The sequence below is a fragment of the Gossypium raimondii genome, chromosome 12, assembly GCF_025698545.1.
Source record: "Gossypium raimondii isolate GPD5lz chromosome 12, ASM2569854v1, whole genome shotgun sequence".
Taxonomy (NCBI): Eukaryota; Viridiplantae; Streptophyta; class Magnoliopsida; order Malvales; family Malvaceae; genus Gossypium; species Gossypium raimondii.
In genome coordinates this window covers 42,675,187-42,747,275 of record NC_068576.1, presented here as the reverse complement: position 1 = coordinate 42,747,275, position 72,089 = coordinate 42,675,187, and the positions used below count along the sequence as shown (strand labels likewise).

Sequence of the window (72,089 nt, the reverse complement as noted above, 5' to 3'; positions counted from 1 at the left end):
AGTTGCAGAAACAATCTAATTCATAATAAATATAATAAATAGTTGCAAAAACAAGAGTTTGCTTGAAACAGAGTTAAGAACAAAATAATCAAATGGAAAATAGGATACACACTTGATGGTCAGTGTTAAAGGGAGAAAGGGGGGAAGAGTAGTGGTTAACTGTGGGAGGAAAATAAAAGAAAGGGGTTAAAAAAGGTTAAAAGTTGGTTGTTGCAGTTGACCGTGGCGAGTGGTCGGTAGGAAATGGGTGACAATCGGCTGTGAGAGGAAAAGAAAAGAAAGGGGGTTAAAAGTTGGTTGTGGCTGGTGGTCGATGGGTGTTGGAGTTGGTTGTTGGAGTCATTGTGATAGTGGCTAAGGATTTGGAAAAGAAAAGAAAAGAAATTAACTGTCATGAGAAAGGGGTGATAGTCAACTGTGGGAGGAAAGAAAAAGAAAGGGTAGCATGATATCTGTGGGAGGAAAAAAAACTTACCCGAGGCCTGACCCATTTTGAAAATTAGCCTAATTTTTTTGTCCAAGCCTATTTCTTTGACGAGCCTTCGGGCCTGGTCGATTGTCCTGACCAATGATCAGGTCTAGTTTCATCATTGTCTTTCAATAAGAATATCTCTCTCCATTGAAGTAGGGAGGTCTCACAATGGATTGGCCTTCACCCAAGCTAGTTGAGTCAAAATCTTGTGCCATCTTTAAACTTGGTATTTTTTCTTTGGATCGCTTATTCTAGTGGTGAAACCTTTGATGGAGAACTAGCTTTGATACAATTGTTAGGCCTGAAAATACTAAGAGGGGTGAATTGGTATTTTGAAATTCTTTGCAAAGTTTTTGTAAATAATGATAAAAAGGAAGAAAAGCTTGGATAATTCGATTTATAGTAGTTCGACCCATTGCCTACATCCACTATCTTGGTATACCTCAACAAAGGATTTCCCAAATCACTATACTTGAATTGTTACCTTTCAAGGAAAAAGTATAACCTTACAATCCTTATTTTTTTCACAAGGCTAAGAAAGAACCTTTCCCCTAGTTTTTATGGCTTAACTAGAACCTTCTAATTTTCACAAGGCTCAACTAAAACCCTTTATAAATTCCCTAAAGTTTTATACCTCAAAAGCCACAAGTAACTTTTGCAATATAAAAAAAATGTAAACAATAAAGATCTCTCAAAAGTGTATGTTTACAAGTATTAAGCTCTATTAAAGAATGAAAATGATAATGATAAAAGGATCTAACAATAAGCACATAAGAGATATGTACAAGAGAAAATGATGAAATAAAAAATTGGAGGCTTTTCTCTTGATTTCTACGCTTGGATGTTCATCTCTTGTGCCTTGATGTGTTTTTTTTTTACTTGTATTTATATCAAGGAATGAGCATGAGGATGTTTATGATTGTTGGGGATGAATTCTAGCCGTTAGAAGCACAAATTTCGAACTTAAAAACACTTACGAAGCTTTAGAGTACGGTACATTTGTTCAAAATTTGACTATTGAGCCACATGTATTGCACCCCCGCTAGAAGGGTACGGTACCTCTTAAAGAGAATGCAATACCTAGGTGGAAGGGTGTTGTAACACCCCAAAATATAGGGGATTATTTGTAATGAATAAGAAATAATTAAGCCTTAGGCTTGATGGTTAAGTAGCTTGTATAGTCTTTAAAAATCCTAGTTTCAAACCACACCTCTCCCATTCTTTTCTTTTAAGTTTTAGCAAACAAAAATGAAAACCACTATAAAATAAATATTATTTAGAGTAGAAACCTATTAAGAAATGGGTAGTAGCCTAATGGTTAAGCACTTGTTCCTTCTCTTTGCACAACTAGGTTTGAACCACCCTATTCCCAAGTCCCTTTTATTTTATTTCAGCAGCAGAATGAGGGAAATTACCATGCAACCCCTTCAGATTTGAAAATCCTAGCTATTTAGTCTCTTTTCCCCTAATTACACTAGGATTATTTTTCTTTTTCCATTCAAATTAAAATTTCTCTTTTCTCTTCCTAATTCTTCTAATTTTCTCCATCCTCTTATTTGCATTAAATTTTCTCTCCATTACTGAAATTATTTTGCTCTTGATATCAAATTAATCCCTGATAAATTGTGATAAATTGATTCTCTACCGATTGTTGAATTTATCATCACTAGCCTCCATAATTCCATCAAGTTCAGTAAGTATATCTCATTCTAAAATTTAAACCCCGAATTTCATAAAATTTCTATTCGATATTAATCTTTCAAATCAATTAGTCAATCTATCACGATTCTTGACAAATCTTTCGCTAATACCATTGAATCATGATAAATCTTAGAAAAAAAATGTTAACTCGTGTGAAATTATTATTTGAAGGACTCATTTTAAGTTCATCAAACCAGATTTGAGCGCAAGGAACGTCGTTCAAGATCCTGGTGGTGTGTGTGTTCTTTTACAAGTGAATCGGGGCAAACCGTGCCTAGGATAGGACCACACAGTCTGCTACATTAACGTGTGGGGCACCCGTATGGACCACACGACCCCTCACATGGCCATGTTCCCCCTTCAACCCTAGGAATTTTGAATCTCACACGGCCCAAAGCCTTCTACACGGCTTACCACACGGTCGTGTCTCTCTTGTACCTTGATTTTGTAATTTCCACACGACTTCAGTCAGTTACACGGCCTAGCCACATGTCCATGTAACCTCTCCACATGACTTAAGGCATTTCGCACAGCCTGACCACACAGCCATGTGCCCCTATTTTTCAAATTTTACAGTTTTTCTCAAAATTTTATTTTTTGATGAGTTTAGTCCCTAAATGATCCTTGAACTATTTTAATGTTTTAATTTATTCAAATAATTCCCTGATAATATGAATAATGTTAGAACCCATAACCTGATTAGCTGAATTATGTTATATATATAATTGCATAAATTGAGAATGATATATATGTCTATTGTATCTATATTTGTGATTGTATGTACAACTACCTTACGTTACCGTAAACTGAACTCATGATAAGCATGCTTTTTGCTACTGAATCAATCTATTATATGCATAATATTTGCCGCTAAATTGAACTATTATAAACATAATGATTGCTACCGTAACGTTCTGTTTAAATCATATTAAATGCTACTATATTAATATGTTTCGAGCATGTCATATTGCATTGGATGGGGTGGGACAATATGAATGGAAAACGTTAAGCAGTTTAACTGCGCTGTTTGAGTGGTTTAACTACACCGTACTAACAACTTTAAATCTGCAAAAATGTTGTGTATTCACAACCTACTGACAGCTTGTCTGCAAAAACTTTTTATCAAAAACCCCAGTGGTTCATCCACCCTTTTTTTTACTAGTGGTTTATCCACAAGGAGTGGTTCATACACAATGATGAGTGGTTTATCCACAATGTGGTGTAAAGGTAGAGGAGTTCTAGAACTCCTACTGTGGTGTGTAGTAGTAGGGTAGGACCTTTTTCTGATATTTGATATTGCATTGTGCTCATAAGCATATACATAGTGGTGAACATTGAGATATTGTGATGATGAGATGAACTAAAAAATCGATATTTGGAAATTACTATTGTGAATTCTTTGATACTATTGATGATTATTTTGAAAAATTGATTCTTTGATTTGCTATTTGATTGCGATCATACTATGCATTATTATTTAATATGATTTATCGACTATTTTCACTGATCTTCTTGTGATTGAACTTACACTAAGCTTCATAGCTTATTACCCTTTATTCTCCATCATTACAGATAACCTACCAGGTTAGGACACGGACACGACATTCGGAGGGACTTGGCTCGGTTTTGTCTATTATATCATCTTAGAATTGTTATTTGAAATTTTCCATTATTCATAATTTGTAATGTTTTTTTTTAAACTGTGGTATGAGACTTAAGTTTTTTAGGGATTATTTACCATGCGTGACCTTTAATTCTGATTAGGTTTTTAAAATTAGGGAATATAATTATTGATGCATGTAATATAACTTCTATTAAAACTAAGTTAGATATCAATTTATCCGCTGCTAGATCATAAATTTTTAAGTATTAAATAAGCCAAAAATTAAATAAGTTTTCAAAAGGAGTCAACATTATATAAGAAAGTTAAGCTAAATCGGTTTTTAATAAACTCGTAAACTTTTTAGAAAATAGACTAAAATTTTTTACCAAGATAAATTTTTTTTTTTAAAATGACTGTTTAATAAACCCCAATTGCTATTGGGCAATAAACCCCAATTGCTATTGGGCCATTCTGGTGGCCGATGTAATCTCCCAAGTTTGGGCCTAATGTCTAAGCTGGGTTTGAGAGGTTACAAAGTGTTGTACCTTTGTGCCTTTTTGTACATTGACTTCTAGGTACTGCACCTTTTGGTCAAAGTGTTGTACCTACCTTGAAAACACTTGAAAAAATTCTTAAAAAAATATTTTTCAAGTCTTAAAATTGATTGAAAATGTTTGATAAAATTGTCAACCATATTTTCACTAAATGACTTTAAAATATAATATACAAAATTTATCTTAAATGTTATATCAAAATATTGGGATATCAAAGCTAACATTGATATATAATTTTTTAATAAAATATTATTTAAAATTAGTTTTTATTTTTACTTAAAAATAAAAATCGAAAATATTTTATAAAGAGAATTTCCAAAAGTTTGAAACACTTGAAATTAACGGGAGATAATGCTAGTTTAACATAATATAAATCATACAATTAATATGATTGTTATTGTAATTATCGAAACCTTTTTTGAAATCGACTTTTTATTTAAAAAAATGAAAGTGGTAGTCGCCGCCAATCTTTTTTTATGAGGTGTGATCGAATCACCTCGTAATTTGATTGTTTAAATAAAACGCTTGATTTACTAAAACAGTGATTTTTGGTCTACAAAATCCAGAAAATGGGCTCGGGAGCCGATTACACTTGAGGAAGGATTAACATCCCCGTTACGCTCAAAATTGGTACCTAATTGATTACTCGATGTCTTAGTATTGAAAATTAAAAATTTGAGAAGAATTTAAAACGCAATCCCACTTTGCATAATGTTATTTTTAATTAAAATCACATGAATAAATCAAAACGTATGTAAAAGGCCCTTTTATCTCGAGGTAAACAAAAAGGTCACGTCCCGTAACTTAGGACACGACATCTCGAATCCTCAAAAATAAGCTTGCTCATTATTCGATTATTTAATTAAATCTCATGTATTTTAATTTTAAAAAGGATATTTGTTTATCTAGGTTCAAAGAGAAAATTGAACATTGTAAGTTAGGGCACAACTTCTCGAATTGCCAAATACAAAACATTGCCTTGTTTTTTTTTTTAATTTCCCTTTTTTATACATTGAGTATTGTATTGTTTTTTTTAAATTTCCCTTTTTTATACATTGAGTAAAAAATGAATGTAACACTTTAAGAATTGTGTATTTAACTTATTCGAGCATAGTATAGAAATGGGTAAATATATTTGAATTGTAACACCCCAACCCGTATCCCTCGTCAGAATCGGGTTACGGAGCATTACCAGAGTTTACCGATTAAACAGACATAAATTTCAAACACTAACACATATTCATATGTATATAGTAAACCAATATTAAACTTATAACCTCATTTACAATCAAACCACAAAATAACTATTATTTAGACACCCTAGGTACATGCTGACACAAAGGATAAACATCACCACATTTGAGTTCGGGATTATTGTTGGATGCTGAATCAACGATCAAAAGATAAGTACCTAACCTGCGCACGGAAAATAAAACCATATGTTGAGTAAAACTCAGTGGTATTTCTATAATCTGAATATTTAAAAACATAACAATATAATATGCACATATTAATTATAGGTACAATTGAATATTTAAAACCACATTTATTCATACAATGGCATTAGCCATGCATTACTCAATTCATGAATACATCATTATATATCATACTCAATTTTCATCACTTGCTATATATAATAGCTTTCCATAATTTATTCACATATCATTTAAACAATGACACTATCCATTCCACATTCAATTATAAAACTTTAATTATATGTTTACCCCTATTAACACGACTCGGACTTGGACGGATACACGGATCCAACCAACACACCCGTTTGGCACCTAGTGCCTCATCGAATAATTTGAAGTAGTAAATTGACACCCAGTGTCTCATTGAATAAATCCAAAGTAGTAAATTGACACCCAGTGTCTCATCGGTTAAATCGAAGTAAATTGGCACCCAGTGCCTCATCGACTCGAAGTCGAAGAAATCCCTAAACAGTCCCAATCCTATGGCATGCCATCTATATCCGACTCAGCCCGATATAGTTAATAGGGTTTCAATTCACTTTCCAAATGCAATAAATATCCAGTATTCAGATATCACATTAATATTCATTTCAATTCAAATAATCAATATATTCATAATATATATATCAATGCAATCCATTCAATCAACTTTTAATTCAATTCAATGTCAAAGTGCTAAATACTCACCTCAACACTTATCACATGCATTAAATAAAAAATAAAATAATTAATAACTAGTTTCGGATTATAGAAATACAAACCAAAAATTTTGAGCTATTTCCCGTCGACTTTATCTTTCCCCTTTTTAGTCGAGAATTCTGGTACGACGCTAGCTATGGAATTAAAACAATTAAAATTCATCAATACAACACAATTCAATTTCATATTGCATATTTTAAATTTTCGCTCAATATTTGCCTAATTTTTAATTTAGTCCCTAAATCGAGACTAACTTTATTTCTTTACAATTAATCCTATATTTTCATACAAATTCCACTTTAAACTAAATTTAACTCCTTATTTTTACTTAAAACCCTAAATTTCAATATTTTTACAATTTATTCCTCGTTATTCAAATTTTACAATTTATTCTACAATTTAGTCTTTTTTTCATTTCTAGCTTAAAAATATATCAATTTAGTCCCTAATACTAAAATTATTCAACATTGAAAACACTTAAAAACTCAATAATTTCTAAAATTTCGACATGGGTCTGGTAGTATTTAACACCAGGATTCCAAAAACATAAAAATTACACGAAAAAAGGGACTAAATTGACTAACCAATTGAACTTGGAAACTTTGAAACCCTAGTCTTGTCTTTCTCCTTTCTTTCTTTCCCTTTTTCTTTTTCTTTCCTTCCTTTCTCTTTTCATTGGCTTTCTCTCTTTTTTTTTATTCATTCATTCATTCATTTATTATTATAATATATATACTTAATACTTTAGTAAAATATATTATAATATATGTATTTTAACTTTAATTTATTATTAATATATATAATTTTTACTCTTATGCCGCCTCTTTAAAGGACAATGGCATAATTGCTTCTTTAGTTCTTTTAATTTTTCTTTAATCTATAATTCAATTTTCACCCTATATGCAATTTAGTTCTTATACCTAACTACTCATAATTCATGCAAATTCACTTACCCAAAACCTAATTAACTACACAACTAGCTTCGTAAATATTTTTAATAAATATTTAAGAGCCTGATTTACAGGAACAGAGTCTCGGGTATCACCCCGTGCTTCGTAAGCCAATCCATTCCCAAAATCATATCAAAATCGCCAAACGACATTATCAACAAATCGACAGAGAATGTTATATTCTATATCATTAACAGACATCTCCTACAAACCAGATCCACTAAAACAGATTGTCCCAATAGACTAGACACCACTATCGATATTGTAGACGTCTCAGATTTTAAACTTCCCGACTCAACCAATTTAGTATTAACATATGAATGCAAAGATCTTGGATCTATCAAAGTAGAAACTGGTTCTGAATGTAATAAAAATATACTTGTCACAACATCATTAGCATCACCATCCTCACGAGTCTACACAACATAAGCTCGAGCTGGTGTTCTGGCCTCCGACTGTTGAGTAACAACATCATTTCCCTTTCTAGCACCACCTCTCGAAAATGAACCACTTCGACTTGATCCGTGACCCCTAGAAGTAGGCATAGACCTCTGAGAAGTAACAGGTCTAGCATTCTCATTCTTTGGACAATCTCTAACAAAATGTTCCGTAGATCCACAGTGAAAATAGTCTTGAGTTAATGTAACACCCCTAGCCCATGTCCACCGCAGGATTGGGGTTAAGAGGCATTACCATACTTAACGCCTATTTCAAGTTTTTTTTAAAACATACACATAAGCATACATATTTTCCATTTCTAAAATTTGCATAATCATATACACGGTTTAGTCATTTCCAAAGGACTTCATTTCATTACAATTATAAACCAGAATTTTACATGTTCAGTTAAATATATAAACCATTCATTACATAGTATACTAATATTATATTATAAACTAAAAGTTATGCTTGTCCTTTTATATCATTTCATTAACCTAATTTTATTGTAACATGTCATTTCAATTCGATATAAAACCTAATTTCATAGTTCCATACTTACCAAATATACCACATGCATTTACTTAAATAGCAAACCAAATATAAGTAGTAATCAACCTTTGCAAGCATATTACAATTTATAAATCATAACCTATACTTGACATATTTATTAAATCCAAGTATATCATACATACCACTTATGTGTATATATATATATATATATATATATATATATATATATCACCCAACCAATGTGAATTAACTTAATATTGTATGTTTAAATACATATGTCAAACATGCTTGTACCTTATAAATTATGCCGAATCTCATATATGAAACATCACAAAATATATATATACTATACCATATACTTACTATCCATCTACAATTAAATGACGATAAAAATATTTAATCTATAAATTAACAAAATTGAACTTATATACTACAAAATGAATTCACATTATGCAAATAATGCATACTAGGCATAATAAATTTTCTACTAAATTCAATTGATGTGGCCAAGCTATTACTATTTCATCGATTATATTATATGCCCAAATTAATTCTAACATCAAACCAACCCAATTAACTATTGAAAATCAATACACATATATTATATATTATACTTGTTTAAATACATATGATCAAATTATCCATTAATAAGCTTATTGTCAATCACATAGATAAAAATCATCTTTTTATCAACTTATGTCTCAAAATTTTAATACCTAGCTTAAACCATTTATGTCACATACTTGTAACTTTAATATCTCATTCGAATGCAAGCTCAATCATGTTCCAACATAATCAAATTCAAGCATAACAATTAGACACAACAAGCATCCATTCAAAATCAAATGAATTCATCTTGAACAAAATGATCATGGACAACCATTTTTAAACCAAACCGAACATATATAACCAAGATATATACAAATACATTATCAATACAAACCGAATCAATTTAACCTATACTTCCAAATTATAATCATCCAACTCAATTAATTACCAAATCAATACTTACCACCATATTATAAATATACATATATATATCATCCATTCACCATATTATCAATAAAACATAACTACCGTATACTACATATAAATAAACCATAGCTGAAATGATATAATCAAACACATTAAACACTTAATCAAGAGCCCATAAAACTGAACTAATCACTAATGATCAAATACAAGCCATTTTGGCATGGCTATGTATATTCAAGTCCCAAAATCAAATATTTCATCTAGGCTATACATGCCATAAGCTCAAAATTTAACTTAGTAATATATCGAATAAAACAGTCGATAGTGTGATAGGCTTTGCTGACGATCCCCGAGCACGTAACGACCTCCAAAAATCTATAAAACAAAGACAAGTAAAAAAATACAAAGTAAGCTAACTTAGCTTAGTAAGTCATTAGCAAAACACATATATATGTTTAAATCATTTAATTCCTTAGACAATTTTTTATTTAAATTTGAATATGCATTATACAAACATTACCAAAACATTCATTAATTTCAAGACATTTCAACCTTAGCTACTTAACATTACATAATATTTCAAACTTATACCTATCATTAGCACAAGGTTGAATATACTTACCATATACATATACACACAATAATATCTTCTTGTTATATATAATCGACCAATGTACTTACCTAATCTTCAAATAAGATATAAAATATCACATACCTGGTTATATTACTTCACAATCCCATTTGATATCACATTAACATAGAAATTTCTAAGCATATGTCTTGACGTGATACACTGGCACGTAGCCTGCTAGGCCTGAAGCCTGATTCAGTTTATCGGCATAAAGCCTGCTGGAGATAAAGTTTAAAATAATTCACCGGCATTAAGCCTGCTTGGCATCGAGCCTGAATATCACAAATACGAAGTTGATCTTTCAGAAAATTCTTTATAAGAAAATTTAAATATTCTTTATGATTCATATAAATCTTCTCAATAATCAAATCTCAGCAAAAAATATCAATTATATTCAAATATTCGTAGCAAACATACATTCGAATAACATATGTATAATTCATACTATTAAATTCGGCTCATATAACTCGAAACATACATTCGGTTATTATCTATATATATAATTTATACTATTAGTTTCAACTTATAGCACTCAAGCATACACGGCTAACATACATATAATTCATACAATTAATTTTAACCTCACCAATTCAATAAATACATTCGACTAACTTATATGAAATTCATAAAATTTTATTCAGCTTATAGAATACATATACATATACATACATATATATATATATATATATATATATTAATTTAATAACATTCATTTGCTATTGGACTTACCTCGAACGGTGAAAATCAGAATAAGGCGATTAATCGACGATTTTTGTTTTTCCTCGATACAGTTCCGATTTATTTTATTCTTGATCTAAATATAATCAAAATAAAATAGTTTAAATATTATTCCATTCAATTTAGTCCAAAAACACATAAATCGGCAAATTACTATTTTACCCCTGACATTTTACACTTTTTACAATTTAGTCCCTATTGCATAAAACACAAAATACACAAAATTTGCACATACTATGTTGAGGCCGAATGTTCCTTGTCTTTATACAAATCCACACATTTCATTTATTTCACATTTTAACCCCTCAAAATATTATTTTTGCAATTTAGCCCTAATTACTCAATTTCATCAAAAATTTCAATACAAAACATATTAATCTAAAATATATCTTTCATTATTCATAATCAAAAATCACATAACACAAATGTTCATCAATGGCACAACTCAAAATATTCATCAAAATAAAAAAATTCAAACATGGGTCGGATAGTATTCGAAGCAACGATCTCAAAAACGTAAAAATTATCAAAAACCGAACAAAGAACTAACCTTAATCAAGCTTCAAAATGGCCGAATATTGCTTGGCTTCTTTTCTTTTTCTTTTGCATGAATTCGGCTAAGGAAGATGATAATAACCATATTTTTATGTTTTTATTTTATTTAACATATATTATTCATTTGTTGTTTTACTTACTTAGCCTTTATTAATTAAATTAATAAACATATAATATAAGGGTAATGTTGACTATAGCCACCCACTATCTTAGTTTTGGTCTTATTGCACCTTTAAACCTCCCATTTAAAAAGACAACAACAATTAGATGCTTTTAGATCTGACCCCTAAATTTTCATTTTACGCGATTAAGTCATTTTCTTTAATCGGTCATTCAAACGATAAAATTTAAACACAGATATTTCACAAAATCAAATTCACACCTAATAAACACACAAAATAATATTAAAATATTTTTTGACTCAGATTTGTGGTCCCGAAACCACTATGTCTAATTAGGGTCGAAATCGAGCTGTTCCAGTTAACTTCCAACATTCACCACGGTGCTTTTTCCCACAATGCTCACAATTTGGAATATCAGTATCCTTGGATGGACCTCAGACACTACCTGTTGACACAGTCGGTTGTCTATTACGATTTCTATTAGCTCTATCTGACTTAAAATTTGATCTCCAGCTACCACGAAATTCTTTTGATCTATTCGATTATGGATTTGACCTTGCAGCTCCAGACGATTTCCAACAGTACGAGTATTTTCTGTCTTTTTATCAAAACCCAGAACTTGTTCTACCATTCTTGCCCATTCAACTAAATCTGCAAACTCAGTAATTCTATGCGATACCAACTGTACTCGCAACTCATCGCGTAAACCACCCAGAAATCGCTTGCAACTATAAATTTTAGTCGGTACAAATTCAACAGCATACCTATTAAGTCGTGAAAATTCTTGTCATAATCAGCCATATACATTTCACCTTGTTTTAACATAAAAACTCTTGTTTTCTGTCTTCAATATGCAATTCACCCACATATTTCTTTTGAAATTTCTTTTGGAAGAATTCCCAATTTACCTGATTTGCGGGTACATGACGTGTCACTAACTACCACCAGGTATATGCTTCTCCTTGCAGTATAGAAACAGTACATATTACACTTTCACGTGGGTTGCATTCAAGTTGCAAGATGTGTTTAGTGGATTCAATCCAAATTTTAGTTGTGGAAGGATTAACTCTTTTCGATCCTAAGAATTCAGTCGCACCGTATTTACACAATTCTTTAATCAAAGCTCGACGAACAGTAAGTGCAGGTGTAGTAGCGGATATGGTTCCCGCCACATGCTGAGGAACATCAACAATAGCTTTAAGTGATTGTGAATCATCTCTTTCTTCAATATTACCTCGCTCAACATTAGGTTGTTTGAGTACTAACTAGATTAACAGTCGGTGTTGCTGATTCAGTTTCATCTAACTCATTGGAGACATCATCTCCGGTATACATATCTTGATCAACATCATCATTATAATCATCCAATATTTTCAACTATAAAACAAAAACAAATATATATCAGCATCCAAATCCCGACTCAATTCTACTCAATTATGGCATGTACCTCTAGACTCAATTTCGAGCTCGATTTAGTCGAGAATCGGCTATACCTGTAAAGTTATGATACCACTATATGTAACACCCCCAACCCATATCCCTCGCCGAAACTGGGTTATAAAGCATTACCGGAGTTTACCGATTAAACAGACATAAAATTCAAACACAAACACATATTCATATGTATATAGCAAACCAATATTAAACATATAACCTCATTTACAATCAAACCACACAATAACTATTATTTAGACACCCTAGGTACATGCCGACACAAAGGACAAACATCATCACATTTGAGTTCGAGATCGTTGTTGGATACTGAATCAACGATCAAAAAATAAGTACTTAACCTGCGAACAGAAAACAAAACCGTACATTGAGTAACACTCAGTGATATTAATATAATCCGAATATTTAAAAACAAAATAATATAATATGCACATATTAATTATAGGCACAATTGAATATTTAAAACCACATTTATTCATACAATGGCATTAGCCATGCATTACTCAATTCATGAATACATCATTATAAACCATACTCAATTGTCATCACTTGCTATATATAATAGCTTTCCATAATTTGTTCACATATCATTTAAACAATGGCACTATCCATTCCACATTCAATTCATGAGTATATAACTCATGTATTCCATGTATTTACAACATATTTCACATTCTATTTTCAGTTCACTATCTCAATTCCTTTTATCATACCATGCCATTTCAATATCAATTATAAAACTTTAATTATATGTTTACCCCTATTAACATGACTCAGACTCGGACTCGGACGGATATATGGATCCAACCAACACACTAGTTCTGGAACTCCTACTGTGGTGTGTAGTAGTAGGGTAGGACCCTTTTCTGATATTTGATATTGCATTGCACTCATAAGCATATACATAGTGGTGAACATTGAGATATTGTGATGATGAGATGAACTAAAAAATCGATATTTGGAAATTACTATTGTGAATTCTTTGATACTATTGATGATTATTTTGAAAAATTGATTCTCTAATTTACTATTTGATTGCGATCATACTATGCATTATTATTTAATATGATTTATCGAATATTTGCACTGATCTTCTTGTAATTGAACTTACACTAAGCTTCATAGCTTATTACCCTTTATTCTCCATCATTACAGATAACCTACCAGGTTAGGACACAGACACGACATTCGGAGAGACTCGGCTCGGTTTTGTCTATTATATCATCTTAGAATTATTATTTGAAATTTTCTGTTATTCATAATTTGTAATGTTTTTTTTAAACTGTGGTATGAGACTTAAGTTTTTTAGGGATTATTTACCATGCGTGACCTTTAATTTTGATTAGGTTTTTAAAATTAGGGAATATAATTATTGATGCATGGAATACAACTTCTATTAAAACTAAGTTAGATATCAATTTATCCGCTGCTAGATCATAAATTTTTAAGTATTAAATAAGCCAAAAATTAAATAAGTTTTCAAAAGGAGTCAACATTATATAAGAAAGTTAAGCTAAATCGGTTTTTAATAAACTCGTAAACTTTTTAGAAAATAGACTAAAATTTTTTACCAAAATAAAAAAATTGTTTTAATATGACTGTTTAATAAACCTCAATCGCTATTGGGCCATTCTGGTGGCCGATGTAATCTCCCAAGTTTGGGCCTAATGTCTAAGCTGGGTTTGAGAGGTTACAAAGTGTTGTACCTTTGTGCCTTTTTGTACATTGACTTCTAGGTATTGCACCTTTTGGTCAAAGTGTTGTACCTACCTTGAAAACACTTGAAAAAATTCTTAAAAAAATATTTTTCAAGCCTTAAAATTGATTGAAAATGTTTGACAAAATTGTCAACCATATTTTCACTAAATGACTTTAAAATATAATATACAAAATTTATCTTAAATGTTATATCAAAATATTGGGATATCAAAGCTAACATTGATATATAATTTTTAATAAAATATTATTTAAAATTAGTTTTATTTTTACTTAAAATAAAAATCGAAAATATTTTATAAAGAGAATTTCCAAAAGTTTGAAACACTTGAAATTAACGGAGATAATGCTAGTTTAACATAATATAAATCATACAATTAATATGATTGTTATTGTAATTGTCGAAATCTTTTTTTGAAATCGACTTTTTATTTAAAAAAAATGAAAGTGGGAGTCACCGCCAATCTTTTTTTATGAGGTGTGATCGAATCACCTCGTAATTTGATTGTTTAAATAAAAGGCTTGATTTACTAAAACAATGATTTTTGGTCTACAAAATCCAGAAAATGGACCCGGGAGCCGATTACACTCGAGGAAGGATTAACATACCCGTTATGCTCAAAATTGGTACCTAATTGATTACTCGATGTCTTAGTATCAAAAATTAAAAATTTGAAGAGAATTTAAAACGCAATCCCACTTTGCATAATGTTGTTTTTAATTAAAATCACATGAATAAATCAAAACGTATGTAAAAGGCCCTCTTATCTCGAGGTAAACAAAAAGGTCACGTCCCGTAAGTTAGGACACGACATCTCGAATCCTCAAAAATAAGCTTGCTCATTATTCGATTATTTAATTAAATCTCATGTATTTTAATTTTAAAAAGGATATTTGTTTATCTAGGTTCAAAGAGAAAATTGAACCCTATAAGTTAGGGTACAACTGCTTGAATTGCCAAATATAAAACATTTCCTTGATTTTTTTTAATTTCCTTTTTTTATACATTGAGTAAAAAATGAATGTAACACATTAAGAATTGTGTATTTAACTTATTCGAGCATAGTATAGAAACGGGTAAATATATTTGAATTGTAACACCCCAACCCGTATCCTTCGTCAGAATCGGGTTACGGTGCATTACCAGAGTTTACTGATTAAACAGACATAAATTTCAAACACAAACACATATTCATATATATATAGTAAACCAATATTAAACTTATAACCTCATTTACAATCAAACCACAAAATAACTATTATTTAGACACCCTAGGTACATGCCGACACAAAGGATAAACATCACCACATTTGAGTTCAGGATTGTTGTTGGATGTTGAATCAACGATCAAAAGATAAGTACCTAACCTGCGCACGGAAAATAAAACCGTATGCAGAGTAAAACTCAATGGTATTTCTATAATCCGAATATTTAAAAACAAAATAATATAATATGCACATATTAATTATAGGCACAATTGAATATTTAAAACCAGATTTATTCATACAATGGCATTAGCCATGCATTACTCAATTCATGAATACATCATTATATACCGTACTCAATTTTCATCACTTGCTATATATAATAGCTTTCCATAATTTGTTCACATATCATTTAAACAATGGCACTATCCATTCCACATTCAATTATAAAACTTTAATTATATGTTTACCCCTATTAACACGACTCGGACTTGGACGGATACACGGATCCAACCAACACACCCGTTTGGCACCTAGTGCCTCATCGAATAATTTGAAGTAGTAAATTGACACCCAGTGTCTCATTGAATAAATCCAAAGTAGTAAATTGACACCCAGTGTCTCATCAGTTAAATTGAAGTAAATTGGCACCCTGTGCCTCATCGACTCGAAGTCGAAGAAATCCCTGAACACTTCCAATTCTATGTCATGCCATCTATATCCGACTCAGCCCGATACAGTTAATAGGGTTTCAATTCACTTTCCAAATGCAATAATTATCCAATATTCAAATTTCACATTAATATTCATTTCAATTCAAATAATCAATATATTCATAATATATATATATATATATATATATATATATATATATATCAATGCAATCCATTCAATCAACTTTTAATTCAATTCAATGTCAAAGTGCTAAATGCTCACCTCAACACTTATCACATGCATTAAATAAAAAATAAAACAATTAATAACTAGTTTCGGATTATAGAAATACAAACCAAAAATTTCGAGCTATTTCCCATCGACTTTATCTTTCCCCTTTTTAGTCGAGGATTCTAGTACGACGCTAGCTATGGAATTAAAACAATGAAAATTCATCAATACATCACAATTGAATTTCATATTGCATATTTTAAATTTTCGCGCAATATTTGCCTAATTTTCAATTTAGTCCCTAAACCAGACTAACTTTATTTCTTTACAATTAATCCTATATTTTCATACAAATTCCACTTTAAACTAAATTTAACTCCCTATTTTCACTTAAATCCCTAAATTTTGATATTTTCACAATTTAGTCCCTATTATTCAAATTTTACAATTTATTCTACAATTTAGTCTTTTTTTTCATTTCTAGCTTAAAAATCAGTCAATTTAGTCCCTAATACTAAAATTATTCAACATTGACAACACTTAAAAACTCAATAATTTCTAAAATTTTGACATGGGTCGGGTAGCATTTAAAACCGAGATCCTAAAAACATAAAAATTACAAAAAAGGGACTAAATTGACTAACCAACTGAACTTGGAAACTTTGAAACCCTAGCCTTGTCTTTCTCCTTTCTTTCTTTCCCTTTTTCTTTTTCTTTCCTTCCTTTCTCTCTTCTTATTTTTTTTATTCATTCATTCATTCATTTATTATTATAATATATATATACTTAATACTTAAGTAAAATATATTAAAATATATATTAAATTTAATTTATTATTAATATATATAATTTTTACTCTTATGCCGCCTCTTTAAAGGACAATGGCATAATTGCTTCTTTAGTTCTTTTAATTTTTCTTTAATCTATAATTCAACTTTCACTCGATATGTAATTTAGTCCTTATACCTAATTACTCTTAATTCATGCAAATTCACTTGAAAACTTTGAAACCCTAGCCTTGTTTTTCTCATTTCTTTCTTTCCGTTTTTCTTTTCCTTTCCTTCCTTTCTCTCTTCTTATTTTTTTTATTCATTCATTCATTCATTTATTATTATAATATATATATATATATAAATATATATATATATATATATAATACTTAAGTAAAATATATTATAATATATATTAACTTTAATTTATTATTAATATATATAAATTTTACTCTTATGCCGCCTTTTTAAAGGACAATGGCATAATTGCTTCTTTAGTTCTTTGAATTTTTCTTTAATCCATAATTCAACTTTCACTCTATATGTAATTTAGTCCTTATACCTAATTACTCTTAATTCATGCAAATTCACTTACCCAAAACCTAATTAACTACACAAATAGCTAAATAAATATTTACGAGTCTAATTTACGGGAACGGAGTCTCGGGAATACACTTTTCGATACCCCTGGCTATCAGGTCGTTACATGAATACGGTTCATGACATGGTTGTAGCAATAATAAAATTAAATGGAAAAAATGAAACAAAAATATATGATAAAAAAAATACCATACTAGTAAATGATGATATAACCATAATAATAAAACACCAAATAATAACAATGGCAATAATCACATTAATTACTATTCTAATACTAATTAAATAATAAAGGAAAAAATAATAATAATGATAATAATAACAATAATAATAATGATAACAAAATATAAAAGTATATAAAAGGAATATGAATAAATGAATTTTAATTATTGAAAAAGTTAAATAAATAAAATAAAATAATAAATAAATAAAACAGTTTGTAAAAAAAATTGAAGTTAAATAAACCAATGATCAAATTGGAATTAGAATGAAATTATGGAGTATAAATTGTAAATAAAAAAAATAAGTAATAAAATAGAAATAAGGATCAAAATGAAATGCGCGAAAAGAAATAGGGACTAAATGGAAAATCATCCCAAACTTCCTAAACACACCGTTTCAATAGGGACCAAAATGGATAAAGATAAAATTAAATGGTAAAATTAAAAAAAAAAAGAAATAGGACCGGATTGGAAACCGCCTAAAAAGCGGAAGGGCTAGGGTTTCAATTATACACTAGTCAAAAAAACACAAGGACCCTAAGGTTATTGGGTCGGCCCCCAAAACGACGTCGATCTGGGGTATTTAAGACCATCCTAAAACGGCGTCGTTTAACAAGCCTATTTAAGTCAAATTTTTTTTTCAAAAAATTCATTTCAACCCGTGCTTAGAAAAATTTTAAAAACCTTATTTTTTCTCTCTCAGCCTTCTTCGATCGGCCTTGGTGCCGACTAGTTTCGTCCACAACGGTCGCCGGCGACGGCTCTGCCGTCCACTATGGTCGAAATCACAAAAGACCCTATTTTCGGCCTTTCGACGCCCACAGTCCGAATCTAAAGGCCAAAAGCATTAAAAGGTAAAGAAACCAAAAAAGCTTCGATCTTTTCTTTTTCTATTCGCCCTCTTTTTATATATATATATTTTACTTTCGAAAAAAATAAATAAACAAAAAAAATCACCTTCTTGATTAAAGTTAATATTTGATCTCTGTCTTTTGATGGTTCTTTTTTGTATTTTTTTCTGTATTCAATTTCTTTTTTTTTCAAAGAAGAAAACCCATCACAATTGGTTTTTTAGGCTTTTTATAGCCGTTTTACAACATTGTTTTTCTATTTTTTCTACTATTCCGCACTGTTTCTTGCGTGTTTGGTTGTTGTCCTTGCAGGTGGTGGTTGACGGTGCCAGAGCAGTTGATGGTGACAAGCACTAGGGTATGGCGACGGCGCAGGCTAGGGTGCGACACTAGGGTTTTTTTTTCTTTTTTTCCGAAAATAGTTTAGGCTGTTAGGCCTTAGGGTTTGTGTTATTTGGGCCATTTTGGCTTGTAACATAATGGGTTTGTTTGTAATTGGACTGTTGTATTTTGGACTTTGTCATTGGGTTTGAAATTTTTTTTTTATTTCTGTTTCTGTTTGGACCCGGGCTAAATTGGCCTATTACAACTGCCCCTCTTTGCTCGTTGACGTGTAACGAGAATGGAGCAAAGACTTTAAAAAGGGCCAACTTTGTCTGGTCTTGCCGAATCTCGACTTCTTTGGTGTTTCTCCTTTCCAAGTAGCCTCATTCTAACCCACTACAACTCAGGGGTATAGGAATAGTAGTTTCAATCTACTTCACTGCAACTTCAAGGAGAAGACTTGTAGCTTCAATCTGCTCCATTGCAACTTCAGGGAGATAAGATTTGTAACTTGTAGCTTTACTCTATTCTACTGTAGCTTCAGGGAAATAAGACTTGCTGTGGTAGATTTAATCCGACCTATTGCAACTTTAGAGGTATTGAATTTGTTGTTCAATCTACTCCATTACAACTTTAGAGAGGCTAGATTTGTAGCTTTAACCTACTCCACTGCAACTTTAGGGAGATAAGATTTGCGTCTTCAATCTACTCCACTGCAACTTTAAGGAGATGAGATTTGTAACTTCAATCTGCTCCACTGCAACTTTAGGGAGATAAGATTTGTAACTTCAATCTACTCCACTGCAACTTCAAGGAGATAAGATTTGTAACTTCAATTTTCTCCATTTCAACTTTAGGAAGATAAGATTTGTAACTTCAATCTGTTCCACTGTAACTTTAGAGAGATAAGATTTGCTATTTTCAATCTGCTCCACTACAACTTCAAGGAGATAAAATTTGTAACTTCAATCATCTCCACTGCAACTTCAGGGAGATAAGATATGTGGCTTTAGTCTGCTCCACTGCAACTTTAGGGAGATAAAATTTTCCACGATAACTTCAATCTGTCCCACTGCAACTTCAAAGGTAGAGGATTTGTGGTTTCACTGATATATTACACCGTTCTCTGGGGAACATGACCTGTAGAATCCATTTCATGGGCCTATATTTATGAAAAACGATTAGGATGTTATGATCAGAATGAATCAAATGCTCCTAAATAAATGTGTATGAATGATGTTTGCATGAATGCAAAATATCATTTTTCAAGAATGATCCCCTTTTAATGCTTAGGTTGATATTGCTCGTTGTTCATCAAGGTTTTATCACTGACGCATTACCCTACCTTCTTGTTCAGCCGGTATCTTTGACAGAAAACCCGTAGAAATAATCACAATTTAAACTATTCGTTTCTAAACATTTCCAACTCTTAGATTTGTTTAGTTCTAACTAGTGGTCCTGTTTCAGGTCCTTGTACTATTTAGAAAACCATTCAGAGCAATATGTAGAAATCCTTTTACTTGAATATTATTTGTCCATTAATCGTTGTTTTAATGAAAAATGCTTGAAAAAGATCGTAACAATGGACAATATTGAAATTTATTGGGAGCAGAGCTCGAAATAAATAGATTAATCAAAGATAGCAAGTGTTTCTAAAATACCAAAAATGAGTAAGATAAAAATAGGCGCCCCAAATATCGCCTCATAAACTTTTCTGCACGAACTTATGTGTTTAGGAGATCTAGAGTACTTTGCTGATGTCCCAAGATGTAACTTTCCTCCTCCTTATTAATTCTGAGGGGACACGACTACCACATGCCCCATATTGAATCAAAATTTGAATTGCCCTTTCACGGGTTTTCAACTCAAAAACCCTTTAGTCTCAAGGTGCGCTTTTGTGAGTTTTCGCCTTGACCTCTCCCTTTTCTTTTAGGTGAAATATTTCTTGACTGAGTCTGAATTCACAGGATTGAGGAAGTTCTTGCCATCCATTTCGGTTAAAATCACCGCTCCCCTAGAAAAGACTTTCTTTACCACATAAGGTCTTTTCCAGTTTGGCATCCACTTTCCTTTGAAGTCCTTTTGTACGGGAAGGAACTTTTTCAATACCAGGTCCCTCTCATAGAATTTTATGGGGCGAAGATTTTTTTCATAAGCTCGCATCATTCGTTTTTGGTACATCTGACCATGACAGGTAACCTTTATCCTCTTTTCTTCGATCAGGTTAAACTGATCATATCAAGATTAGATCCATTCTACTTCATAAAACTTCAACTCTAACAAAACTCGGAAGGAAGGAATCTCAACTTTAATGGGCAAAACCGCATCCATTCCATAAACTAATGAGAAAGGTGTTGCCCCAGTAGAGGTCCTGACAGACGTTCGATAAGCATAGAGGGAAAATGGTAACTTCTCATGCCAATCTTTATAAGTCTCATTCAGTTTCCCCACGATCTTCTTAATGTTCTTATTGGCTGCCTCTACCGAACCATTCATTTTTGGGCGATATGGTGACTACAAACCTTCGCTATCGTGTTGTTGTTCAAGTTCAATGCATTGTCAAATATAATCCTTTCTGGCATTCCATACCGGTATATGATCTCTTTCTTCAAGAAATTACCGATTGCCGACTTTGTGACATTGGTGTAAGAAGTAACATCTACCCACTTGGTGAAGTAATCAATGACTACGAAGATGAATCGATGCCCATTAGAAGCTTTTGGCGAGATTGGTCCAATGACATCCATGCCCCACATAGAGAAATGCCATGGAGTAGTCATAACATAAATAGGTGAATAGAGCACATGAATTTTGTCCATATAAATTTGGCGCTTATGGCATCTTTTGGCATAACTTATACAATCTCCTTCCATAGTGGACCAATAATACCCGAATCTCATAATTTGTCTAGCCATTGCAAAACCATTAGCATGTGTTCTATAGACACCCTCATGGACTTCTTTTAAGATTTTTTTAGCCTCAATAGCATCTACACATCTTAGTAGCACCTAATCCTTTTTTCTTTTGTATAGGATCTCCCCATATAAGAAATAGTCATTGGTCAGTCTTCTTAGCATCCTTTTATCATTTTCAGTTGCCTACTCCAGGTATTCACGGTTCTTTACATACCGCAGTATATCATGATACCAAGGGTGGTCATCTTTTTCTTCTTCCTCGATATTGTAACAATGAGTCGAAGCCTTATAAATACTCATCTAGATAAGTTTTACATCTTCTTATTTGTTACTTTGATCATGGAAGCTAAAGTAGCCAGGGCGTCAGCCATCTGATTTTCATATCGTGAAAAGTAGCATAAGGTAATATCATCAAACTCTTTAATTAACTCCATGATCAGCCTTCTATACTCGATCAACTTGGGATCTCTTATCTCTCATTCATCTTTGAGTTGATAGATCACTAGTGCAGAATCCCCACATACCTATAGTATTTTGATATTGGTTGTATGGCTGGACGGATACCCATGATGCATGCTTTGTATTCTGCCATATTGTTCATGTAATCAAAATCCAATTTACTAGTAAAGGGAGAATGATCCCCGTTTGGGGATACCAGGACCTCCTCGATTCCGTTACCCATAGCGTTTGAAGCTCCATCAAAATTTAGTTTCCAAGGATGACCTTATTGAGCCTTTGCTTCAGTGGTTGCAACATACATCAGATCTTCATTCGAGAAATTAAAGTTCAAAGGCTCGTAATCTTCTAGATCTGTACTGGCTAAGAAATTTGCTATTGCACTCCATTTTACTGATTTTTGGTTCACATAGATTAGCCAAGTTATGTGGTACAACATGTACTACCTCAGTCTCTGGGTTGTCTAGATCAAAGCTCAACACAACTTCTCAATTGGTGAATATCTTGTCTCACATTCAGTGAATTTCTTACCAAGGTAGTATATCGCCCTTTCTTTTCTTCCTGACTCATCGTGTTAGCCTAGCACGCATCCATAGAATTTTGAAATACTGCCAAGTACAATATCAGTGGCTTATCTGGACTTGGTGGCATCAGTACTGGAGCATTAGATAGGCAATGTTTGACCTTGTCAAAAGTTTTCTAGCATTCTTCGTTCCATACGCCTGAATTATGTTTTTTAAGGGGACGGAATACGAGGTCGCATTTCTCTGTAAGTTGTGAAATGAATCAGGTGATGTAATTTAATCTCCCTAAGACACCCCAAACCTCTTTTTAAGTGCGCAGCGGAGGCAACTCCTACATAGCCTTGACTTTATCTGGGTCGATCTCGATCCCCTTTTTGCTAACTACGAATCCTATCAATTTTCCCGACCTAGCCTCGAAGGTACATTTTGTTGGATTGAGCTTTAGTTGAAATTTTCTCAATCTCAAGAACAATTTCCTCAGGACTTGTAAATGCTCTTCTTCTATTTGGGATTTTGCAATCATACCGTTGACATAAACCTCAATTTCTTTGTGCATCATATCATGAAACAAAGTTACCATGGCTCTTTGATACGTCGCTCCCAAATTTTTCAGTCCAAATAGCATTACTTTATAGCAAAATGTTCCCTACATGGTTATGAATGTGGTCTTTTCCATATCTTCAAGATGCATCTTAATCTGGTTGTATTCGGAAAAGCCATCCATGAAGGAGAATAGTGAGTAACCTACTGTGTTATACACTAAGGTGTCGATGTGAGGTAACGAGAAATTATCTTTCGGGCTAGCCTTGTTTAGATCCCCTGTAGTCTACACACATTCGCACATTCCCATTTTTCTTAGATACAGGGACTATATTAGCTACCCATTCCTAGTATTTAACCACTTGTAGGAAACTAGCGTCAAATTGGTTCTTGACCTCTTCTTTTATTTTTAACAGGACATCAGGCCTCATCCTTCAGAGCTTCTATTGAACTAGCTTGCATTCTTCCTTTATAGGGAGCCGGTGTACCACGATATTACTACTTAGACCAGGCATGTCTTGATACGACCATACGAAGACATCTTTAAATTCTTGGAGTAACTCAATGAGGTCTCGCTTTGTTTCTGCGGTGATGCAGATCTTCACCTATTTCTTTTCTTGTTTATCTCCTAAGCTCACAATTTCTACTGACTCTTTGTGAGGTAGAATTTGTTTCTCTTCTTGTTCTACCATCCTTAACAAATAAGGAGATATGTTATAATCTCAGTCATCTTCAAAGTCCTGAGGTTCCTCTAGATACATATCTTGTTTAAAAGAAGATTTTGAGTCAGTAACAGCGTCGGTCATATCATTAATATCTAGAGACCTATTATAGGAACGAAGGAAGACCCAAAGAACAAATGAATCTAAGAATAATTATCTATGTGGTATGAGTATGAATGAAATGGAAAGAATAAAAGAATATTTCCAAAATGAAATATAAAAATGTATTTTATTGAAATAAAAATAATTGACATATGTATTTTTCACAAAAGTATTCTTATTGCTCTCAAGCTTAGGGCAATAAGTGTGTTTTGATTATTACTCTGAATTAGTTCTAAAAGTTACAGGGATCTCTTTCACAGTCCAATTGTTCAGAATACTTCCGGAGACATAAGGAGGAATGCCTGATTGGATTCCACCAATTCTTTCTTGGCATTGATGCTCAAGTTTCCCAACATTCCTTCCGAGCTTTCCATTCTTCGTTTAGGACAAGTGATTTCTCCTGACACAAACGTTTTGGATATATGGAGAAAGGTCATCGATTCCCATTTGACTTCTCCCCCACTCAGTCGCGCTCTTCTTTTTTCTTGTTTCTTCTCCAACTCCCTCTTCTTTTGCCTCGTATCTAGCTTGTATCCTAAGCCAAAATGGTCTCGTTTGTCTGTCAGCATTGGTGCCTCGACTCTCTCTTGAAAGTATTTTTCGAGTCTTTTTCCACGTAAGGTTGTTTTTTCAACCGTTAAACACAGGCCCATCTTCGTGGTTTTAGATATTCTTGGTACTGAGATCTTGTTTCCTTCAACAATGAAAGTTGCATTAACAAATTCTAGTAATCGAAAGGAACATTCTATTGCCTCATCATCCACTCCTATGTATGGTGCGTCACTAGTTACGGATGCAATGTTATCCTCTTCAACGTTTATCGTCACTAGACGACCCTCCGTTACCAACTTTAGTTTTTGGTGTAGTAACAATGGCACTGCCCCAGCTGAGTGAATCTGATATTTACCCAACAAGCAATTATAAGAGGGTTTGATATCCATCTCCAAAAAATCTACCTCATATGTGTTCAGACAAATTAAGAGAGGTATTTCAATCCTTCCCATCACCCTCCTTTTTGTATCATCGAATACTCTCACTATATTTTGGCAAGTCTTCATGTGAGAGCTATCACTCATAATCTATCCAGTGTGGATAGAGGCAAGACGTTCAACGCAGATCTATTGTCGATTAACACCCCTGGTAATGTATATTCTTTGCTGCGGGTAATGATATGTAGGGCCCTCGTGGATCCCATGCCCCTTGGAGGTATTTCATCGTCATTAAAAAAGATGAAATTGCTGGCATTTATATTGTTAACCAGACGGTCTAGCTTATTCACAAAGATATCATCAGCGATATAAGTTTCATTCAACACATTCAACAACGCACTACGATGTGTCTCTGAGCTCAAGAGCAAAGTTAGTATTGATATGTAAGATGGTTGTTTGTGTAGTTGTTCTACAACACTATACTTGCCATGCTTTAAGAATTTCAGGAATTCCTTAGCCTCATTCTCAGTTCTTGTACTGTAGGATCATAGCGCCTACTACTGCGCATGTAGAAGCCAATATCCTGACCCTTTTCTGAATTGCTAACTGAATTCTCCTTTCCTGGAATTATTACGTTGTAGTCATAATTCTATAAGACCCTTTTGTTGTCCCTGTAGGAAAAGGCCACGGGTTTCTGAATTATGACATCGGCGTAACTTGTGCTCCCACTTTATTATTTTTTGGTCGTGAAATAATCACCACTAAGTGGTTGACGTTGTAGACCTTCCTTGTTGATCTTTCCTCTAAGGCGTAGATGTCTTCTCCTTCTGAGCCTTTGATATCTTCAAAAAATTTAATCTCATTACTATCCATCAGGCTTTGCGCCAAAGCTCTAAATTCAGTGCACTCTTGGATCTCATAACCTTTTTCAGCATGGAACTCACTGTAGCTCCTCATCCCATTAGGCACCTCTTTCAAATTTTGAACGACCAATCCCACATTTATCATTTCTTGCTAGACCCATTTTAGCGGGGATCTCACTTCTGCAACATCAGTTTTGGTCTTCTTTCCTCCATTCTCAATTATCGGGTTTACCCCTTGGTCTAAATGACTGGGTAATTGATCCAGCCACGTTAGGTCCTGAGGGATCATCGAACCTTACAATCCCCATCTTGATGTACCTTTCAAACACATTTTTAAATGCAGTGTAGTTCTCAATTGAGTGTCCTGTTATTCCTGCATGGTACTCGCATTGAGCATTTGCATCATATCATTTTGGGAACGGAGGTTGATGGGTTTCAAATAAAATGGGGATACCACATGCGCATCGAACAAATTTGATATAACTCTCTATACGTCATCGGGATGGGTGTGAACTGGACTTTTTTTGTGTCTGGTCTTGAGTTAGACTCTTACATCGAAGGGCCTTGATGGCTGGTTGTTACAATCCTTGGTTGACTTACAGTGACCGATTTTGATTAACCTTTATTATACACACTCGTGGTGTTCACTTCATTTTTCTTATTTCTCAGAGATAATCTTTTAGCGTTTTCTCATGCATCTATTTTCCCACTCCTTACTACATTTTCAATCATCTCTCCAAACATTATCATATCTGAGAAGCTCTTGGTAACACGTCCCAATATATGGTTAATGAACGGGGCTTTTAAAGTGTTTATGAAAAGCATTGTTGCCTCCTTCTCGAGAAGAGGCGATTGGACTTGCATTGCTACCTCTCTCCATCTCTGAGCGTACTGCCTAAAGCTTTCATTTTTCTTCTCTATATTTTGCAGTGTAATTCTATTGGGTGTCATGTCGATCACATGGCTGTATTGTTTCATGAAAGTCTATGTTAGGTCTTTCCATGAGTTGATTTTGGCATGGCTTAACTGGTTGTACCACTTAGTGACTAAACCGATCAAACTATCTTAGAAGTAGTGAATTAACAATTGGTCATCATTGACGTATCCCGTCATTCTTCGGTAGAACATTGTGGTATGGGCTTCAGGACAACTAGTCCCATTATATTTTTTAAATTCTAGAGTTTTGAATTTTGGTGGGAGCACTAGATTAAGGACTAAGCTCAACTCCTTAGCATTTACCTCGCAAAGGTAATCGGCATTCTCCATAGCTCTGAATTTCTCTTCCAACCACTTGCACCGATCTTCTAGTTGTTTCAACAGTTCTACTCTTACCTTTTCCTTTTACCATCTTATCCAAATCTGGAACTGGATTGGTCGGGTTATCACTGGGGTTAGAACCTGAACCTATTGGGTAATTCAACAGTATTGAAGTGTCAGCTTGATACTGTTGAGGTCTTATGGTAACGGGTAGCCTTTGTGGATAGGTATCTGGTTGGGCTTGGACATTTACTTAGGTAAAGCCTGGGGGTATATAGGGTCTTCATTATCATCCCTAGAGTTATTTACAATACTTTTCCCTTTTTCAATCCCTCCTGCCAGCAACTAGGTCAACTGGCTTATCATGCTTCGTTGGGACTCTTGTATTTGATCCCTCATGTCTTGTTGTACCTTAGCTAATTGTTCTTGCAACTAGGCTTGCAACTGATCTTACATGTCCTTTTGAATTTGTTCCAATCTCTTTAACCTTTGATCTATAGCTCTGGTTTTACTGCGGGTACCGTAACGATATTCGGTTGGCAAATTCTTATTGGTTTCCAGGGTAACTGTCATAATTTTGATTAATTAGGGTCTTTTTATGAAACTTAATGTATATGATGAAATGCAATGCTGATGAATGAAAAATGAATGCAAAAAGATGCGTTAATTATGATTCAATTATATTAGAATAACTTTACTAGAAAACGAATCTCTTTATATAAAACGGATACATTTTACATTTACAGCCTTGCCCTAATACTCAAAGACTTGACTTTCCAAAGAAACCAAGCTAATTCTCGGCCTCCATCCGATTCTGATTCATATTTTAAACTCAGCATGTCGGAGTCCTAAGAAACCAAGCTAATTCTCGGCCTCGATCCTGTACTTGAGTCACAGCTTCACCCATGATGCGATCTCTATCCCTCATCTGATCTTAAGAGCGTTGGAGTTGCTCTTTCCAGTGTTCATTGCTAGTTTCAAGAAGCTCAACTCAAAGTTTATAATTTTGCAGTATGGTCTCGAGCTCTTCTATCTTTCTCTTCAACTCTTCAATCTTATTTAGCCTTGTTTTCAACTCAATTGCGGAGTTGCGACTACGATATTGATGCAGTGACCTTTCTAATTCTACTGCCCGGGCTCTTAATCCAACCTTTTCATTTCAACTTTCTAACAAATCCCTTTCTAGAGAATCTTCTCGAACCCGAGCATCTTGGAATTTTCTTTTCCCACTGATCAGTTCTAATATTTTCTTTTTTGATTTCTTTCTGCCATTGATCCGATGTTTTACCTTACCCGGCAGTTCTTATCAACAAGCGCAGCTTTTTATAATCTATTTTTAAACTGTCTAAATCTTCCTCAGCCTTGTTCTTCCCTTTTCTCATTTTCTCGGATTCTAACTTCTGGACGTTGATGTCTAATCCTAGCTGCATCTTTTCCTCTTGCAACCGTCCTATCATTTTCTCCAACTTTGAACTCCTCTTTTCAAAGTCTTGCTTTATAATTTCTAACTCAGACGAGATTACTTGTAAGTGTTCTTCTATTGGTCAAGTGTTTTCTTGACTTAACATAGTGACTTTGTCATTGACTCTTTTACTCTACCACCAATCATATTCGGGAGTCGTCAGAGGGACCTAGTAAAATCTCTACATCGATAAAAATTCTCATCAGGGATCATCCAAGGAGCCCTCCATTCAACTTCTTCGTCTTGGAGACTCTGGAGAATTGTCATCCATTTTTCCTCTGAAATGTCATCTCCCCTTGGCGTAGCCCTGAATTCTTTCAACGGAAAGTAGTTCTTGGAGAATACTAGATAAGAAACCTTTTCTACCCTCCAAAAGTGGCTATAGAACCATGCTAAAAATAGTTGTGCACACCCAATAAATCTTCTTTCACCCGCTCTCCGGCATGCACTTAGAGATCTGAAAGTTTCAGCCAAATTGCCAGGACGGGTATAACTCTTTTGTCAAGCTTATTCAATAGATTTGAAACTGCATCATCTATGTGGCCTAGTGCTTTGGGGAAGATGACCAACTCATAAATACTTAAGGCGAAGACGTCGACTCTTTTCTTTGTATTCGGATGTGCCAAAATCAAATCTCGTAAACTTTTTCAAGGGATGCATCTACTATCTCCCATTTGTTTAATTCAGGCCACAACTCATTGCTCACTCATTTCCATTATGCTCATTAGCTTCTTTAGGAAAGTCAGGACGTTGGCGGCTCTAAAATAAGCTTTATAGGCTTGGATCCTCGGGCAACAAAGCAAAGTTGTGTACTCTTCTACGGTAGGCACCAAATCTACCTTTCCAAAAGTAAAACAGTTATAAGCAGGATTCCAATACTAGGCCAAAGCTCGGAATGAGTGCTTATCCACTTTGACATCAAGTAAATAAGACAAATCACCATAGTTCCAGTAGAATAACTGCTTGGTTTCGTCATCCCATTGGTCCCATATTTCTTTCAACTCTGGGAGATTATTCTAAGTCACACTGATTCGAGTGAAATCCCACAATTTTGACATAAATCCCTCTGTCAAGCTATCACATTTCTCTTGTTGTGTCTTCTTAGACCATATCCGGACTGCCGCATTGTCTTCCACTTTATCAAGAAATCCCTTTTCCATGACAAGCTCTCTATTTAGCAACTGAACATGAATCAACACTCTTTTCTATTATAAAAATGCAATGCAATCACAGTAGAAACATAACAAAATAAGTCAGTACATTTCATACAAAGCTAGAATTTAAAGCAAGCAAGAAATAATAAATAGAGCACCTATTCGGGTGACCACTAGGGGTTTGGGTGTGGTTCTACCTAGGGTGAGTTCTTAGGGCTCATTATATGCGGTTTGGTTCTAAAGTAACGGTACCTGAACCAATAGATTTCTCGATCCTCGCCAATTATAGGCTCATACGGACTAAGTTCAATTTAGGAGAATACATTTCCCTATGGCTATACGAATATGAAGATCTCACGAAGATATAGGCACGGATGTATCCAAAAGCGATCTACTATCCTATCCGGAGGTGAATACCTCACGAAGGAATAGTTTCTCACTCCCACTTAAGAAGGGCAAAATCAAACGATTATGCAATACAATATGTAGAGATATACCAAGAGACTCGAACCAATAAAGCAAACATATCATTATGTAACAAAATGATGAAGACCACAAAAATGAATGATGAAATGCAATGAAGGGATCATAAATTTAAACAAAATTATCAATTTTAGATAAAAAGACCCAATGTAATCAACTCGCGGCTTAACTCTCTTATTTTATCCCTAGCGGAGTCGCCAAACTGTCGAAACCTTTTTTTGAAATCAAATTTTTATTTAAAAAAATGAAAATGGGAGTCGCCACCAATATTTTTATGTGGTGTGATCGAATCACCTCATAATTTGATTGTTTTAATAAAAGACTTTATTTACTAAAATAATGATTTTTGGTCTACAAAATCCAGAAAATGGGTTTGGGAGTCAGTTACGCACGAGGAAGGATTAACACCCTCGTTACGCCCAAAACTGGTACCTAATTGATTACTCGATGTCTTAGTATCAAAAATTAAAAATTTGAAGAGAATTTAAAAACGCGGTCCTACCTTGCATAATGTTATTTTTAATTATAATCACACGAATAAATCAAAACGTATGTAAAAGGCCCTCTTATCTCGAGGTAAACAAAAAGTTCACATCCCGTAAGTTAGGACACGACATCTTGAATCTTCAAAAATAAGCTTGCTCATTATTTGATTATTTAATTAAATCTCATGTATTTTAATTTTAAAAAGGATGTTCGATTATCTAGGTTCAAAGAGAAAATTGAACCTTATAAGTTAGGGCACAACTTCTCGAATTGCTAAATATAGAACATTGCCTTGATTTTTTTTAAATTTCCTTTTTATACATCGAGTAAAAACGAGTGCAACACTTTAAGAAATGTGTATTTAACTTATTCAAGCATAGTAGAGAAATGAATAAATATATTTGAATACGGTTCATGACATGATTGTAGGAATAATAAAATTAAATAGAAAAATGAAACGAAAATATATGATAAAAAAATACCATACTAGTAAATGATGATGATATAACCATAATAATAAAACACCAAATAATAACAATGGCAATAATCACATTAATTACTATTCTAATACTAATTAAATAATGAAGGAAAAAATAAATAATAATGACAATAATAATAAAAATTATAATAAAATATAAAACTATATAAAAGGAATATGAATAAATGAATTTTAATTATTGAAAATTTTAAAGAAATAATAAATAATAAAGTTTGTAAAAAAATTGAAGTTAAATAAACCAAGGATCAAATTGGAATTAGAATGAAATTAGGGAGTATAAATTGTAAATAATAAAAAAATAACTAATCAAACAAAAATAAGGATCAAAATAAAATGCAAGAAAAGAAATAGGGAAATGGGAAATTATCCCAAACTCCCTAAACACACCGTTCCAATAGGGACCAAAATGGAAAAAGACAATTAAATGGTAAATTTTAAAAAAGAAAAAAAAAGGAAATAGGACCGGATTGGAAACCACCTAAAAAGCAGAAGGACTAGGGTTGCAATTATACCCTAGTCACAAAAACACGCGGATCCTGAGGTTATTAGGTCGGGTAATGGGGCCGGCCCCCAGAACGACATCGTTCTGGGGCATTTCAGACCATTCTAAAACGGCGTCGTTTAGCAAACCTATTTAAGTCAAATTTTTTTTTCAAAAAATTCATTTTAGCCCGTGCTTAAAAACAAATTTTAAAAACCTTCTTTTTTCTCTCAAAGCCTTCTTCGCCCGGCCTTGGCACTGGCAAGTCTCCACCATGACGGTCACCGGTCGTCAGCGACGACTCCGCTGTCCACGGTGGCCTGCATCACAAAAAAAACCCTCTTTTCGACCTTTCGACGCTCGCAGTCCGGATCTTAAAGCCAAAAGCCTTAAAAGGTAAAAAAAAAAGCTTCGATCTTTTTTTTTTTCTGTTCGCCCTTTATATATATATTTGCTTTCGAAAAAAATAAATAAACAAAAAAAAGATACCTTCTTGATTAAAGTTCATATTTGATCTTTGTCTTTTGATGGTTCTTTTTTGTACTTTTTTTTTGTATTCAATTTTTTTTCCCAAAAAAACCCCATTATAATAGGTTTTTTAGGCTTTTTATAGCCGTTTTACAACATTATTTTTTTTATTTTTTCTATTGTTTTGCATTGTTTCTTGTGTGTTTGGTTGTTGTCCTTGCAGGTGATGGTTGACGGTGGCAGAGCAGTTGATGATGGCAGGCACTAGGGTGCGGCACTAGAGTTTTTTTTTTTTTTGAAAATAGTTTCGGTTGTTGGGCTTTAGGGTTTGTGTTATTTGAGCCATTTGGGCTTGTAACATATTGGATTTGTATTGTAATTGGAACTGTTGTATTTTGAACTTTATAATTAGGTTTGAAAATTTTTTATTTTTATTATTTTTGTTTCTGTTTGGGCCGGGTTAAATTAGCCCATTATAGTAATAATTTAAAGGCACTTTAAAAATTGTGAGAATTATGGCTAATTTTAAAATTATATAATTATAAACCACCGGATCAGAAACAGCCCTTTAGTCAACTGTGTTAAGTTTAAAATAATATAAGCACACACCAATTGCAATAATTATGGTATTCTTGATAATGGACGCATCCATCTCGTTTACAGCCGGCAACTTTTGCACATGTCTAATAAAAAGTTAATCTAAACACTAAATAAAATTTAATACGGCATACAAATATGAGTATAATGTCTAATATAAAAATAATATAATTTATTTATGGAAATTATATGTATAATATTTTAAACAATTATCAAAAACACTATCTGTCATATAGGTTACACCCTAAGTATGCTTTAGTTTATTAATTTCAAAAAGTTACAAAATGGTTATTGAACTATTTAAAAATTTTCATTTAAGCTATTGAGTTGTTAAAATCACTATTGTATGGCCTTCTTCGTTAACATCGCCTGCACCAATCGAAAGCTATTCTTTCCCTCCTTTTCTACAGTTCAATTTTTTTAATAAAGCAATTTTGAACATCATAAATCTGCATCAAAATTCAAACAACATTCTTCTCAACACTGATCGTCAGATCAATTTAGATCTAAGATGTATTCTTTTGCTTGTCAATGAATATTGATCTATCATACCAATTGCTGAATCACCATTTAAAATTCACTAGATGACTTAAATAAAAAATTTTAAATAAAAATTTTGAGGGGTTAGATCTTAGTATTTCATGTATGATATTCTCAAGAGTAGTTTTTTGTTTTCAAATAATTCTTTGTTTTGTCGACAAAGATGGGTTCGAAAAGGATAAGGTTTTAGGCTGTGTCCCGATAATCATGCCATGCCCAACTTTCCATGTCATTTTAGCACCTGTCAAATACTAGTTTATTAGTGTAAATACACTTTGATATTGCACTGAAAATTAGCTACACTTTTACCAAAGAGCCCCTCCATTCTATGAAGCGCCAAAATAGCATTTGTGAAAGCTGAGAGTCAGAGGCCACCACTATTGACGCCAACTCTGCCCTTAAAGTCTAACCTTAAAAGTCGAGTCTTTTAAATAAACGACCATCTAACGCCAAAGCTTCTTCACCATTGACGTTTGCAAGGCAACTGCATCTTATTTCTAAAAGAGATGGTTCGAGCTGACAGAGGGGCAAGCACTGAAGACTTGAGCAGTGCTGTTTTAATGTTCTGGGCAGTTTTAGCAGCCCTTTCTCTCGTTACAGCAATCATATTCTCATGTGCCGGCGGCACATCCAAAGAGAAAGCCTCCGCTACCCATGCGGATACCTATGGTTCCACCTGTGCAGCTGGATGCGGCGCTGGTTGTGGCGCTGGATGCGGTGGATGAGCACTAATCTTCTTATCCAACAGTTAGTTTCATGCAGGCACGAGAATGAAAAGAAAGCCTGGATCGGCATATTGAATTTTCTATGTTGTTGTAAATTATGCAGGCTTGGCCGAGTTGAACAAAAATATTAGTGCAGTAACGTACAGCGTTGACGATTCACCGATCGCCTTTCATGTTTTGGCAATAACCTTTTAACATGCTAAAAGAGTAATTAAGTTATTAGTTTCAAACGTCGCCCACAACTTTTTTTTGTTTTCAATGAGAGCCCACAGCTTTAATTTCAATAGTACAATTACTTGTCGTTATTCGAGTGGAGGATATATCCCCATGCCCCGACCTTATTAACCATTTTGCTTCTACTGGTATTGAGGAAGGTCAAAATCCTCTTGAACCTGTACCTGGAAGCATGCCATAAAGTTGGATTAAAGAGAATTAAACTAAAAATGTGATCTATTTCCAGAGCTTTGCGATGGTTAAAGTACGTATTTGAAGGATGTTGTTTTGTTAATTAGTAGTTTCTAATTAGTTAAGAGGTAGTTACTTTTGTCCCGAAAGAAGAGAAGCCAAGTTCACTCTTTTGTTGAAATGGTTTGCTAAATCTTGTTGATTTCTCTTCAAACTGTTTATTTGATTGTGTTTAATGCAATTCAATTAAGTGAAAGCTAGCTACTTGATGGGTTTGAGATCCAAATTGCATCTTGACTAAGGGAGATTAGGTAGATCGCTAGTTTTATAACCTAAGTTCAACTTGATTAGAAGATTGATTTGTGATTAAGAATTAAAATAAGATATATCTCTAGTGTTCTTAGAAGATTAAAAAGACGTGCTTAATGAGTTGACCACTACTTAGAAAAGCAACTTGGATACGTCCCCTCATTTCACCACTCAATCACTTTCTTATGCCTCCTATAATACCCAAAATTTCTCTTTGGAATCCTTAGGATCCCGTTGAGAGAATGACTTCCTATGCTGCTGGTATCATATGAAATCATTATTTTTTGTTGTTTTGGTTAAACTCAAGTTGCAAGAATGTCAGCAATGTTGGCCTTAATTTGTACCCGCCTTGCTACTTTTTCTACAAGCCCATATTTAATAAGATAAGATTCTGTAGTTGGTGACAATTGGTACATATTTTGTATATTTATCTTTGAAAATTTGTTGCGAATCAATCTGTATAAAAAACGAATAAGAAAAATAGAAAAAATCAAACACACAAATTCTACGTGGAAAACTCCTCCGAAAAGGATAAAAGTCACGGGCAAAGGAGGCTTCGGCTTTTCACTAAATGAGTAAACAAACGAGAGTATAATATGGAAAAAATAAACTTACATGTACTAAATGTAAAAACTCAAACCCTGAAAACAAACCCCCATTTCTCATAGAGTTCTCACAAAAGGGGTACAAAATTCTCTCCATAGTTACCATGAAAACTCTCACCAAAACTCATTTGTGACTACATCTTATCGCTCCCAAAAGAAAATTCCTATAATATTATATCTTTAATTGCCTCTTAATTGGCCCCTCAAAACAGGAATACAAGTCCCTTATAAATAGGCTAAGATTAGAGGTCTAATCATACTAAAATAACCCTAGAGTAATTAGAGTTTAATTGAGAGAAGAAACTTGATTTATGTGGAGAACACGTCGACACATTGTAATGTCCCCATTCATGTCGTCATGATGTCGTCCGTAGTCGTGACGTCGGGAAGCTTCTCGTCGTGACATTACCATCTATTTGGCCAAAAATACGAGACACACCCTACAAGTCTCCACCTAGCATTGCATTTATCGGACTCTTTGTAGGCACTTAAAAATATGATCGACGAGCAATCGAAGAAGGCCCAAAACAAGCCCGACGTCATGACGAGGAGCGTTGGGACGATGTGAAAACATTTGAAATGGCAAAGCAGAGACGGCGTCATGACGATGCGAATGGGGACGTTGCGATGTGGCGACGTGTTGCCCACATAAATTGAGTTTCTTTTTCCAGTTAAACTCTGATTACTCTAGGGGTATTTTAGTATGATTGGACCTCTAATATTAACCTATTTAAAGGAACCTTGTATCCCTATTTTGAGAAGTAAATTAAGAGGCAATTAAAGATGTAGTACTATAGAGCTTTTCTTTTGGGGGCAACAAGATGTAGTTACAAATGAGTTTTGGTGAGAGTTCTCGTGGTAACTATGGATAGAATTTTGTGCCCCTTTTGAGACAACTCTATGAGAATTAGGGTTTCTCCCTAAATTTATTTCTCTTCCTCCACCAAAATCTTCTTTAAAAATTATTTCTCTTCCTCATTCTTTCAACAAAATGATATCGTTCTTTCAATAAAATTATTTCACTTTTGAATTTTGCTAAATTTCATTTATTTGGGTGCTTGAATTTCAACAATAAGAGATATAGTCTTCCCTAAACAAGAAATATTTTCTTTTTCTTGTCCTTTTGAAAGATGTGTAGTATGAGACAAATGGATATTTGATGGAGGGATGCCAATAAATGCATCTTGAGGTAACAAAAAACAGATCAAGGCACTGGGAGGGTTAAAAGAGAATCTAGAATATAGGCGTTCTTTTTTTTTGTACATATAGAAGACAACGAACAAGAAACTAAATATTATAGAGAAGAAAATAAAGTTATATGGACCAGTTTTGAGTGTATCGGAGGTTTGCTGCTTGAGACGCTAAACTGCGTACGAAAGGGTAGAGTCTATGTTGTTTGCACTCCAAGCGAATTTGCAATTGTTGTAGGATGAAGATGTCTTTTGACTTGTAGTCAAATATATTAATTAATACGGGCCAATTTCACTATTAAGGAGATTGTTTTCTAAGCAATTTAGGATTTTAATTTATATTTTCAGTATTTAGGCCTTGGGATAGAAAGTTAATAAAAATAAGTGTTTTTAACACATTTTGTAGGTGTTGTGACCCAATAGGTCGACACGGGACTTAGGTTGTGCTAATTGGTTCAATTGAGTGTGTAAGATGAAGATATAAAGACCCAATTGACTTGGAAGCAAAGGTCGAGTGATGCACAAGTTTCTTGGGACGTCAAAACACCAAAGAAACGGCACAATATAGTATTTGCATGTCATGTTGTGCCACACAATGGGTGTGGTACAATACACGGCTGATGTGCTGTCCAAATATTTTAAGGTTATTTTTGTCCACGCAATCAAACTTATACAAAGACCTAGGACGTGCCGAATACCTAATTTAGGCTGCCAACACCTCTATAAATAAGACAGTAGGGGTTGAATGTAAAAAAGTCATGTGTGACGCCTTCAAAAACCCTCGTAGTTTAGAATTAATTTGGTTTATTTTCTTTTCCACTTTTTAAATACGTTCTTGTTTTCTTCTTAAATCAGTTTTGGTTCAAGAACTTGTTTATTTAATTAAAGTATTCAGTTTATATTTTCTGTTGCATTTGTTTTATTTCGTTATTCCAATTGAGATATTTGCTACTCCATTCCCCATTTGATACTGAATCCACAATTATTCACACCTCTTTTCTTCTTCGAATCGATCGTGTTTCTCACATGGTTTATTTAATTGAAGTTGAGATTATGAATAACATGAGTGGCTAAATCCCTTAGGGGAGATTAACAAGTGGATGGGGATGTGATTAATGGAGTATTTGGGACTTCTTGAGATGGATTACTTGGTATAAATTATGTATTCCTAAAATGTCGGGCTTGACAACCCTAATAAGTTATCATAGGCTAGACGAGGTCGGGAGATAAGTCGAATCGAGTAAATTGTAATTTATCCTAGTTGAGAAAGTGAGGTTGGAAGATAAGCAAGTATCAACCAATCTATTAAGTTAATTAGAGTTAAGAGGTAATAATTGCTTAATCGATGATTAATCCACTCTAGACCCCTAATTCAAAGTTAGTTGCAAACCCTGAAGTGAGTTAATCTTCATGATTGATGTATCGGTTTAATTCATTTGTTTATTTTTCTTTCTTTCTTTCTTTCTTTCTTTTTATTTATTTATATTTCTCTAAATCTATTTTATGATTCATTGTAATATAGGAATTAACTCTTAATACTTAGATTTATTATTGTAAAAAGTATTTTCGTTATTTATTCCAACCTCCATTGGTTACGATCCTTGGAATACTTCTGGTATTTCATTGAACAAATATATTACAATTTGACATGTGCACTTTTGGACACTGCCATTCTCAATTCTTATATTTTTGGTGTATTATTTAACTATAAACGATAACTCATTCATAGGCAGTCATCCTTTTTTATTGATTCGAGCTTCTAGTGTACATTGAATTGTCCATTAAATAACTTTGTCCACCGTTTGGAAGTAGTTGCATAGTTGACTATCACAATTTGGATTTGCATTCCATGAAGTTTCCTCAAAATTTTTCGAATTAAGATTAATTCACTATATAGCTTGGAAATGGAAGAATAATGCATTGCTGCAAAGGAAGTGGGCCCTGAATGATGTGTGATTGCTACAATTATCTCTTTATCAAAATTCACATTATTCTTAATAAATGAAAGGATTATGGTAGCGAGTTGTTGTTAGTAATTGTGGAAGGTAGCAGGATGCTAGATGAGGTTGAGTCTTCGATGTTTTGTTTGTGCCCGAAGTTAGAGATGTGGTGTGATCAAGAGCCCACCAATGTATAATAATGGTAGATATGTATGGTCTTATACAAAACCATATGAGGGTGAGGAGTTTCGCCTACAAATAGAACGACGTTACGGTGTTTCCATATGCTCTAGAGCATTATGATCCATCCATGGATTGTTTTCTAGTGCTCTACATCCACTCAGTTATAGTTGGCAATCCAATCAGCTATCCAGTAGCGAATGTCATGCAATCTGGTATCCTGTAAGCAGACCATCGAAGGAATACTGAACTAGACAACTTTTGTGAGTGGACAAGTTCGAAATAGATGGTCAATATCTTCGTGGTATTCTAAAAAAAAGTCTCTCGATGGATCAACAAAAATTTGTCGTCAACAAAGTTTCGTACGTACTAGTAAATACTTGTGACATAACTTCCATAAAAAATTGAGAAGTTTCAGAGGAATTTTAATTTTCCACAAGACTTTCCAATTGACATTGAATAAGGAGTTGTCTGGTCTAGTAAATCGTTGGCTTAGTAATGTGGCATAAACACTTTTCACAAACATTTGACTTGAGAAATCATGCTTCCAAATGTACCTATCCTGGCCTCCCGTAATTGAAAATTTTCAAGTTTTGAGTTCTTCATACCAAACATCCCCAAGTTGCTCCCGTATGATGGTCATTCCATTGTCCAGAGTTGTTGCTCATTAGTTCTAGGATAGGTATACCAGGAAGGGATTTAGTTGTATGTTGGCAAAGTGCCATGCCATTGCCACTAACGAAAACATTTTGTCCCAAACCAATTTGGATGTCTAATCCCTGCATGCAAATATCATGTCCTTTGAGAATAATTTTAAAAAAATTGTCATGTCTTCTAAAAAAATATTTATTTTTTATATTTTATTATGAAAAATATTTGGTACGCTGGATTGGCAAGTGTCCTATAAGAGTATAATAAATTATTAAAAATATACATTTAAAAAGAGAGACACATGTCAATTTTAAGACTACTTGAGGAATAAAAATATATATAACGTCAAGATACCAAATACTCATTCTTTTACTATACATTTATAGGACATTTATCAATATTGTAATCTTGCTTATAGAGTCTAAAAACTTTACTAATAGTATATCAAATAATTTTCTATATTTTAATTATTTTAATTTAAAATAGTTTAACACGTAATGGACATGTTAAAATCTCGGCCACTAAATGCCACAAATAGTGAATTTTGTTGTAGTGTGAAGTATCTTGATCTGCAACTTACTTTCTTAAATAATAATAATAATAAAAGATTACCATATACTTGTCTCTATGCACCTTGTCTTGACAATATCTTAACTCTGATTGTTTTTAAAAACCTAAGATGTTACTTTTGTAACTCCTTTATAAAATATTTATGTTCATGGGTTTCATCAATTTAGTATTTTAGTAACTTTTAGAGGTCATTCGACTAGCATAAAATGTAAATTTTCGAATACAGACATAGATTTATCGCCATTAATCATGTCTCTTAACATATCCAATTCCCTTTAGTACATAATCTTTAATTGAGTTATATGTTTTTAATACGTAAAGTTAGGAGTGAGTAAAATTCGATTTGATTTAAAAAAAATTAAAAAAAAATCGAATTTGAGTTCTTCGAGTCAACTCGAATACGTAATTCGAGTTTCGAGTTCGAATTGAGTTGAATTTTACAATTTAAATAACTTGAATAATTCGAATAACATATTGGTGCAAATACCCCTTTGGTCCTTATCAATTTTGAAAATGAGCAAATTTGTTTTTCTCTCAACAAATTTTACAAAAATAATTCAAAATAATTTTTAAAATTCAATATATTTATAAAAATTTCAAATTTTATATATTTTAAAATGTATAATAATTTTAAAAAATTCTAAAGAATATATAAAAAGTTAATATTTTAAAATTTTCTAAAATAATAATTTTGGGGACATAAATAAATTAATTAATGATTCAAGTTTATCATATTAAAGCATCTTATTTTTATTATTATTTTGCTTTGAAAAGTTTTCAAATATATATAGTTTCAAATTTATGTGCTCCAACATGTAATTAGTTATATTGTAACAAGATTTTAATTTGAAATGTTTAATATTTAATTTAACTCGAATAATTTCACTCGATCCAATTTGACTCGAATTTCATTTTATTTGACTCGATTTAAAAAAAATTCAATTGAATTAGGATGATAAAATAGAACTTGTCAACTCGATTAGCTCGAAACTTTTTCACTCAATTCGATTCTATTTGATCAAACGCTCACCTCTACATGAAGTTGTCTTATAAGCACTTTGGCTGCTAAAAAAAAAAATTTCATCTTCGTTTCAATTATTTCTCAATTGCTTTCTCTTTTATTTTCTTTTCATTTTACTACTTTTTCTAAAGGTTGAATATTTTTTATACTTGAAACCTATTTGTCTTGCTATAAATTCATAAAAGAGTATTAACTTTTTGCGCATCGAAGCTACTTTCTTATTTTTGAAATGTTCTATTTCATTAAGATTAATTTATTTCTTTGGAATTAGGCATTTTTTATGTTTGTTTTATAACCCATAAAAATTAAAATTTTCAAGATACGTGTTGTCCCTTTCAGCAACACACCATTTCCAAGATTTGAACTTAAATTCTTCCCTTAGAATATAAAACATTTGCCCTTGTTGATGATTAAAATTAATTAAATATACTAAAATGTTATGAATAGATGATTATTAAGTGGCTGTCAGTCAAGATCAATAAAAGTTTGATGTACTTTAGGACTCTGTTATACCTTTCCACCAGAAAAACACATGTCAAGCCCAAAAGCCATTGTTGACTCTGCATTGATCCTCTGAGCACAACCATCCGGGTCACTTCAATGGAGGCTGCCACTCGTGCTCATAGGAGAACGTTATCCTAATGTAAATACACTTCCAAGACAATAAAGAGTCTATTTAGGCTTAATTACCTCATACTGAAAGAATCCTATAATAAGTTCTCATGATTATTCATTATGCATTTAGCGATACCTCTTATCGCAAAGACTGTTTGTTGCGAAACTATACTGCCTGTTGCGAACTTAGGTATTATGCGAACTATTGGTATCTAGCGAACCTATACTACTGCATGCAAACCAATGCTATTGTGCGAACTCATACTTTGCATATGCGAACTCATGTTGGATATTGTTAGGTGAGCTTATGACATTCGATGTATGCGAACTCTTAAGTCTTTCTATTGTTTGACATGAGATCTTTTCCTTTGTGATTTTGCAAGCTTGCATGTTTTCCGTTATGAGTGAATTATTCCACTTTTGTGTTTTAACTTAACACATTATCTTCTATTATTAAGTGGTGTGTTGGAGGTTTGGTTGGGAATTAACGGTGAGTCGCTTCGGTGGCAAATGTAGCTCGCCAGATTAGGGTCGAACCTACTCGGTCGGGTTTGGGGTGTTACATTCCTGGTCGAATTGTATCCCGTTTTCAAATCGTATGCATTTGTCTTGTTTCATGACCACCATTCCCTGAGCATATCGACTGAGCCTCAAAAATTTAACCTCATATTCCGCCACGAATTTTTCTCCCTGTTTTAGCTCAATGATCCACTCAAGATTATGGTATCTGTGAAGGTTACAAATTAATAAATATATAAACGATTCTAGGAACTATTCTACTTGAGTCTTGTCCGATGTACTGTCAATCCAGATAGTCACATCTATGTCTCTATTTTCTAGGAGTTATCTGCTCCAATGCTCAAGACAAAGCATCTCCCAATTGGACTTGATAGATGGTGTATTAGTCTTCCAATTATTTTGCTCGTTTTTTATTAGACTAAAGACATGTTTAGGTTCTTTTATCAATACAAGTTGTCTTTCCGTATTATGATTCGACCACATAATACCGTTTAGTATTAGTTAAACATTAGATAACCAGTAAGCCAATATTTGCTTTCATTTTGCTTTGCGTGCAAAAACATTGAGTATAATATACAAAAGGTGTTAATATAATTAATGGATTTTTATTAAACCTTTTTTTTTAAAACAATTTTACATAAACGAAAATACTACATTTAAGACACCAGATCCAACAACTATTGCAAAGTTTCCTAGAAGTCCAAGTTGATAAAGTCCCCCAATCTGCAAATATGAAGACTAATTCCCTGTCCCAAACGACATAGGTAATAGGAATTCGAGAGAGTGGAAAAATTTTATTGGAACATAAATAAAGAACAAGTCTTCAACATAGATTCTGGGAGAACATGGATGAAACCTTTGATTGAATATGTTATTTTACTGAAGAAAAAAGTGTGCATCGGGACATAGATCTATCATAACATGAAACGGTGCATCACTGGCCAGAAAGTCAAGGTTTTCTTCCCCCACTTAGTGACAGCTTTGTACAAGAGAGTTTGTGTTCCAATGATGACCACCGAGTAGTTTATGAAGCCCTTCGAAAGTATCATAGGGGATACACTATATACGTAACGCACAGAGCTTCAAAGAAAACAAATCAAGGATTGGGACCCTACATGAAAGAAGCACAACAAATTCGAGCTTTTAAGGAAAAAGGAAGGAAACACCCACCATTAGACTACAACAATGTCACGATCAATCAGATAACTTCTTTTCTTATCTATTCAGGGTTGTACATTAAAGACAATGTGTTATCTAAAGTGTGGGGGGTAACATAGGAAATTTTGTGTTACTTTTTCTTTTGATTTTTATGCTTTTCTTTTAAATTTTATTGTCAATGTGTGCTTGAGCTTGTAGAAATACAAGTAATCGGTTAGAAGCATTCATATAAGTTGATTGTATTTACTGTAAACTTTGCATGATAGTGAATGATTTTAAATTTTTTATTACTAGACTACTAAGTTCTATATATTACACTGTAAATAGGCATTGAGTAATTGAATATACCAAATTATATAGAGAATACAGGGAAACAAGCATGCTAGTATGTATGATAAGTAGTTAAATTTGTGGTTGTTTGATTGATTAAATTTGTGAATATTGCAATACCTAGAGATGACCTAAGGCATTGTTTGGTATACACCCAAAGCCAAAAAGTTAGCCCTATTTATTCATCTTTAGCTCCTATATTTAAGCCAGAATACATTTCTTGATGAACCTTCATACAAAACCCGAGCCAAAAATGCTAATTTGTATTTACCATTTTTCATTGATCCTGAAATGCATGGCTATAGACATCTGGCCATACGCATTGAGAGTTAAGCAGATACATCAAGGAGGATTTTGTAAAAATAAGAGTGAAATAGGAAGAAACAGTATGATATAATGATTATAGGTTAGCCATTATGTGCCAAATAAAAGAAAAATACAAAAAGAAAAGAAAAATGAGTAGAAAAAGTACTTGAAAAAGAAAAATAAAAGCATTTGTGAATGAGACGTACTGAAAAAGAAAAAAATGTGACAAAGTCACAAAAAAATTTGTTCATTAGTGCATAAAAACTCGTGAGCTAGTCGTAGTTGCTATATTATGTTGTGACTTCCTATATGAAGAAATAAGGAAGGTGAGAGGAGGAGAAATAAGGCGGTGAATGGGTAAAGGTCACTAATGCGAGAGAATAGGGAATAATACGATGTGCCAAACTATTTTCGTGCTTGAAACTATTTTGATTCTTATTGTTTTTGAATTTCATATCTGTCCTAAACCTTAGAACGTTACAAGCCAAAAAGCCCTATGTGATCTAGGTAGACTTATTCATAAATTGACATAATATCAAATAATTACATTTACGACTGTTTGTATTCTGTTAGGATAATCAAATTACCTGTATAATTTATTGATGGATCTATACATTTGAAACCATAATGTTTGTATACTTTTTAATATACTAAACTTAGTTGTTTGATATTAAAAGTGGTAAGTCGTCTACATATCAAGTCAAGATTATGCGTAAATATGAAATACCTAGTTATAAACTCTAAAGCCAATGTTGTACTATACTTGCTCAAGGGTCATCTCTTAATTGTTTATTTTTGTTTGCCTTACTTGATGACAAGCAATGACTTAAGTGTGGGGGATTTTGATCTGTCGTAATACGATGTAGCAGATTAAACTAAAGGCGAGCTAACATACTTAGTTAGTGTGCAGGAGACCATGCAAGGGTATAGGAACTCAATACTGGTCGTTATATTGCAACACGGAGAGTTCGAGGTTGCAACATAGAGAGCAAAATGCAATAATTGTCATACTGCCTTTAGTGACATGACACATCCCTAGGATGTCGCGACATACCCTTGAATCCATCCCTGAACTACACACACTACCCTCAATATCATGACACAGGCACTAGGGTGTCGCGACACAGGCCCTGTATGGGAGATAATTACGAGCCAGGGGTGTTTTGGTCTGCACAATCAAAAGTTAAACACAAGAGCATTAGTTAAACTAGAGTTTAGGATGAAGGCAACCCTAACTCTATAAATAGGCTCCTAAACACTTGTTAAAGGATAACTTTTGATATTCTAAGTTTTTCTTTGTAATTTAGTTCTTATTTTTTTTCTTTTTCTTAGGGTTTGATTTCTTTCCAGTTCTTTTCATTCTTGTTCTTCGGAGAACTTAATTTGTAGACGCAATCAAACGTTTGAGGATTTCCACACTTCATCAATCGAATACAATCAGGATTCTCTAAAGTTTATTCTTGATTTATTTTTTCATGCATATATTTATCATCAAGCTTACTATGTTTATGGATTCCATGAGGAACTAATCCTCTTATGAGGGATTAGTGAGTGAAAGTGTGATTGGTTAATTGCTATTTAGGAGTTTCTACCAGATCAGTTGGTCAGGAGACGAAGAGCTTAAACCCTTGGGTTGACGACCTTATGAAGTCATTTAGGTAGGAATTAACCCAAAATTGGTATAGCCTATCCGTGATCACCTTAGCCGTGAATCTATCTAGACTGTGAGGTCGAGAGATAAGTAGTTCTTGACGACTCGTTACTTTAATAGAAGATCGAGAGACCTACTAGGGTAAAAACTAGTTGATTGAATAGAAACCCGAAATAGGAATTAGTTATAATCACCAAAACAAGCTAATCACTCATGTTTTCGTTTGATTGAGTTTAGAAATTGGTTTTCCAAAGTCCCTTTTAATTCTTTATTTATAAAAACCCAAAAAATATTTCCTCTTGTTTTATCGTAATATAATTTATTTAAACTACTAATTAATTCTATTTACGTTTAAGTTAACTTTAATTTAGTACTCGCCTCCCTTTGGTACGATCTTCGGAGTACTTACCTACTTCTTTGTAAAACTATATTACAACCTGACCCGTATACTTACGGACCTCACCTTAAATCTATATCTTTCATTGCAATATTTACACCCTAGACGTTAGTACATTCGAAGGCGGTCAATAGTGTTGGATCACCAGTACACCCCATGGCACAGTGAAAAATTAAATTCGGTGATCACATCCAGGGATCCATGTGCAAGGAACAAATCGGGGTGAAAAGGGTATGAACAATTAACTTTAATCGTCTAAACAATCGAAGGAGCAGATTACACAATTGTATGTTGATTCCAAGCTGCTAACAAAACGTTTCGGCCGCTACAAAATTGTTTCAGCCGCTACATAATTCACCAATGTGACAACAAATGATAAACACTCTCTAAAACTTTTTCAGAGAGAAAATTTACTTGACAGCTGATAGACCTCACAAATCCCTTATTTCATGTATATTAGGTTTTTCTCAAAAACCCCATAGTTCCTAATTAAGAAATCATTAATATTTTGATATGAATCAAATCATAATAATTAACCAAATATTATAATTTCCATAATTATAATAATGTTTCACCAAAAAAATTACAATTATAGTAATTATAATAATATTTGATTCTAAATTATAATTACAATAATTATAACAAGGATTTTGGTAAATTATTTTTTAGTTAAATTTTATATTAATCAAATTCATATATTAATTTAACCATATTTTTCATTATGTGTACAACATACTTGTACAAATAATTCGTTCGATATGTAACTGCCCAATTAAATTAATTCTATAATCAATTTAACTCATGTTGACAGCTAAACACAATATCAACTATGTTTGGATTTCATTCGTTTCAACCATAGAGTGTGACCCTGTAGGTTCTTGTAATGTTAGTAGTAATACTAGAACGGTTCTAATATTACAAACAATGAGTGGCATCTAGCAATGCATCATTGCTACCTAAGTTACAAGAAGTCATTATTTGACATAACCTCTATGTGATTAACCCTTTACGTATTAAATCATTTTGTCCTTTATATTTAGAATGGACACAAGTCATGGAATAGTCACACTTGTATAGTCCATCTAATGTTTCTTGATATCCTGAGTAGACTATGAAAAACAAATAAGTATGATATCTTATATCTATTTATTCAAGCATAGTCATGCATTTCTAGTCTCACTCAATCAAGTGGCCTAGGATATTGCTCCAATTATTTAGGAGGGACAAATTCTATATTGATCAACCATATCCCACTACATAGTTTGTGGTATATCCAAAATCAGTCTTTATAGAACAGCCAGTTACGGTGGACGTTTAACTGTATCAAAATATATGACTCATGATGTTGGCATAATAATGGTCTTAAGTTTGAGGATCGTGTACATAGTAATCACTATTAGTAGTGTTATGACTATTAAAAAGTAATCCAAGAAAAATACTCATAGCGGGTTAGTCCAATATGTTGTTCTCTAACACACATACTTATGTGTTGATTTTGACATCTCATGTCAATGACAACACTTTATCATCAATTAAGTACACGTTAGTTTTAATGCATTATTGTTGTCCAAGCCCACAATAATACTAGACTAAAGACCTTTTAAGAATAATCATATTATTCTCAGGACATTATTATAAAATAGTTTATTTATATACACAAAAATAAACTGAAATAATAATGGTAAAAATATGTCTTATATTAATAACGAGGTAAAATAAGTATGTTATTACAATCATCTTATGATTGGACTTTGGGCATACTCTAACAATTGGTACTATGTATATATTAGAATGGTTAAATCATATGATATGGCAAAACCAAAATTTACATAAGTATCGTCGAATCATATGCATAGTAAACCAAAAGCTTATTAGTCCAAATATGCTAATTAGTTGGCATAATCGGTTAGACCATCACAATCAATAATGATGCAACAAAATAAGAATTTACATGGATATTTATTGAAGAATTTGAATATTCTTAATTTATCAAGTGTTGCTTGTTCTAAAAAAAGATTTATTAAACCTCACTAGCAAAAGTTGATATTGAATCTCTTGCATTTGTGAAACAAATATGGGTTCATGTATCCAATAACTGGATATTTTTATATTTTGGTAAATGCATCTACAAGATAATCACATGTGAGTTATCAACGCACAACTTGTAGTTTGCAAGATTACTTGTTTAATATTTGTTTAAGAACAAAACTTTTAGATCATGCAATCGAGACAATTCTTGCTAATGTTGGTGAGTTTATTTTTCAGACTTTCAATGATCATTATATGTTAGATTGTTGGTGCAAGTAAATATCGCAAAGCTTGATGTTTGTGTATAAAATAGTTTAGCAAAATTAATGACTCAATCCCTCCAGTTAGTAGCTAAATCGTATCTTTTGAGAAGAAAAGTTTTTATATACATGTATAAGGATATGATATTTTACATGAATCGACACTTGTACGCATCATGCCAATAAGTTATGATAAATATTCCTTATTACAATTGGTTTTTGGTTAGAGTCAAATACAAACCGTTTTAAAATTTTAAATGTGCGTATATGTTTAAGTTGTGTTAGGAAATGTGTTCATTTTGTACTAACCATATAACTATTTTCTATGTATTTGAACGATGGATAAATATAAAAGGTTAATTTCATATTTCACTATTATATCTTTCTTTTTTTTGTCTTTCATGTTTTGCATACATAGTGAAATTATGACAAACAAATATTAGTTCATGGACTGCCTAAGTTCAAGTTGATGATAAGTGGCACTATAAGAATGTTTACATAGCCAAAAAGATAACTTACTTCAGCAGATAATCTAAACGAGTATATAATCTCGTTGTAATCTCGTAAAAGAGTCAAAGTGAGCATTTGATTCAAATACATAGAACAATTATTATTTCATCTACAATTTTAATTAGGGGGATGACTAATCTTGGTTATTGGAGCAGTTCGCTCCACGAGTAGAGACATAGATGTACTCATTAGAAGAATGATACATTAGACTAGACCCAAATTAAATTAGTTCTGAAGCCTGCTGTGAATTAATTCACTTGTGGCATTCATGGTATGACTTACCTAAATCCTAAGTTATCACTGACCATGTGTATGTAACTCATGTTCTTTGATATAAGTGGAGGTTTATACTCTAACGATGATCAAGTCGATAGCTAATATGTTGGGTACATGACTTGTGTATGGCATGGCTTTACTAGCAACAATGGACTTCATGGCTCGATAAAAGAGTTAACGATATCCTCTCATTAGCATTGTATGGATTGAAAAATATTGAACGTGGCCGCGGGTTGCTTGTTCTCGAATGAGCAATTTATCACAGTCATTTGTTGACAGTGGTCATATTAATCATTAAGAAGACACAATTGTGACAATGAGATAAAATAAGATTTTATTAAGTGCATGAATTTAACTTAAAAAAATCAATGATATCATATGGGGGTAACACACACATGATGAGATCATTAGACAACGCAGTTGGATGAATTGCTTTCGTAAAGAGTATACAATAAGGAGTTTTCAATCATGGTACTTCTTGTGGATTGACTCCATGATTAAATAAATTGTGAATTATTAGAACGATACTTCTGGATATAATTGTAATTACTCGATCCTAATTATATAATGTCCGATTGATCCCTCCGCTAGCTCAAGAAAAGCTCGATCGAACTGCATTTGAATTAAAAGAAAATTCTATGACTTTGGAAATAATTTAATTGAGTTGATTTATTCGATGTGGAATTAAATTAAGTAATCGTGAGAAATGTTCAACTAAAAAATTTCATTAAAGAATTTTCTTTAAAAATTAATTCAAAAATCTAAGTGATTTTTTGGAAAACTAATTTTGGTCAAGCAAAATTAAATTAATCAAATTGATTAAAATAAATATGATGTTTTTGAAAATTAATTTTCAAATCAGAAAATTAGCCCGATAGGTAATTGGATTTGAAAATTGGACTCAAGATCGAAAATTGAACCCGAGAACCAAAACCCAAAAATTGGTTGTGTAACGCCCTGATTTATTTATTCTTGTTTTTATGAATTTTGTCATAATTAAGTATCTGCTTCAGTAGTTAAGTGATTTTACTGTGTGTTGGAGGTCTTGGGTTCAAGTCCTACTGTTGAAAATTTTTCTATTTTTGTTCCTTGGCTTATGTTATATTTTCGGTCAGCTCATACCAAAATGAGCTTGCTAGTTCAAGTGGTATGGTGTTAGCTTGCCTTAGGGTCTTGTGTTCAAACCCTTGTGTGAGCGAGGTATGTTAATTTTTGCTTCTGTGAGTGTGTGCCGGTTGTATAGTAGAAGTTAGACCAAACTGATACTCTGTGGTAGTGGATGAATTTTAGGTTCTGGTTATCTTGCGGGAGCATTCGCATCAAATTTGAGCCTGGTGTGTAACGAGAAACTCAAAAAATGGCGATTGGTAAAAGCCAAAAAATGGGTCTGTCAACGCCACACGGCCATGTAGTAGGCCGTGTGCAACACACGATCATATGATGGGTGTGTGTGGGGTCGTGTGTGACACACAGGCCACACGGGCAAAGAATGTTTAGCATGATATTCTGTATCTATATTATGTATATATATGTTTGGGGTGGGGATCGTATATGAGGAGGAAGCGATTTGCACGGCGACCTTTCACCTATATTCTGGCAGCTTGACTGTATATTATCTATTATGTGTCTTATCGGCACTATATGGTGTGTAGGGATAGGTGGGTGTTTTTTTAACCCCACATAGTGTGATGGGATGGTCGGAGTTGGTGTGTAGAGGATGGGGGTAGGATTCTATATATTTGTTATGCATATCTGATTCTATTATTTGTATCTGTAAAGAACTTAAGTCTGAATCTGAATCTTACTGTATATGTGATTTCTGTATGTATAATATGTCTATTTATGTTGGGTTACACACTGAGTTTACAAAAACTCACATCCATTTGTCTGATTTGTTCAGGTAATCTACAGACTTAGGCAGATCGGTGCAGCAGAGTCTCACGGCGACCACAAGTTTGTAAACTGACTATAAATAATGGTTTTTAGATAGTTAATGATTATTTTTGGAAGTTTTAAAATTAATGGACTCTCTGGACTATTTGGTTTAGTTTGGATTTGGATTTTTGATTTGATTCTTTATTTGCAATGGTTGGCTAAAAGTATGGTTTTTACTAAAACAAAAGTTTTCTGAAAATACGAACGAGATTTTTAAAACATAATGATTTCTAAGACTTCCGCTGTAATTCATGTTTTGGGTAAATGAATTGATTAAATAATGTTTTCAGTGATAGCTATGAACGAATATGGGTTACAAAGCTCTATCAAAATAACTCTGTTTCCTAAACCCTTCTTTGTAACATCTCTAGATTTGGTCAAAATGTCTAGGCCGGGTTTGAGGTGTTACATTTAGTGGTATCAGAGCCAGGTTGTAAAACTGGGGCTATGAATTTTGGATTTCAAAATTACGTTTCAAAAGAACCGGTTTTCAAATGATTTAATATCACTCTGAGTAAGTAAGTGGTACACCGAGTCTCCGGCGCCGATCCTGTAAATAATTCTAAACTTAGATAGAACTTTCTGAAAACACATTAGTACTTTTTTAAACTGTATTGAGTTAGTTAGAAACTGAAACCTCTGGAATACTTCTGAACTCCTGATAATTTACGCATAAAATATCTGCTAATAAATACTGGAACTGATATATAAAATTTTATAATGTAGATAAATTTGAAATTTATGATGAGCGCTCGTGAAACTCGCAGTCATGGTATTCATGGACGCGGTAGGGGTCGTAGGGAGGCACGAGCTGAGTCTTCCTCTTTGGGTAGTATGTCAAACTTAGACAAGAGTGAGACACCTAAGACTGGGTCTCAAAGCCGTTTGACTGGGGACGACGCACTGTCCCAAGCCATGTTGAGGGTGTTGGAGAGGGTCACTAAACCCCATTCTGGATCTGCGGGCCGTGGGTTGGCAACTGAACGAATCCGGTCTAATGGAGCTGAGCTATTTAGGAGTGTCACTAGAGTTGCCCCTACTGTGGCCGAGTATTGATTGGAGGCCACTGAGAGGATTATAAACGATATAGATTGTACTTCTAAGCATAAACTAAAGGGTGCAGTCTCTTTGCTTCACAACGAGGCGTATCAGTGGTGGTTGCCGGTTGAAAAGGGTACTCAATGGGACCATCTAAGCTGGGATTACTTTAAGACTGCCTTTTAGGGGAAATATGTGGGTGCGAGCTATGTTGATGCTCGTAGGCATGAGTTCATGAATCTCAGGCAATGTGATAAATTTGTAGTCGAGTATGAGGCTAAGTTTCTGAGCTTGAGCCGCTACGCTCGAGGCAAGGTGGCATCTAAGTATGAGAAATGCGTCCGTTTTGAGGACCACTGGACGAATAATCTGATGGTACTAATTGCTCCGCAGAAGGAGCACGAGTTTGATGTTCTGGTGGATAAGACGAAGATCGCCGAGAAGGTTAAGCACGTGGAGCGCCAAAATAGGGATCGTGAGAGAGGCAAGAATAAGAGGGATTTGGAGCCCTCTAGTTCTATTTAGAGGCCTAAGAAATAGGTCAGACCTGATAGGCCTGTTAGAGTGAGGGTTCCTATTACTCCTACTAGGATTCAACCATGTGGTGATTGTGGTAAGCGCCATCCAGGCGAGTGTTGGAGGAGGTTAGGGGCTTACCTGAGGTGTAGGTCTTTGGAGCATCGGATTAGAGAGTGTCTACAGCATGCTGATCTAATGCAAACTTCAGGGTCGAGTTCTGTACAGCCTCAGAGGGTAGTTCAGCAGCTTCCTAGAGGCCGTGAACCAGCTAGGGGTGGTAATCGTATGGGTCGAGGACAAAGAGCAGCGGGCAGAGGTGCTAATCAGACTGAGGCGAGGCAGCATGCACTAGTTTATGCTGCTCAATGTCGAGAGGATAGAGACGCTCCTGATGTGATCATGGGTACATTATTTATTTTTTGTGTTCCTTATACTGCTCTCATAGACATAGGTTCTACACATTCCTATATAGGTAGTAGTATTTCCGAAAGCTTGGAGATCCCTGTGGAGTGTACTTTTAGTGAGATTATCGTACTAATCTCGTTGGGGCAATCTATTCAGGTTAGAAAACTTTATAGGAATGTACCATTAGAAGTACAAGGGATTGTGTTTTCGACAAATTTGATGGAGCTACCGTTTAGGGAGTTCGACTTAATTCTGGGTATGGATTGGTTGGTGGACCACCAAGTTAGTCTGGACTGTGCGAGTAAGAGGGTTGTTCTAAGAACCGAGGATGAAAAGGAGATAGTAGTGATTGGTGAGCGTCGAGATTACTTCTCTAATGTGATCTCCGCTCTAGTGGCTGAGAACTTGGTTCGGAAAGGGTGTAAGGCGTATTTGGCCTACGTCTGTGTCTCTGTTTCTAAGGACTCTTCTGTCAGGGATATCATAACAGTGAGGGAATTTCTGGATGTCTTTCCAGAGGAGTAACCAGGTTTACCTCTGAATCGTGAAGTTTAGTTCAGCATTGAGCTTCTTCTGGGTACAGCTCCGGTGTCCATCACTCCATATCGTATAGCACCGAAAGAGCTGGTAGAACTTAAGGCTCAACTTCAAGAGCTTTTGGATCATGGTTTCATTCGTCCTAGTGTGTCTCCATGGGGGCACCGGTTCTATTTTTTAAGAAAAAATATGGCACCATGAGGATGTGCATTGACTACCGGCAGTTTAATAAACTGGCTATGAAGAATAAGTATCCACTTTTGAGGATCGATGATTTGTTTGATCAGTTCCGAGGAGCTTCAATATTCTCAAAAATAGATCTTTGTTTTGGGTATCATTAGCTTAGAGTTAAGGAAGGGGATGTCAATAAGACAGCATTTAGGACTTGTTATGGGCACTATGAGTTCCTAGTTATGCCCTTTGGTTTGACGAATGCTCCAGCTGCATTCATGGATCTGATGAATTGAGTTTTTCAGCAGTATATAGATCAGTTCGCCGTTGATGCGGGTCTCAAGGTACAATTTCAGACCCATAAATGTGATGGGTTCACACTACCTCAAGGCCTAACAAAATTGTCAAAGGCTAAGCAAATCAAATCAGGACTCGATCAAAGACAATATTCGAGGATGAAACTTTTTGAGGAAAGGGAGAATGATACATGCATGAATGGTGTGAAATTTATTAGATTTCAATCATCAAAACTGCAATTTTCAGGCTTAGGAAATCAGTAGACTTGCGACAAATTTTTTGATGAGATTCTGGCATTTTTGGGTTGAGATGTCTTATGGCGTTTGAAGATGATCTCCACAATCTAAAAAGATTGTTAAAACTCTTCTAAAATAAACTAACGAGAAAGTCTTAAAAGGAAAAACCCAGAGAGAATTTATTAACTCAATAGAGAAATAGAATAATAATGAATTGAATGAATTGTATACAATGCAAAGGTCTATATATAAGCTAGCTAAATAAATCTAAATAAAACTTTTAAGTATACTAGAACTCTAATTTCATCTAAACAAGAAGTAGTTTTAAACTAAATTTTCTTGTTAACATAAAACTCCTAAATAACTTACAATACTTAATAATTATAAAAAATTTGGAGTAAAATAATAATAAAATAATAAGATCTGACAAATATAATATTGGGCTCATATATAATAAAAATTCAGTCTAAAACTAGAATCCAATATGATTTAAACTCGAATTAAAAGTCCAAAATTCGTAATTCCCGTCATAATCTCGTTCAGAAATTCTGCTCACGCAATCTTCACTAAAACAGTTATAACTTGAGCTCCCGAACTCAAAATCAAGTGATTCAAAATGTGTTTCGAAGCTAAGACATAGATTTTCCAACGCTATGAGACATCTCAACCCAAAAATGCCAGGATCCCATCCAAAAGTCATCGTAAGTCTACTGATTTCCCAAGCCTAAAAATTCATAGTTTTAATGATTAGAATCTAATAAATTTCACCCCATTCGTGCATATATCATTCTTCCTTTCCTCAAAAAGATTCATCTTCAAACCTTGTCTTTGATCGAGTCCTGATTTGATTTGCTTAGCCTTTGACATTGTTGTTGGGCCCTGAGGTAGTGTGAACCATCACATTTATGGGTTTGAAATTGTGTCTTGAGACCCACATTGGGGTGAAATTTTTTAGATTCCAATCATCAAAACTGCCAATTTTTAGGCTTGGGAAATCAGCAGACTTGCGATGACTTTTTGGATGGGATCCTGGAATTTTTGGGTTGAAATGTCTCATGACGTTTGAAGATCTGTCTCTTAGCTTCGAAACGCATTTTGAATCACTCAATTTTGAGTTTGGGTGCTCAAGTTATGACCGTTTTAGTGAAGACTGTGTAAGCAGAATTTTTGAACGAGATTATGACGGTAATTATGAATTTCGGGCTTTTAATTCGGGTTTAAATCATATTAGGTTCGAGTTTTAAACTTAATTCAGAATGAGTTGAACCATAGGCAGGGTTGATGGGTAGAGTTGCTTAAATACTATGACTGCACAATAGAATATCATCTTGGTAAGGCCAATATGGTGGCCAATGCTCTTAGTCGTAGAGCAATGACTGATTTGAAAGTGATGTTCGCTCGTCTTAATCTATTCAATGATAGAGGTCTATTAGCCGAGTTGCAAGTTAAGTCGACTTGGATTGATCAGATTCGGGATAAGTAGTTAGGGGATGAGTCTCTAGGTTTACGGTTTCGTCAGATTGAGAGCGGCAGTACTTCTAGTTTTCGGCTAAATAAAGATGTGTTCTATGTTTTCGAGGTCGAGTTTGTGTACCGAATAATTCTGATCTAAAACAGTCAATTCTGAGGGAGGCGCATAGTAGCCCTTATGTTATGCATCCCGGTGGTAATAAGATGTATCGGGATCTCTGTAAACTGTACTAGTGGTTGGATTTGAAATGTAAGGTTACAAATTTTGTTGCTCGTTGTCTGACGTGCCAGCAAGTTAAGGCTGAGCACCAGTTACCTTCGGGTTCGCTACAACCTGTAAAGATTCCCTTATAGAAATGAGAACGAGTGACGATGGACTTCGTTAGTGGGTTGCCCTTGACACTCACTAAGAAGGATTCTGTTTGGGTCATCGTGGATCGGTTGACCAAGTCCACTCATTTTATTCCGGTTTAGATGGAGTACTCTCTACAAAAGTTAGCGAAGCTCTATATCTCTGAGATTGTAAGACTGCATAGGGTTCCTGTTTCGATAATTTATGGTAGGGATCATTGTTTCATTTTTCAGTTTTGGAAGAAACTGCATGAGGCTCTGGGTTCGAGATTGGACTTTAATACTGTGTTCCACCCTCAGACCGATGGTCAATCTGAGAGGGTGATTCAGATACTGAAGAATATGCTTCGGAGTTGTGTGATTGATTTCTGAAGTAGTTGGGATGATTTTCTGCCGCTAGTTGAGTTCGCTTACAATAACAGTTTCCAGTCTAGATTCTAAATGGCACCTTAAGAGGCTTTGTATGGTCGTAATTGTCGTACTCCGCTATGTTGGACTGAATTGGGTAACTGTCGAGTTTTAGGTCCTGAGTTGGTTTTCGAGACTGAAGATAAAGTTAGATTGATTCGGGATCGTCTGAAGGCGGCTTCTGATAGACAAAAATCTTATGCGGATCTGAAAAGAAGAGATATCGAGTACTCTGTGGGTGACTTATTTTTCTTAAGGTTTCTCCGTGGAAGAAGTTCTGAGGTTTGGTCATAATGGCAAGTTGAGCCCTAGGTTTATTAGGTCGTATCAGATTTTGAAGCATGTGGGACGGGTCGCTTATCAGTTGGAGCTACCCTCAGAGTTGGATCGTATCCATGATGTGTTTCACGTCTCAATATTGAGGTGGCATATGTCTGACCCATCCCACGTTGTCTCTGTTGAGGAGATTGAGGTTAGACCGGACTTGACCTTTGAGTAGGAGCCAGTTCAGATTTTGGATCGTGATATTAAGGTTCTGAGGAGAAAGTTCATCCCGCTGGTTAAGGTTCTGTGGCGGAATCATAACACGGAGGAAGCCACGTGGGAGCCTGAGGACTCGATGCGTCTGCAGTATCCTCATCTATTCTAATCAGGTAAATTTTGAGGTAGAAATTTCTTTTAGGGGGTAGAGTTGTAACGCCCTGAATGTTTTTAAGTTTGTTTTGTAAAAATTAATACAAGTGTGTATCTGCTTTAGTAGTTAAGTGTTCTGGGTGAGTGTATGAGGTCTTGGGTTCAAGTCCCACTTTTAACGAATTTTGTTATTTTTCTAATCCTAGCCTTATCTTTGTTGAGAGGGTTTATATAAAATTGTCTGTTAATTCATATCAGAATAAGCCTGCTGGTTCGAGTGGTAGGGAGTTGGTGTGTGGAAGGTCCTGTGTTTGAATCCCTGCGTGAGCGTGGGTATTAATTTTTGCCTCGATTGACTGAAAGAGTTTGGATGGGATTGGGAGTCTGAGTGAGTGGGTAGTTGTGGTTGAGATGATAGTAGGAAGTTGGGATTTGAGGGATTATCTGATCTTATTTTTTTGTTTTCAAAAAAATTTTCGGTTCTCTCTCCTCCAAGTTTTTTGACGTCAGTTCTTTGCCATCCCTCTTTGGTTCTGTCGTTTGGTTCTCTTGTTCATCATCTACGTTTGATTTCTTCTTTCATTTTCTTTCAATCGGTTTACTTTTTCTTTTCTGTCCTTCGTGCGATCTCGTTAAGTTTTTCGTTTTATTCTCGTTTTTGTGGCATGATGGTAGTTGTAGGGAATTTGAATTTTGTGAACAGTTGTGTAGGTGAAGACGATGAATCTGTGGTTTTCGCTTCAACGGTTTAACTTTCGCATGTAGTCATCTTTGCGGTGGTAAGTTTAGAGCGTTGCTCGGTTTATTTTTATTGATTTCGTAAAACATCTCCTAATAGGGCATTGGGATTCTGTTTTTAGGTGTTGGTGGTCTCGAGGCTGGTTTCGCATCAAAATCATAACAGGTGTGTTTCCAAAATGCAGAAAATCGAGCTTCGATGAAAGTCAAAAAAGTTTTCTGTCAACGCCACACGGGTGTGTGCCTTGCCGTGTGATTGGCCCTGTGCGAGACACAACCGTGTGTTTGACGAATGCATGGTCGTGCGCAACACACGGCCATGTAGTGGTGTTGGTGTGGCCGTGTAGGCCACACAGGCTAAGCCAAGTAGGGCGTGTGGGCCACACAGGCTAGGCCAAGTAGAGTGTGTGGGCCTACACGGGCAAGTGGGCCCATAATTCTAAAATTTTTCCTTGTGTCGCACAGGTTGCTCCGATCGACTGTAGGCCTACCGTAGGGTCGGTAAAGGATAACAAAACCCTAAATTATGTTATCTGATATCCTAATAGTCTACTCTGAGTAGGACACTGTTATGAATGTCTGACTATTCTTTTAAATATATATGTTATCTGTATGCGAGCATGTTTAGCATGATATTTTGTATATATATGTTTAGGGTGGGGATCATATATGAGGAGGAAATGATTTGTACGGTGACATTTTGCCTATTTTCTGGCAGCTTGACTGCATATTATCTGTTGTGTATCGTATCGACACTATATAGTGTGTAAGGATAGGTGGGTGTTTTTTTAACCCCACATGGTATGATGGGATGGTTGGAGTTGGTGTGTAGAGGATGGGGGTAGGATTTTGTATATTTGTTCTGCATTTCTGATTCTATTATTTGTATCTGTAAAGAACTTAAGTCCAAATCTGAATCTGACTATATATATGATTTCTGTATGAATAACATGTCTATTTCTGTTGTGTTACACACTGAGTTTACGAAAACTCACATCCGTTTGTCTGATTTGTTCAGGTAATCCACAGACGTAGGCAGATCGATGCAGCGGAGTCTCACGGTGACCGCAAGTTTGCAAACTGACTATAAATAATGGTTTTTATTTAGTTATTGATTATTTCTAGGAGTTTTGTAATTAACGGACTCTCTAGACTATTTGGTTTGTTTTGGATTGGGATTTTTGATTTGATTCTTTATTTGCGATGGTTGGCTAAAAACATGGTTTTTACTAAAACAAAAGTTTTCTGAAAATACGAACGAGATTTTTAAAACATAACGATTTCTAATACTTCAGCTGTAATTCATGTTTTGGGCAAATGAATTGATTAAATAACGTTTTCAGTGATAGCTATGAACAAATATGGGTTACAAAGCTTTATCGAAATAACTCTGTTCTCTAAACCCTTCTTTGTGACATCTCCAGATTTGGCCATAATGTCTAGGTCGGGTTTGAAGTGTTACACGTGTGATCCAAGTCAGTGAGTTACACGGGCACGGGCACGGGCTGGGACACGGTCGTGTGCTCCTATTTCGAATGTCCACACGGCTTGAGACACGGGTGTGTGTCTCAGCCGTGTGACTCCTGTAGTTCAAATTTTTTAGCTTTTTCCAAAAATTTCCAAATGTTTTTAATTTAGTCCCGGACTATTTTCAAAGTATTTTTAGGGCCTCGAAGGCTCGATTAAGAGACATTATGGATGTATTTGAGTGAAATTTGATTATGTTTGTATTAATATATGATTTGAATTGTTTAATATTCCGTTTGTCCGGTAATGCTCTATAACCCTATTCCAGCGACAGATACAAGTTAGAGGTGTTATAGATATCATATGATGTTGTCATGAGAGGGAGTAAATAGGTATTGTACTATTTTTCCCTTAATTGAGGTTGTGTCATTGGATTTTCTTGGTAAGGTTTTTAATAAGGCAACATGTTATGCATATCATAGATATGTGTACTATTTTCCTCCACTAGGAATTTTTTTCCCACAGGTTTTTATCTTAGTAAAATTTTAATGAGACACAATATCTACCAATGGATATCCAAGAGAGTGTAATGAATATTTTATTATTAAGAGGATGTCCATCAAAATCAAGATAAATTTGATATACTTAGGACTCTAATAGTTATTAGAAGTAGTTTTATTTCATTTATACTTCTTATCTCTACAAATAGAGACTTTGAAAAAGCATTATAAAACTCCCATATTAATCAATAAAAATATTTTTTTTTCTTTTGCTCCTCATTTTTCTTTATTATTTATTCTCTCTACTCTCTTTATTTCTGTTGGTGTAGAAGGCAGTAGCAAGCTGTTTTGGTCTTGCTTGAACAGCAAGACTCGAGACTTGCAGAAGAAACAATTGATGAAGAGCAGAATTTGGAGAGTGGAAAAAAAGAAAGAAAAGAGAGTGTTGAATCAAGAATAACTTGATCAATTATCATAAAAATGAAAAATAAGGCATTGAGCCTTTACATAAGTGAGTCAACTTCAAAACAAATAAGCTTTTACCTAATCAACTACCTAACACCACTAGATTACATTGAAACTTGTTAACTTGACTTGCTTAAGTTGTATTGCTGAATTATCAGTCAATCAACACCTAATTACATCAAAATGCAGCTACCTACTAAGTTTAAAATAAACTAAAATAGGAAATGTTCATTGGAGTAACCAAATGAAACAAAACAAGTTTCAGTTTGCTTGTTGCTGTACGTTCCCTGCATGGCCACCTTGGTTACTGCTGCATGGGAGCTGACTTCAACAATTTCTCTTCGGTTCATAAAAAAAATTTTAATCCGAAAATCTTATTTACACATTAAATGAGGTTTACAATGGTAATTGTTGAGAATCAGGATCTAATGCTTCCCAAGAAATTAACATTGTATCAATAGGATGGCGAAGAACACCCCCTTAATTTGTGTACCTCTATCAGAGTCGAAGCTTGCGCAACTTCTTGTTTGTTTCTTCGTCTAATTTGCAATATGGCATATACATGAGATTCTTCATTGGAACCTGACAAACTATAGAACAACAAATATGGCCTATTCGAAAAGCACCATAAATATAATAGAAGAATGTCATTCCAAGCATTCGTGATGGATCCTAGGATGATGCAGCGGGTGTTAAATTTGTTGGAACTCATCTCATCAGACACAAAATAAGACAAATGGGTGTCTTCTCTTTGTACTGAGAATTACTATAACAAAGCTCCTTACGCTTTGTTCTCTATATGCCGGGAATCTGTCTTGAAAAGGTCCGCCAAGAAATTGCTATAAAGTATTTCAATGGCACCTACTCTGTTCCAAACTTTTTTCACACCTAGGGCAGACAAAAATAAGCAATGTTTACTTTCTCTTGTCCAGTCTCCTTTTCCATCACTTGTTCTAGTTCGAATGGTAATATTCAAAACCATGGAGATTACAGAGTGAATATCAACGTTAATGGGAGTAGTTGTACAAGGAGGCCCATTAAGCATCATACATTATTGAATGAAGTTGATGTAAAAGAAGGTTCCACTTCACTCAGTGCTATCCAGTTCCTTGAAAATGGGCACATAAGCGAAGAGAAGATTCGGCAGAGAATTCCGAGGCAGAAGCAGCTGGTTGATCCATACCGTCAAGGCCTCATCACTGAAAGGGGAGTTGGGTATAAACAGACGGTAGTCGTCCGCTCTTACGAAGTTGGCCCTGATAAAACTGCTACATTGGAAAGCCTCCTCAACCTTTTCCAGGTGATTAATTAAACTAATTGTATGCATATATATATATATATATATATATATATGCTTCTTTGCTCTTTCAACCAAAGTCCTTTTCAATCACATTTTAAGGCTTGGGAATAATTAATTTTTAATATTCAAAAATACATACTACTGTCATGTAGGAAACAGCATTAAATCATGTGTGGATGTCTGGACTTCTAAGCAATGGATTTGGGGCCACACATGGAATGATGAGGAACAATCTCATTTGGGTGGTCTCAAGAATGCACGTCCAAATCGATCACTATCCCATATGGTCAGCCTTTTCATCATAAAATAATGCACTCGTGCTAAAAGCGTTTCTGATGATAATAAAATAATAATTAATCTCAATTAAATTACACCCCATCTAGCTCTTCCTGCCCTGGCCTACATTTTACAGACTAGAGTACTTACATAAGCACTACAATTGTACTTGGCTCAGGGGAGAGGTAATCGAAATCGACACGTGGGTTGGAGCATCAGGGAAGAATGGGATGAGGCGAGACTGGGTAATCAGGAGTCAAGCCTCCGGCAGCACTTACGCACGTGCCACTAGGTATTATACTTGTATGCTTGCAGCCAAAGTTACCATCCCTTCCTTAATTTGTGTGTTTATAAATAAAACATGCATGCATGCATGCATGATGAAACAGCACTTGGGTAATGATGAACGAGCAAACACGGCGACTCTCAAAGATGCCGGATGAAGTGAGAGATGAAATTTCTCCTTGGTTTATACAGAAACAAGCAATCAACGAAGCTGTTCCCGACAAAATTGTCAAGTTGGATGATAAAGCAAAACATGTGAACTCTGACTTGAAGGTACAATTTACAATTATGCTTCAACAGGTGAGCAGAGAGAGACTAACTGTATATTCATCATGTTGTAGCCAAAGAGGAGTGATTTGGACATGAACCAGCATGTAAATAATGTGAAGTATGTAAGATGGATGCTGGAGGTAAAAGACAGCCTATCTTATAGTAACCGTAGTTACCTTAAATCAACTAGTTGATATTCATCACTGTATATATTGGTGCAGACAATCCCTGACAAGTTTTTGGAGCGTCATCAGCTATCTAGTATTATACTAGAATATAGAAGGGAATGTGGGAGTTCAGAAGTAGTTCAATCACTCTGCCAACCAGATGAAGATGAAAGTTTCGCAAATGGAGTGCAACAGAATCTACTTACAAATAAGGTGTTGGTGGGAGGAAATGGACGCCTGGGCTCCCCGGACATCAACGTATTGACGTACGGATATACACATCTCCTCCAGACTCAAAATGAAGAGATAGTCAGAGGACGGACCAGGTGGAATAGAAAGATTTGTACGGGTCTTTAACACTTGTGGATCCTCTTACAATTATAATAACATAATAATAGTATTTATTAATTAAAGATACCAGGAGGGAAATAATTAATCAAGCAAAGGGCATCAGGCTTAATTTGGTCAATATCCCAGATGTGAGACCATCTTGAGGAGCTGGTATTCAGTTCAGGGAAAACTAAGTGGAAACAAGAGTGAACAAAGTAGTGGGATTATGTAGAAAGAGCTCCTTAATTAGAACTCAAAGCCACACCGTCCTTCAAGTCTGCCCACTCTGTTTTCTTATTTTTACTTTTATTTTATTAATTGTATAAAAATTATAAACTATTTTTAAAAGTGGCAGGGAGCTACATAGTAAAATGGTTTTACAAATTTGGAAAAATAATGAAGAGGGTATTATTTAGTCTGAAACATTTTATGAAGTGTGGGAAAATTTTGGCACTTTGACATTGGTGAAACTGTGAGCTTTTCTCGGTCACACTAGTTGACCATCCAGGGTTACATGAAAGAATAAAATAGCATGGAACTAGAACTTGAATCTGTGATTTACTGCCTATTGACTAAGACTAAGAATAAGCATTTACAATACAATTTATGAAGTGATTGATACACGGTATTTACAAACCTCAATACAATACCGATAGTACTAAATAACAGCCAAAGAATAGTGTAATAGTATTACTGCATTTCCCAAAACTATCTTCTCTTTTTGCCAAAATTGCGCTGCAGTTTCCATGACCAAATCAGAATGAATGAAACCAGTGTCACTCCAATGGACAACCAGAATATTACCAACCAATGTGGCATCGCCTTTGGATATAAACCTGATGAGATTTCGGACATACCATAAAAACTTAGGAACAATTAACATAATCCAAACACTATCTATGTATGGGATTTCGGACATACCATGTCCAAACTTGATGCCAATGAGAAGCTCAACAATGCAAATTGCAAGGGAAAGCCAACAAAATGCTCCAACTTTTTTCACAGGTTTCCTGGAAGGAAGGAGAAAGACAAAAAGGACCAAGTGTTCAAGTGAGACAAGAAATTTCTGCATTGGGGTCATCAAACATTTTTCTGGCACAATATATATTTGCATCCAAAACAAATGGAGAGAAAGGGAGAGTACCGGTCTTGGAGGTACGAGTTGTACTCACGAATTGTTGGTATTGCTATTAGCCACCACAAGATCAACCTATACACAATCACAGGGTTTCTAGGAGGAATCCACAGACAGAACTTCAGAAAGAATGTATTAAGTTCTACTGTCAAAAACACAATGCAAAGGCTCAGAACTTGAACGAAACGCATTGGACCAAGCAGCGGATGCCATTCATCTTTGTCCCACTGTGCTGGTGTAAACTGTCCTAAAGTTCGTTTAACCTGACAACAGCAAACAGCAATGACCATTGCATGACTTGGAAAATTTTGAACTATATTTGCCCTACGAAAGATTCAAAAATTCTAACAAGGCGGCATTTAAAAGGTTAACCCAAGCCAAGTGAAAAATATGAGAAACAGGAGGTTGAAAATATATATAAAATAATTTGCACAGTTATTGTTGCAATTTTAACATTTATAAAAAAGTAGTTACACAGCAAGGAACATACTTTGCCAATAATGTTAGGTTGGCGACTTATACCAACCCACTCATAAGTTTTCCCATCAAAGTACCTAACAGTATGCATTCCAGCCCATATACCTACAAGCAAATCAAATATGTTGACAAGATAGGCTGAAAAATCATTAACTCATTAATTCCACACCAGCAACTAATAAAACAAAAAGCAGAGCAGACTTAGCCCGTGAGACCACAATAATACAGTGAAGTAGACAACTACTATCATATTAAGGTCTACAAAAGAGTTCCCAACCCCATATTTATACTACTATTATATTCAAGGAGTAACAGTTTTGTGTCACAGGGTTATGTAACACAAACTTGGATATTAAAATTACATAAAAATCTAAGAAAAAAGTAACATAATTAAAATAAGAGTTATACAGCTCACCAAAAATAATAATACTAGTTATTCAATCATTTTGCCTTCCTAAGGTACCATGAATGGGATCCGATCTAAGTTCTTTTTTAATCACGTGTCCTCTTGTTCAGTTAAAACTACCTTTTTACCATGAAAAAAAATACCGCCTTTCCTCTTTCACTGATGTGGTCGGTGTGCATCAGTTCTACTATTCTAGTAATGGATAAAGTGTTAATACATCGCAACCTTGTGAACCAGTTTATGAATTTGTCATAGAAGCATCAAGAAATACATGAAAAATCAGCAGAACCAGAAATACTAAATAGTATGGCAGCAAAATTTTCATCATACAACCAAAACCAAATAATGACCAAAATAATGGGGGCTGGGAACCCCAGAACTAGTGTGAATTGGAGGAAATTTCCTACTTTAAAATATCAAAGCAGAAAATATGATTCCTAACTAGAAATTATTTTATTTTATCAAATCACGGACAAACTTTCTAACAAACATTCGAATAGATATAAAATGGAACTAAAAATAGAGAATTCCCAAACCAGGTCAATCAGCTTATATATATTATTCAGTTGCTTGAGCGCACTTCTATGATTTAAAAGCAGACAGTCCTGTAAGCTACAGCCTACAGCACAAAGATTAACAAAAGAACAAAAAAATACAAAGGGGAACAGATATAGCAATGCAGGATCTTACCAAACCAATTACATGTCAAAATATCAAGAATAATGCTGTCCCACCAGCACTCATTAAAGTTCGGTAGCATGTGTCGGAAGGTAAACTGTATATGCCATCATAGTAGTTAGTTTATCGATGCAAAACAGACAGCAAGGACGTGCAAGGAGAAATGAGAGAACAAAAGGAAAAACAATGTGTGTCCATTCAAAAAACTAACCTCCATCAACTCAAAGCCAATTGAGAGGACCCAGAGAAGTGGCTGATTGCGGATTAAAATGGCCTTGCCCCACCAACCAAAGATGTGGGCTACTACAAATTCATCAAATAGTGTTTCCTAGAAATATTTTTTTATGCATAACAAAAGTTAGAAGTACGAAATAACATATATTCACATAATTTACATCAAGAAACATATAGTAGGCTCAATCATACAACTAAAATAAATAAAAAAACTACAGAAAAAGAGGTAAAAGAAGTAGAATAAAATACAAAAGCCAAGTGGAGCAAGAAGATCCATACATAAACATTCTTAAACCTGCTTGTGGGGTTTTCAGGAATATATATGCGACAATCAGCACCATAGGATCTTTCTGGAAGCTCTGCATGAAGATGCAAACAATAATCAAGAAACTTCAATATATATTAATAATAGCAGAACAAGCATGAAACTAGAAGACTTTGAGTCAAAAGCAGTACCAACACCAAGGTCAGGATGGAGAAACTTCATAAACTGCCTAGCATCATCACGCTTCTGGAAAACAGAGTCGAGAGTAACTATCACCAATTATATATTCAACTATGTATGACAGTTTGTGTGTTGTATGTGAGTGTTTATTTAACTGATGACATGTTAGCACTTAACAATATCAAAAGACAAAAGCTTTAAACTGTGACGTGGGTGTTAGAGTGGCAGTTACTCTAACAATCATGAGTCATAAGATTTAAAAGAGTCCAGGTGCAGTACAGCCAAGAACACATAAAAAAGCTAATATAGATGAATATAAATATGCACCTATTTCCTCCAAAAATATGCACATACAATATAAATGAATAAGCATTGCAATGGGCAAACAGTATAGATAAAGTTGGAAATCTGAACGTAAGGAAACTAACCTGAAAAAGCAAAAATGTGAGTGCAACAAGGTAAACAACAGCCATCCCATGAACTAAACGCCAAATTGCAGGATGTGGCCGAATAAGGACCCTACAAAGAGGTTAAAATCATGATCTTTAGTCTTCTAGAGAAATAAAACAAGCAGTCCTCTAACCATGCTAAAAAGAAACTCTGGAGATTAAAACAGAGATTCACACACACAACCAAAATAAATAAATAAAACTAAAATAGAAGGAACAAAGATTAAACTTTATAAGTATCCATAAACAAAATTCATAGATGTCTTTCACCATCTTCTCCAGCCAGCATAATCATAAAATGTTGATAAACATAACTGAGGCTTTTACGGTCCAACTAGACAGGAAAATATAATATTGGACTGAAAGCCAAGATAATGAGATGACTCGTTTGATACTTAACTCCATCTCCATGTTACTTTATACAAAGCGATGAGCCTATCCAATTTCACAGGCATTTGGACTCCCAAATTTTTAAAAGTGATTTCTACAGAGACCAAGGTGACTAAAAATAATCTATTCATACCACTAGATAACAAGAAAGCACAAGCAAATCTTTAGAGAGACAAAAAAAAAATTAGAGAATCCATCGAAAAACAGTTAAACATAACAAGTTTTACAGAAGAAATCAAACTATTAACTTACGTAGAAGGAGCCTGCAACAAGCAATAAGCTAGAAAAACTGCAATCATTGCCCATACACCCCTACAGAAACAATCACGTGAACAAAAACTAAAAATGTGTTAGCAAGTAAAAAGATGACAGTAAAATGCCATCAGAAATAAGGTGGAACCTTTTTACAGATGTTACAAGATCGCCAGACTCACTGCTCTCAGGATCAAGGGCTCCACTTGCCCAACTGGAAGATATATGCAGACAATAAATAAATAGTAATATAAGAATTGAGAGAATTTTGAACTAAAGAAAAAAAAATGAGGTTCATTCTTTTAAATAAAACAAAGAAAATTTTTCATATTCTCTATGGTTTTCTGCCATGTATCATAAGTAAAAGAACTAAAAATAGGGTGCAACTTAAGGACATGGTACAAGTTCCACCTGGAAAAAACATTTATAGAATACTATCATAAGAAATTACATTCATATTAAATGAAAGTAAAATGTATAATTTCAGGGTGCTACATTTAGCCAAACAGATAATACAAAGAAGGTTTGCCTTACAGTTCAGATACTTTACTAGACAAAATGGAAATAGAAAACAGAAACCACTATATTTGCATAATATTTGTTCAATAATATAGATGCAAAACAAATATGTAGGTTGCCATGAGATTTAAATTATTAAAATAACTTCCAACACTATAGCATCATTGTGACCAACAGTGTCCTTTTGAGAAAACAGACCCCATCCCTCACTCAAAACCTTGATTCACTGGACATGTTGGTGACACTGTAAAAGCTTCAGGAATATCTACAAGGGATGGAGACTAGGAGAAAAACTAATTGGAACTAAGAAATAACCTTTACTTAGGAAACCTTTTACAGATCATACGTACATGCAACAGAAACAAGTTCCACAATTAGGACCCACAGACAACCATACAGTTGAAGATAACCAAAAAAGATTGACAGTCATTTGCAACAAAAACATGAGCATAATTGCAAAGAGAAATATAGAAGTTCCCGGACAGAAAGAAGATGCAAGGAAAGATAAATGACTAACAACATAAATATGTATGCTAACCTAACAAGGGGGGAAATGCACAATTTTATGGTTGAATTGAAGCTAAGAGGAAGTAAATATTAAACAGTGTACTCACATAAGAAAGCATGCACCAACGAATAATAATGAAATAGTGCGAGGTTTATAAGCCCATGCAGTCCATGGATCCAGTTCATCAATGGAATATGATAAACCAGTATCCCCATTTTCTCGGACAAGATGTTCCCTTCGCCTCACCCTCCTATGACCATTAGATTCCATACGCTCTCAGTGTTTCAAAAAGACACTGCAGTGCAACAATAGAAGTAAGATTCAGGGAATTGAGCTTGAGAAATTTAAAAAATGACAATATTACAAATAACAGTAAGAGAAAATTTAATCCAAAGAAGTTACACATGCAAAAAGAGCAGTACCGCAGACAATACTAAAGAAAGAGTGTTGACAGCATATATGAATATGAATATAATAAATTCATTCGCCATATCTATCATTAACCAACTTTATGAGAAAGAAGAGTGCAAACTAGAATATGCATTAAAATATCTTCAAAAAAGTAACCTTTAAAAAAAGAGATGGTGAACTCTTATCATCAGAGATATATATACCACCAAAAGACACTTTTATTTCTATTTTCGTATGGTTAAGAGAAAAAAGAAAAAGAAAAAAAAACTTTGGGAAGGATTTTCATTAGGTCTGATACCAAGATATAATTCAACATTCAGCAAGTATCATCAAGGACATATGTCTCTCTCTCTCTTTAGAAACTTGTAGTGGGTGTTTCCCGAAAGTAGATATCAAGCTATTTCTTAATGAGCAATGTTTCTCAAAAATACAAAAAGGTAGTTGCCTCCCATTAACTCATGCAGTTTCAAGGGGAGAATATACAGTTACAACGTAAGTTCCATGTTAACTAAAACATTTACATTAATTTCATAGGTGAAGACACATATAGATCTCTCTTCATACAAATGAAAATTTTGGTAACATTTTTGAGGTAGCGCAACCAGCTTTTTTGTCATAACTGCAGGGGAAGATTTGGTAACTACAAAAGCTACAAGCATTCTAATGGAGACATTGAATTTCCAGAATGACCAAAGACAACCCACATGTTTGGGCAGGAATGAGTAAAATGCAAAACCAATTAAGCAAAACAAATTGTACACTGGTGTAAGGAAAGATGTCAAAAACAATCTTATTAAGGATGATAGCAAACCAGTAAACCATCTCTAAAGCTATGGTCCCTACAGCTTGGCCAAGGATTGAATCTCATATGCAACACCAGTTCATATGATGTGACAATCCACTTTCCTACAAAAAAAAGGGTGCTATTCTACATTGCAATCTATCTACCACATAATTATCAAAATAGTTGCTTATTAGCCTTACAGTATTCAAAGCTGATGGTCATTTTAATCATCAAAAAGCAAAAAAAAAAAAAAAAATCAATAGCAGGACAAGATAAAAAAGGATCCAAACTTTAAGGTGCCTCTAAAAAACTTGGTTTGAGAAGAGAATTTACCAAGGAGCATTAAATACTCCTCACATGGAACTAAAATTGAAACATTTCTGTATCATTAAACCATACGTTCATAACCACAAGAGAGATTTCAACCTTAACAAAATCTCTTTAAAAAAGAATAGTTTGTAACTAGGCATTTATGTCTCAGAAAACTTAGAACGCAAACAATGATGAACCCATAACTAAGCAAACAGCTTACATCACAAATTCTTACACTTTAGAAAACAAAAGTAAATACCATTCATAAGAACTCTACTAAAGCATTAATATATTGAAATCTAAGCAGACTATAAATAAATGACCAAAGGGAATAGCACCCAGTAAGGATTCGATATGCACTGCAGAAGAAAAAGAAGAAAAGCCAAATCCCATTCTGATAATGGGAAAAGAATAATAATTAATCACTTTCAATATACAGAATCAACAAACTCTTAAGTCGGGAAACATAGAAAGCAGAAATGCTTGGGAACAAGAGTAAAACTTGAGTCACATGCAACTCATAATTAAACTTATAAACCAAATCAAATATAAATAAATAAGCCATTGATCAACAATAGTTGCTTGACCTTTTTTTATTGTTCTAATAAATTAAATAGAGCTGCTGTAGGGCTTAACACAAATAAATAACAGTTTCAAACTCATGATGTAAGACTGGAAGTTCTAAAAGGGAACAAAAACAAAATTAGTATAGTTGAAGAATAAAAAGTAACGGATCCTTTATTATTAAGCTAAGCAAGCAAATAAACTGTACATAAATAAAATTAACCCGTAACTGAATTGGTTTAAAAAAGAAAAAACAAATCTCAAAAAGTTCTATTGCATGTAATCAAAACAGCATTAAAAAGATAAAATATTATCTTCAAAAGGGAATAAAAAGAAGAAGAAAGGAAACAATAGAAAGCACTTAATGGAAACAATGATTCAGAGAAAATTAGTGAAATGGGAGAATGAGAGATAATAAGGAAATGGTTGTATGAAAAAAGAAGAAAAAAACTGGAAAAAGCGAATAGAGAAAGAGCGGCATTGATTGAGATTAAGAAAAAGAATGGAAAGCGCAGAGCAGGAGGTTGGGTTAGAAAGAGAGAGTGACGTAAGAAGGAAAGGGCCTAACCGTAGGATGGAAGATCGGCAGCGGTCCGATCCCTTGGAGTTTGCGTGTGTCAAGGCAAAGGCAAAGAGGAAGATGGAAAAGAGTGAAAAACGAAGCGAGGATCCAACCACTCAATCTATATATATATATATGGAATTGATAAAAGAAAGAAAGAAATGGAACAGTGTGTGTTTGTTATTGTATTATTAATTTCATTAAATAAGAGAGAGAGGGTGGTCAAAGTTAGATTTTAAGATGTTTTATTGTTAGGATACGGAAACTCATCTGAGAGAAAGAAAGATCCATATTTATTTCTTGTTTTTCATATTCCCTACACTCTTTTACCCTTCCCTGGCACAGCTTTTAATCTTTTCCTCCTTTATGCTCTTTTTCCATGTTTCTCTTTTCTCTTCTTTATTAATACTCGATTAGTACGAGCATTATTGTTAATGTAAAAAACTTTAGCATTACTATTATGCACCTTCTACTCTACCATCTGTCCCACGTCAAATAAATGTTTAAATATAATTCTTCAAAAATATATTTAAATATAAAATATATGGATTTTTTCTATATTATGTTATTACATTTTTACCCTTTTAATAGTT

The 72,089-nt window shown here is 34.0% G+C and overlaps 2 protein-coding genes across 2 annotated transcripts; one reads left to right on the top strand and one right to left on the bottom strand.

Annotated features, from left to right (window-relative positions):
- Positions 1-61,652: 61,652 nt before the first annotated feature.
- On the top strand, positions 61,653-63,780 carry LOC105764256 (palmitoyl-acyl carrier protein thioesterase, chloroplastic). Its single transcript, XM_012582779.2, has 6 exons — positions 61,653-62,042; positions 62,195-62,328; positions 62,497-62,610; positions 62,708-62,876; positions 62,945-63,013; positions 63,095-63,780. Exons 1-6 carry the CDS (start codon positions 61,653-61,655, stop codon positions 63,395-63,397), a joined length of 1,179 nt encoding a protein of 392 aa, XP_012438233.1. The 3' UTR covers positions 63,398-63,780.
- Positions 63,781-63,905: 125 nt separating this feature from the next.
- Positions 63,906-71,692, bottom strand: LOC105764255 (CDP-diacylglycerol--serine O-phosphatidyltransferase 1). Its single transcript, XM_012582776.2, has 13 exons — positions 71,503-71,692; positions 68,970-69,158; positions 67,985-68,050; positions 67,837-67,896; positions 67,174-67,264; positions 66,757-66,811; positions 66,580-66,659; positions 66,278-66,394; positions 66,079-66,163; positions 64,996-65,087; positions 64,515-64,768; positions 64,292-64,380; positions 63,906-64,206 (listed from the first exon to the last, which is right to left on the bottom strand). The coding sequence occupies exons 2-13, from the start codon at positions 69,131-69,133 to the stop codon at positions 64,079-64,081; spliced, it is 1,281 nt and encodes a 426-aa protein (XP_012438230.1). The 5' UTR covers positions 69,134-69,158; positions 71,503-71,692; the 3' UTR covers positions 63,906-64,078.
- Positions 71,693-72,089: the final 397 nt, after the last annotated feature.

Bases quoted from the DNA above. Each gene is read 5' to 3' on its own strand.
- LOC105764256 (XM_012582779.2), top strand. From the start codon at position 61,653: ATGTTTACTTTCTCTTGTCCAGTCTCCTTTTCCATCACTTGTTCTAGT. The intron at 62,043-62,194 runs GTGATTAATTAA...ACTGTCATGTAG, and splicing joins GCCTCCTCAACCTTTTCCAG to GAAACAGCATTAAATCATGT. The intron at 62,329-62,496 runs GTCAGCCTTTTC...TACTTGGCTCAG, and splicing joins ATCGATCACTATCCCATATG to GGGAGAGGTAATCGAAATCG.
- LOC105764255 (XM_012582776.2), bottom strand. From the start codon at position 69,133: ATGGAATCTAATGGTCATAGGAGGGTGAGGCGAAGGGAACATCTTGTC. The intron at 67,265-67,836 runs GTAAGTTAATAG...ACCTCTTTGTAG, and splicing joins TTGTTGCAGGCTCCTTCTAC to GGTCCTTATTCGGCCACATC. The intron at 64,381-64,514 runs GTACTCTCCCTT...CCTTCCTTCCAG, and splicing joins AACTCGTACCTCCAAGACCG to GAAACCTGTGAAAAAAGTTG.